This window comes from Nicotiana tomentosiformis, chromosome 5 (assembly GCF_000390325.3).
Source record: "Nicotiana tomentosiformis chromosome 5, ASM39032v3, whole genome shotgun sequence".
NCBI lineage: Eukaryota > Viridiplantae > Streptophyta > Magnoliopsida > Solanales > Solanaceae > Nicotiana > Nicotiana tomentosiformis.
Window position 1 is genome coordinate 14,065,088 of NC_090816.1, and position 72,089 is coordinate 14,137,176.

Below are 72,089 nucleotides of genomic sequence, written 5' to 3' on the forward strand. Positions count from 1 at the left end.
CTTGTATGATCATTTTCTGATATTTTTGAGAACCTGATACGATCCTTCCTAGCTCGGTCCTAGTCTTCGTTGGATTTCGGGTGCTGAGGGTGACTTTCCTTCGCACTAAGTCCTCGAGTTTAAAATGGCGAATCTTGGCTCTTCGATTATAGTATCTTTCGATTCGCTGCTTTTGGGCGGCCAATTGGACGAGAGCAGCTTCTCGTTTCTCATCCGATAATTCTAGGCTAACGTTCATAGCCTCGTTATTTGACTCTTCTGTTGTATATTGAAACCTGGCACTGGGTTCCCCGACTTCGACAGGAATCAAGGCTTCAGAGACATATACTAAGGAGAACGGGGTTGCCCCCGTACTGAATTTTGATGTTGTTCGATATGCCCAAAGGACTTCGGGTAGGATTTCTCTCCATTTTCCCTTAGCGTCGTTCAACCTCTTTTTTAGGTTTTGAATGATAGTTTTGTTCGTTAATTCGGCCTGTCTGTTCCCACTGAGGTGATACGGTATTGATAATATCCTTTTTATTTTATGGTTTTCGAAGAATTTCGTCACTTTGTTGCCGACGAACTATTTCCCATTGTCACACACTATCTTTGTGGGTATCCCGAATCAACATACGATATGATCTCAGATAAAGTCTATAACCTCTTTCTCTCTTACTTTCACGAACGCATGTGCTTCAACCCATTTAGAGAAATAGTTAGTCATAAATAAAATAAATTTAGCTTTACCTAGGGCCGATGGAAGAGGGCCGACGATATCCATTCCCTATTTCATGAATGGCCATGGGGATAGGACTGAGTGAAGTTGCTCTCCGAGCTGATGAATCATTGGTGCAAACCTTTGACATTTGTCACATTTTCGAACAAACTCCTTTGCATCTTTGCCCATATCGATCCAATAATATCCTGCCCTGATTATTTTTCGGATTAATAAATCGGCTCCGGAGTGATTTCCACAGGTGCTCTCGTGCACCTCACGTAGGATGTAATCAGTGTCTCCTGGACCTAAGCATACTGACAATGGTCCATCGAACGTCCTCCGATATAACGTTCCATGTGTAGCTAATATGAACCGAGCAGCTTTGGTCCGTAGGGCCCTCAAACTTTTAGGGTCCGATGGGAGCTTTCCATTCTTCAAGTATTCAATATACTTATTCCTCCAATACCAGGTTAATCTTGTAGAGTTTATCTCGGTGTGACCTTCCTCGATCACGGATCTCGCGAGTTGAACGACAGTCTCCGAGCTGATCTTGTCTTCCCCGACCGATGATCCCAAATTTGCAAGTGCATCGGCCTCACTGTTTTGTTCTCGAGGTACATGTTGTAAGGTCCATTCTTTGAAACTGTGCAAAGTTACCTTTAGTTTGTCTAAATACCTTTGCATTCTATCTTCTCGAACTTCTAAGGTTTTGTTTACTTGATTTACCACCAGCAAAGAGTCACACTTGGCTTCAATGACTTCTGCTCCCAAGCTTTTAGCTAGCTCGAGACCTGCAACCATGGCCTCATATTCGGCCTCGTTGTTAGTCAACCTGGTGGTTTTGATAGATTACCTAATAGTGCTACCCGTGGGTGGCTTTAAAACGATGCCTAGCCCAGACCCCTTCACGTTCGAAGCCCCATCCGTAAAAAGGGTCCATACCCCTGATGACGCGATCGATTTCAATAAAAGTTCTTTTTCAACTTCGGGTATGAGGGTCGGCGTGAAATCGGCCACGAAGTCTGCTAAAATTTGAGACTTGATGGCTGTACAAGTTTGATATTCGATATCGTACCCACTGAGTTCGACTTCCCATTTAGCCAATCGGCCTAATAGTCCGGGCTTGTGCAAAATATTACGAAGCGGGTAAGTGGTCAATACGCATATGGGGTGACATTGAAAGTATGGTCTTAACTTTCTAGAGGCGTTTATCAGTGCAAGTGCCAATTTTTCTAGGTGCAGATATCTAGTTTCAGCTTCTCCTAAGGTTCGGCTTATATAATAAACGGGAAATTACGTACCTTGATCTTCTCGAACTAGGACACCGCTTACCGCAATTTCCGATACTGCCAAGTACAAATAAAGTTTTTCATCTATTTTTGGAGTATGAAGCAGTGGTGGGCTCGATAAATATCATTTTAATTTCTTTAATGCTTGTTGGCATTCCGGGTTCCAAGCAAAATCGTTCTTCTTTTTGAGTAGAGAGAAACATTTGTGACTTCGATCTGACGACCTTGAAATGAATCGGCCTAAGGCCGCAATCCGTCCCGTTAGCCTCTGTATGGCTTTCATGCTGTCCACGATGGCGATGTCTTCGATGGCCTTGATTTTATCTGGGTTAATCTCGATCCCCTGATTTGACACCATGAAGCCGAGGAACTTGCCCGAACCGACCCCAAAAGCACATTTCTCGGGGTTGAGCTTCATGTTATATTTCCTTAAAATCTCGAATGTTTCCTGCAAATGGGTCAAATGGTCCTCTGCGCGCAAGGACTTAACTAGCATGTCATCAATATAAACTTCCATTGATTTACCTATTTGTTCCTCGAATATTTTATTTACTAGGCGTTGGTAAGTAGCTCCTGCATGTTTTAGCCCGAAGGGCATCACATTATAAAAATATGTTCCATACTTGGTGACAAATGAAGTCTTTTCCTGGTCTTCCGGGTTCATTTAGATTTGATTATACCCGGAATAGGCATCGAGAAAAGTAAGGATCTCGTGGCCAGTCGTGGCATCGATCATGCGATCGATGTTGGGCAGAGGAAAGGAATCTTTGGGGCATGCTTTGTTCAAATCCTTATAATCTACATACATTCTAAGTTTGTTCCCTTTTTTAGGTACTACAACTACATTGGCTAACCATTCATGATATTTCACCTCCCGAATGGATCCTATTTTGAGAAGTTTGGTTACCCCGTCCTTTATGAATTTGTATTTTACCTCGGACTGTGGTCTTCTCTTTTGCTTCACCGGTCTAAACCTAGGGTCCAAGCTTAGCAGATGCGTTGTTATATCCGGTGGGATCTCTGTTATATCTAAATGGGACCAAGCAAAACAATCTGCGTTATTGATAAGAAATTGAATAAGACTTTTCCTGAGTTCGAGGGTTAACCCCGTTCCCAGGTATACCTTCCGTTCGGGCCAGTGTTCGATTAGTGTGACTTGCCCCAATTCCTCAATTGTTGATTTGGTAGCATCGGAATCATCGGGAATCACGAAGGATCGAGGGATCCTTTGATCATCATCTTCTTCGATCTTCTGATTATCTGGTCGGGTTAAAGCCGATGTCTGTGATTGCTATTTGGTATCTCGTTCCCCTTTTGAGCCTGATCCCTTTACTGGCAAAGGCGAGGATATTGGATTCGCTTCCTCTACGGCAAATATTTCTCTTGTGGCCGGTTGTTCTCCATACACAGTTTTGACTCCTCTCGATGTTGGGAATTTAAGGACCTGGTGCAGGGTCGAAGGTACAACTCTCATGTTGTGGATCTATGGCCTTCCAAAAAGGGCGTTGTACCTCATGTCGCCTTCGATTACGTGGAACTTCGGTTCTTGGATAGTCCCGACCACGTTTGTCGGTAGAACTATTTCGCCTTTGGTAGTTTCACATGCCATATTGAATCCGTTTAGAACCAGGGTTGCAGGTATGACCTGGTCCTGTAAACCGAGCTATTCTACGACCTTCAATCTAATGATGTTGGCCGAGCTACCTGGATCAATTAACACACGCTTAACTTTAGTTTTATTCATAAGTACGGATATTGCAAGTGCATCCTTATGAGGTTGTATGACTCCTTCTGCATCTTCATCATTGAAGGACAAAGTTCCTATGGGTGTGTAATCCTGAGTTCGAGACTGCTTTTCTCTCACAATTGATGTTTTAGTGCCTTTAAGTACTGGTCCCTGAGGGGTATCGGTGCCGCCGATGATCAAGTGAATGACGTGCTGGGGTTCTTCTTGTTCGTTTTGCTTGCCGAAATCCCTATTTTTAAAATGGTTCTTCGCCCTATCGCTTAAAAATTCTCGAAGGTGACATTTGTTGAATAAGCGGGCTACCTCCTCTCTTAGTTGCCTGCAATCTTCCGTTTTGTGGCCATGGGTTCCATGATATTCGCACATTTGATTGGGATTCCTCTGGGCAGGATCGATATGCATAGGTCGAGGCCATTTAGTGTCTTTGATGCGTCCGATAGCTGACACGATGGCGGATGCATCAATACTGAAGTTGTACTCCGATAACCGAGGCATTTTCTTAGATCCAGCAGTCCTTTCAAATCTACCTTTGTTCATCAGCCCCCGGGATCCTTAACCTCGATCACTTCTTTTATTATTTTGTCCGGGGTTATGTCTTGATTCACCGATTCTGTGGTTTCCGTTATACGGTCGACATCGATCCCTGATCGAACCTGTTTCTCGATTAATATCCCTTCGAGCAGCGGGTTCCGACCCCAACTGATCATCTTCGACCTTACTTTTTGATTGGTACTGATTGTGCACGTCGGCCCACGTGATGGCCGAGTATTCGATCAGGTTGTGCTTCAACCTCTATGAAGCCATCGAACTTCATTCGTTCAAACCTTGAGTGAAAGCCTGAACAACTCAATCGTCTGTGACTGGTGGCAGATCCATTAGTTCCATTTGAAAACGAGATACGAACTCCCTCAGCATCTCGTTATCGTTTTGTCTTACCTTGAAGAGGTCTGATTTCCTTGTTGCGACTTTTATGGCGCCGACGTGTGATTTCACAAAAGAATCTGCTAACATGGTGAACGAGTCGATGGAATTTGGTGGTAGGTTATGATACCAAATCATTGCTCCCTTCGAGAGGGGCTCTCCGAATTTTTTAACAACACAGATTCGATTTCATCGCCTTCTAAATCATTGCCCTTGATGGCACACATATAAGAAGTGACGTACTTGTTGGGGTCGGTCGTTCCGTTATATTTGGAAATTTCGGGCATACGGAATTTTTTGGGGATTGGTTTTGGGGTTGCGCTCGAGGGAAAATGTTTTTGCACGAAGTTTTTGGAATCCAACCCTTTTATCATTGGTGGAGCTCCCGGGATCTGATCGACTCTGGAGTTATATGTTTCTACTTTTTTATCGTTGGCTTTGACTTGCTTTGTGAGCTCCTCGAGTAATTTAGCAATTTCGGGAGTAGTCCCCAATTCTTGCTCATTTGACCTCACTATGGCTGGCTCCGTTCTGTGGGTGATTTCTCGAGATGGATTGGGCTCCGGCCTGCTCTGTAGCTGGGTTTGGCTCTGTAATTGAGCTATTGCTGCCTGTTAAGCTTGCAACATTTCGAAAATCATACGCAAGCTAACGCCATTTTCCTTGACGTTATGGGTATCTCGAGCTGCAGACCGAATGCCACCATGAATGCTATTTTCGGGTTCAGAATGTAGGTTCGCCTCAATGGCCACATGTGAATTAATATCTATCGGCACTTCGATTCGAGCTCCAACGGTGTTGACAAGTGGTCTTTCGGTACTGGGTGTCAAGATATTGTTCTCATCTTGAAGACCGACTTCGTTGTCGATAGGTGAGGCCATTTGATTGGTAGTTAGTCACTGCTAATCCAAAATCCAAGATATTTTCGGAAACAAGCGCAAAACACAACGGTGTGTTTTTGCAGATTCGTATCAAATAACCACTGTTATCCTTAGCCCCACGGTGGGCGCCAAACTGTTTACCCGAAAAATAAATATAGTTGAATTTATACGTAGTTCTAAGGATATGTGATATAGCTTGATACAAATCGTAAGGACAAATAGAAATATCAAGTATGAATTACAAAGAATGCAAAATAAGCAAGATTGGAAAGAAGATGATTGTTTAGACTAAGCAAAATGAATCAATTATATATATATATATTACCAATCTCAAGCCCCAATGGTTGCGGTAGGATAGCAAGCAACATTAAACTTGCCAATTCATAATGAATTTCTTTTTTATAAATATTAGTAACTGATAATCTAGCAACTAACCTCCTAATAAGATTATTGCACAATGACGGAGTTAGGAAATTCAAGTCACTGGGTTATGCAACGGCATTCAAGGTCTATTTTTCTTATCAATACAATTAACATTATATCCTATACATAGTATACTTTTTTAGCGAAAGGTGTTCAGTTGATCACCCTTGGCCACGCGTAGATTCGCCTATGACTGCACTGAGAGCATAAAAATTTATATATATTATTATTGTATATACCTTAAATCTGAACAAAAAAACCACAAGAGGGGGAGAGTTACCACTTTCATAGTATCCTCGGAAGAGTCCACAGTCAGATCATTAGTGACAACTTGGCAATTGGCAAGAAGAAAAGGAAGATGAAAACAAGAGAAACAGTAACAGACTAGACACTTGAACTTTTCGTGTTAATAAAACTACAGTCAGACCTCTCTATAACAATATCCCTATATAACAACACTTCACTATAAAAGTCAAGCTTTTCCGGAATCAATTTTTATGTTATGTTATAATATATGTTCTCTATAATAACACTTCGCTATAACAACCAAAAATATTCGAAACAAACGAAACTGTTATAGAGATGTTTGACGGTACAAGAGAAATGTTTTTGCAAGAAGTAAAGCTAAAAAGGGTGCCTATGTTCCTGATCTAATGATGATGTAAAAGAGCAAAAAGAAGCTAAACTGAAGTAAAGGGAAGGTCAATCTTGTGGGAGTCTTAGATTATTAACAAGTGCGGGGCAAGCCTATATTGGTCTAAAATGATTTTAAATGGAGAAATAGTTAGTGAGGATTTATATGGTTGATCCCAGCTTATTGGATAGAGACGTAATAATTGTTATAGTTGTTGATATTGATAAAATATTTACTTTATTGAAGTAATTTAATATGTTATAATATAACAGGTTATATAATTATATTCTATATTACTAATCAATATACCTATTAAATAAAGTTACTTATAGTTATACTTTTTAATAACTTGATTTGGTAAATATTTTTTACACGTCAGTGCTAAAGACTTAAACTCATATATGTACATGTTACATATTGAATGCCATCGTTGTTGCATGAACTGCAATTTGTCACGTACAAACTGTTCGTGGAGAATATCTTATTTAAACAAACAAATAATGAAACAACACACACAAATCCACACCAAATTATAACACGATAGTTGTATTCCTTCACTTGCAAACTGGAATTACAAAGGGAACTGAATACTGAAAAGGAAATTTCTGGAAATGAACATAAAGAAGGAGATGAGAAGAGAAATCACAAAGAGATGAGAGAAATCGAGGGAAGTACACAAATAGCCATTTTTAGGGCTGCTATTCAGGGATTAGTCAGTATTTATTTTATCCTGAAAATTTGAACTAAAAATCTTAACATCAGAACTTTGTATCCTGAAAAATTGAACTGAAAAAGCCGAAATTTAGGACATACCGACTAAATTTTAAATAGCAGCCCTCTAGAATGGCTACATGGTGTCATTTCTACAGAGAAATCAGGTGAAAATGGCACGGCTAGCCAGCATATTATATTGGAACTACAGCACATGAAAAATTCTAGCATAATATATATGCTGGATATTGGAACTCCAGCACATCATGAAATTCCAACACATTATGCTGGAATCTCATATGTAAAGTAATTTTTCCAGATTTTTAAGAGTGTTTTTGTTCAGATTTTATCTTTACATAAAAAAGTGGATAAATTTCGATTACTTTTGAAACTGTGACTATTTTTCAATTATCAATCGTAAATCTAATTTTTCCCAGAAATCACTGAGCTTTCAACATTATCCTGTGTAACTCTTTGCAATAGCGTTTCCTTCCCGTGTTTTCATACTCCTAGTGCAGAGTTGAACCTGTTATCTCTCTTGAAAATATGATTTAGTAGCTTCTATTCCCTCTGCCCCTTGAAGAAGATACCTTTTCTTTATCTTCCGTCAAACTCCATACTGGTTTGACATATCACAGTTTGTTGTTTTACTATAGTGGAGTTGACGAAAGCTCACAACTGGAGTGAGCAATGGAGTTGACGAAGACCATATAGTGGTCAATAACAATTCATATGCGGCGAGTGGTGCTTTTGATATCAAGTGACAGTTTAGAAAAAAAATGTAAAAAGCTCGGAGGCAAGTGGCGGTCTAGAAAAAAGCAACGTGGTATAAGTAGTTAATAATTAGTTATTGGTTATTATTTTTAAATTTAAATATTTATAAAATAATAAAATAAAATATTTTATAATAAAAAATAAAAATTTTTAAAAAATTATCCATTCAAATTGAAAAGTAGTTTCAAGTTGGAAATTTTTTTATCCTTAAACCAAGTGGCAGCCTAAAAAAATATCATGAAATAAGTAGTTAATAATACAGTTGTAACATTTCATAACAGAATCTCAGTTACACTCCACCCCCCTCCCCGCCCCCCCATAAAAAAATCCGGTGACCACTGGATCGCCACCAACCGCTGCTATAACACATGCTTCGGAACCTCCGCACACGGCGGCGTCCGCTTTACGGCGCTCACATTTGCGCCTTAGCCGCCGCGATTCTCCTCCTCCTCTCGGTTTCACTCCTCTACAGTCGCCTCAACTTCTTCCTCCAACCTAACAATCACCACCCGCACCCCCTCCAATACGACACCATTTCACTGAACAATCCTCTCGTCGACGATTTAGCCGACGCTGATTACCGCTCATCTGACGACCGCATCGACGAGCTCGACGTTGCTGACAATAACAACAACAATAACGATGATGAGTTCCTCTTATCCAACGAATCCGAAGAGGATGACGAAGAACTCATCAACCAGTATCCTAGGGTTTCCTCTACGTATTTCTACGACCAGAGACACGGAGTTGTACGGAGAGCGTTTAACAAACGATCGATTGAGGAATGGGAGGATTACGTTAATTTCGAATCGAGGATGAAGGTAGGATTAGGGTTTAAGAGTGATGAATCTAAGGCCGCGTTTGGATCTGATGATTTTCCAGTGGATGTGCAAATGAGAATGAAATTGAGTGAGATTAAGAGTGTTGAAGATGCTTTGTTACTAAAAGGATCACCTTTGAGGGAAGGGTGGGGTGAGTGGTTTGAAAAGAAGAGTGATTTTTTGAGGCGGGATCGGATGTTCAAGTCGAATTTGGAGGCGTTAAATCCAATTAATAATCCCATGTTGCAGGATCCTGATGGAGCTGGGATTACTGGATTGACTAGAGGGGATAAAATTGTATTGAAAGGGTTGATGAATGAGCTTAAGAAAGTTCCATTTCTGGTGAAAAAGCCACTTTCGGTTTCTGAATTGAGAAAATCTGAACTGGTTAGTGATGCTTTGGATTTGCAGAAGATGGCGGGGCTGGCCAAAATTGATGCCTTCGAGTCCAAAGAGTTGAAGTTCAATACTGAATTAGTGAAAACTAATGATGCGTATGTGAATAAAGGGAAGAGAGCGGAGCGTAGAACATTAAATGATAATGCTAGAATTGGAAAAAGAGCTGTACATGTTCATGATACTGATGAAGATTTAGCTACTAGGAGTAACAAAGGGATACACAATGGTAATAGGAAAGCTGTGGAAGGTGAGACAAGAGGTGAAGTTTCTGGGCAAGTCTATGCTGATGGAAAGAGATGGGGTTACTTTCCGGGTTTGCAATCCCGGTTGTCTTTTGCTAATTTTATGGATTCCTTTTTCAGGAAAGCAAAATGTACTATGAGATTTTTCATGGTGTGGAATTCTCCTGCATGGATGTTTACCACTCGGTATCATAGGGGACTTGAGAGCGTACTTAACCATCACCCGGATGCCTGTGTGGTGGTTTTCTCTGAGACAATAGAACTTAACTTCTTTAGTGGTTTTGTGAAGGATGGGTAAATTCCTGAATTTCTTTCTGCCTTCAGTTCTTAATGTTTGTTATCTTGTTGTTTGTTTGAATTATTTGATGTTTCCATGTTTGTGTCAGGAAGACTGTACTAATTATGGTGTTTCCGAGAAGTCTTAAGTTCTTCTTAAAGCAACAAAGGAAAAAGAAAAAGAAGATTGTCTTATGTTCTTCTTTGTGCATATATGCACGTGTGCATGTTTATTGTGTTGTATTCTTCTATTTGCAAGTTTATTGGGAATGGATTTGACGATGGCTTATTTTCCGCAGCTTCAAAGTGGCTGTTGTGATGCCCAATCTTGATGAGCTCCTACAAGATACACCAACACATGTATTTGCTTCTGTCTGGTACGAGTGGAAGCAGACAAAACATTATCCTTTACATTACAGTGAACTTGTCAGGCTGGCAGCTCTATACAAGTAAGGAATATGTGAAATATATACTTGGCCTTGTATTTGTATTGTATGTACTGTGCAATTACTTGAAGTGTCATTTCTACGATGATGCATTTTAGTAACAATTCAAATATATTACCGTTCGCCTAGAGTGGCATAACAGAGTTCAAAAGCTCTAGTGTTTCTTGTGTATAATATTTTGACTCGACTAAGGCAAAGTAGATAAATAACCAGTACATAAAATCCCGATTGCATATTTGAATCTGTAGAATTACTTATTATATAAAAAACATCCGAATTATCATTTCAATATTAACAAGTTGATGCGTGGATCATCAGAAAAGCAGAAACAGGTACCTTCTGTACCACTATGCAGCTCATGGTTAATAACTGATGAATGTGATGGGAATTAGTGAAAGAAGGAAGAGTAGCAATAGATGAGCTTCAATTGACTGAAGTTTATTTCATTTTTTTGAGAATGGTAACAATTTTCATATAACAGAGCACTAAAGCTGTGCCAAAGTTTCGTGTACTTGTTTCTCCTAATCTTCTTCATATAAACTGATATTCTTAAACTTAGACTAGAAAGCAACAAGAAAGGTTGTTCATGAAGATAAGAGATGGAATTATTGATGGTGAGAAGACTACTAAATAAAGATCTAAGTTTATACTGGTGATATGCAAAATTTTGGATGTTAGCATATATGTTAATGGATAGTCCATTGAAGTTGTCTGTGGCACATGGTAAGGGTTTTTCAAGATCACATGTTTCTCAGAATTTTTCTGCTCCTAGTGAGGTTTTTTTAGCAATATATGCCAATAGCTGAATTATATGAGTTTTCCTTAGGGAAAAATAGATTGTTGCTTGCACCAACATCTCTTGGCAAAAGCCAAGAACCTTATGACATCATGATCGTGTTAGAATATGTTTGCCATAAATATAGAAATTTATGTGTAATTGTACCGGTTTTCTCCGAAATGTTTAAGTCACAATCTTTTTCCTGTATCACATTGTTTGAATAATGATTGAAGGATTGACTAAAGGGGGCATTTGACAGATGTGGTCCTATGGATTATTTACAGCTGTGGTCCTGTTTGTAATGAACTTCTTGCTAATTCCTTTTACTGCAGCATTGTTTTTGCTTCAGTGATAATGATCTTCAATTTCTTTTGATGAAATTCATAGTTTTTCAGTGTTGTAAATAAACTTCATGTGCTCTTTTTCCTTGTCGCTTGCAGGTATGGGGGAATCTATCTTGACTCGGATATCATAGTGTTGAATTCATTGTCTTTGCTGAATAATACTGTTGCTTTTGAGGATGACCTACGTGGAAAAACATTGAATGGTGCTGTAATGGCGTTTAGAAAGCAAAGGTACTTGTAACTCCACTTTTGTCGTCTATAGTTCTTAACTGCCATGCTCTAGTTTGCGTACTTGGACCTTGCAATATCCATCTGTTCTCTGGTATTTTGTAAGTAAGCAATAAAGCAGGTTTGCACGTTCTACAATTGGGGCCAACTGAGGAAGAAATTTGGATATTGAAGTAAGGGCAATTAGGAAGGACATTTGGATTGATAAAATTATTTTCTTTTACTGTTTAATCTGATGCTGGTGGCTACTGCCGTTTTGTGGATAAAATAACATATTCTTTTAGTAAAATAACCCCCCCCCCCCCCCCAACCCAAACCCCAACCAAAAAAAAATAAAGAGGAAATAAGGCTTTCTTTCATCCTGCAAATGAACAAACTATTTTGGTTGTCCTTGCTGGTGGGAGGTGTATCCATTGGATTAGTCAAGGTGCATGCAAGTCGGCCTGGACACACCGCTGTTCTAAAATAAAAAGTAATTTCAAGTTGTCCTGTGCTGCCTGAAAATGCTACCAAAGGATTCCATTTTAGTATTAGAATAACCTCAAACCGTACTACCTCTTAAAGTGTATTGTGGGAAAAGGACAGGATAATACAAGTATTCCATGGCAAAAGTATATAAAGGATGTTATATTCTCTTCTGTCTACCCTATGTCCAAGATTCACTTTCTTGTACGTCTTTTGCAGTCCTTTTATAATGGAGTGTTTGAAGGAGTTTTATGCCTCTTATGACGACGCACAATTAAGGTGGAATGGAGCTGATCTTTTGACAAGAGTTGCTAGTAACTTTTCTGGCAATGATAATCTCTCTGATAGAACGATGGAGATCAAGTTTCAACCCTCTTTTCTTATCTTCCCTATCGGTCATAATAATATTACCAGGTACGGACTTTACTACCTTTCAGTCTCTAGTTCAAAAGTATAAAATGTGGTACTTAGGATTGTAAATGCTTAAATTTATTAGTGAAAGATTTATTATTGTTATTTCAAACTTTTAATTGTTAGTCATATTAACATTACCATTTCTAAAAAGAAATTTAGTCATATTAACATTATTGCCTTTTTTCCTTTTCTTGCCATGATAGGTAGTGTTACAACTAGAGTTATTGTGATTATTGGTTGCACTTACGGTCATGGTGTTATTACTGATTTGGTTAATATATACTGCTCTAACTAGAGTTATTGGTTGCACTTACGGTCATGATGTTATTACTAATTTGGTTAAAATATACTGCTCTAACTAATGCATAATGGTGACGTCATATAACTTTGTTGAGTCTTGTACTGAAAGAGAGGAGCATTAGTCTAGGCCCCTTACAGCATAAGCAACACTTTCTGTTTCAGTAATGCTGCAAAATTTTAACAACATAACAGGTAATTTCAATATTGATTTGAATTTCGATATTTTTCCTAAATCAGGAGTCAATGTTTGACCTCGTAAAATATTGATTCATGTAGATTAGCCCTAATAATATTTTTAGGGAAAAAACGATGGCGTCCAATCCTACGCCTCTAAGTGAAGCGTAGACGGTCGTTAGCAATAATAAATCCAACTAGGTTGGGGTCGAATCCCACAAGGAGCGTGTGCTAAAGTGTTTAAAAGTGTGCAACCTGGATGTTTCTTAAGTTTATCTTCTAACAAAAGAGTGGTGATCAGTTATGACTAAATTTGAAAGCGCACGTAGAATGCAAATAAAGATGGGTTTTCTAATAAAGAGAAGGATCAGGGTTGCAACCTTAATATGGCATAATTAGTTCATGGGTGTCTTTAATCTTGCCTAAATACTTCGTATTAGTGATTATGATCCAATTGATAGCTGGCTGCCCACTAGAATTTTCCAACTATAGCCAAGCTTTTCCCTAAAAAGTTCTTTCAAACCCAAAGGAATTCAATAAGCCCCAATTGATAATGACAACAACAACAACAACAACAACCCAGTAAAATCCCACTAATGGGGTTTGGGGAGGGTAGTGTGTACGCAAACCTTACCCCTATCCCGAAGGAGTAGAGAGGTTGTTTCCGAAAGACCCCCAACTCAAGAAAACAAAAGGACAAAAGGACAAAAGGACAAAAGGAGACAATATTAGTATCACCATAACAATCATAGGAAAAATAGGAACCCCATGAAATCCAGAAGAAAGATGCAAAGCAAAAGCGATAGCTAGTAAATAGGTCCTGCACTGAAAAGCGAAATAGTAAGACACAACATTGCCACTAGCTATCTTAGACAAAAACCCTACCTGGCTAGTCTCACAATGGTACGAAGTAAGGCAAGACTCAACTACCTCCTAACCTACAACCCTAATACTCGACCTCCACATCTTCCTATCAAGTGTCATGTCCTCGGAAATCTGGAGCCTCGCCATATCCTGCCTGATCACCTCTCCCAATACATCTTAGGCCGCCCTCTACCTCTTCTCGTGCCCTCCACAACCAACCGCTCACACCTCCGTACCGGAGCATCTGGGCTTCTCCTCTGAACATGTCCGAATCATCTAAGCCTCGCTTCCCGCATCTTGTTATTAATGGGAGCCACATGCACCTTCTCCCGAATATCATCATTCCTAATCTTATTTATCCTAGTGTGCCCGCACATCCACCTCAACATGCTCATTTCTACTACTTTCATCCAATTGATAATGACCTAAGTAGAAATTTTCCTATTCCTAGTTTGATTTTATTAATCAAGCTTCATTAATTCCATCATAAGCTCCAATCCTTGCTACTTGTTGACTACCCGATCTAATTCTCACATTTCCAAGTAAGAAATAGATAAAAAGGGCTCAATCTGGTGTTTGCAACCACCAAATTAACAATAAAGCATGGAAACAAGTAGATAATCACAATCCAAGTAATAATAAGCAAGATGAACAAAGACCCATTCACATTAATGCCATAAGAGTTTATAATCCAGCTATGGAGCTTAGCTACTCATACTAGAAATGGAAAATAATAGTTGAGATGAAAAGATAAACATAATTAAGACTTAAAAGAGTAAGAAAATCCAAACAAGGTGTTGTTGATCTTCCAATCCTTCCCAAATTAGCTAAAGGCTACTATGGAGTACAAATGAGAAGCAAAGATGACCTAAAAATGACCTAAACTTCTATATATATCAAGTCCCAAAAGTGGACAAAATTGCCTTTGGTTGGCCCCACCTAGCTTCAGATTCATGCTTCAAGTAGGCTGCTTTCTTCAGGGCTTCACGTAGGCTACGTGAGCTTCAGCTTCTTCAGGTGATTTTTCCCCATCTAGGCTGTGTGCTTCACGTAGGCAAAACCAGAACATCCCAGTCTTCATCTTAATCCCATTTTCTAGGTACGTAGGCTACGTGCTTCGCATCGTAGGCTACGTAAATTTTTGGCCTTCAGTTACAACTTAAGTTGCTCGGACACGGGTGCGGGTGTCCGACACGGGTGCGGATCTAGAGGTCGGATCTTTCAAGATGTAAATTTAAAATTCGGGGATACGGATCCTAGTACGGATACGAGTGCGGGGATTAGGCTAAAAATAATTTTAAAAAATAGAAATCTCTCTAATTTATGAGAAATTTTGTGGAAAAGTTACGTATAGCTTGTAAAGTGTGGATTTTCTTTTTATTCTCAAGTTATAGATAAGTAAAAGATTATTTACCTAGATAAGATATGCTATTTTCTTCAAATTTACCCTAGTTTTAGTTCTGATTTTGGTAATCAAATTGTATCTCGTCTCGAATTTTTCTGTCGTCGTGGTCAAAGTACCCAAAATTGTTTGACCAGATCCTATACGGATCCCATACCCACACTCATACTAGTGTCGTGTCGACACGGGTGCGGCACATAAACTGCCATGTCGGAGCAACTTAGGTTACAACTTCAATTCTTCCAATCGTTCACTTGGACTTGGTCTTTTCTTGCTATTTTTCAATGGGTAGAAATGTTCGGGACCCCCTAGACTGGGCAACTTTTGCTTAGTTCCCCCTTAAATTTTTTGTGGTCTTTAATACCCATAACCCCCCTCCCCCTCCCCGAACTTGAAAATTTGATAGTCTTGACCCTCCTAGATGCTGATGTGGCAAGGAGCATGAATACCCTCTCTTTTAGGTGTGTGGGAGGGAAGAAAAATAAAAAAAATTAGCTTCCAAATGGAGTATTTTTCAAATATTAATTGCTACATAATCAAATATAACGATTTATTTGTTCCAATTGTATTTCTCGTTGTTTCTTCTTAAGATAGATTGCATATTTTTTCCCAATTGTATTTTTTTAAAATACAATGAATATATATTACTATGTATTTCTTATCTTTTTTTTTCGGTCCAAATTTATAAAAGTTAGTTGAAACTTCATTTATTTTAGCCAAATAAAAAGAAGATTTAGCAAAAGTAATGAAGTTCAAATAGTATATTTTCTACAAAAAGAAAAAAGTACTGTGTATTTTTATTTTCATGCAATAACTATTTAGTTAAATTATGCATTTTTCTTTTTTGAGTCAAATTCGCAAATATTTGGTAGAAATTTTATTATTCTAAGCTAAAAATTTTATTTAGCCAATATATGGAGTTCCAACAACGTATTTTTTTTTATTTTTTAGTTACAATGATAATATGTTTTAAATGTGTATTCCTTCTTTTCCAGTCCAAATATATAAAAGTAACTTGGCTAAATATCATTATCTTTAGCCAAATAAAAAATCATGGTCAAAATAACGTTGTTTCAAGTTTTTTTATATAGATTTTGACACGAAAAAATGATTTAAATAGTTGGTGGACTTAAAAGATAAAAATACATATTGTTTTGTAAAAAAATCCATGTGGGAGCTCGTGTGTCACACTCCTAAGGATTGTGAGCTTCCAGGGGGGTCGAGGCTATGAAATTGCCAAGTTTACGGGGGTATTAATGACCACGTGAAGTTTAAGGGGGAACTAAACAAAAGTTTCCAAGTTCGGAATCTGCCTTTTTCCATGTTTATCATTCTCAAAGCGTCCACAACTCCATGATCCTGAAAATACAGCATTCAAAACATAATTACTCAACTTATTCCAACAGATGGGGCATAAAACTCTATAGAAACACAGGAGAAGTTAGTTAAAAAGCTAACTTATCAAAAACCTTGGCTGTCTAATATCTCATTCAGTGAGCTTCAGCAGCATCCGAACATGTCATGGTTTTTGTAACCAAACAGCAACATCTGCTTATTTTTCTGCTGGGATGATAATCGAAAACAGGGGGTTATTAGACAAAAATATGTTGTACCAACTCTTCCTTTTCCTTGGGCAGATATTTCTCAGCACCAGCAACGGAGAGTGAGAAAGCTGAACAAGATATGCTATTTAAAACTATCCTCAAAGAAACAGTCACATTTCACTTTTGGAATGGCTTAACTTCAGCTATGGTTCCAGAGCCTGAGAGCCTTGCATACCAGATCATTAATTACAATTGCCTACATTGCTCTGAAGAATTGTGAATCACTTGCAAAACCATTAAAGCAGATAGATGGCCTTATAAAACATTTTAGTTTCATGCCATTAGATACCTCACAGCTTTTAAAGAGATTCGAAAGAGTGTCAGCTTTTAAGGCCAAATTGTTGTTGTAGGAAACATGAATCTATAGTTGGTTGAAGGCTTCTGGACCTCGTGTATTAGTTGGTGTAGATTCTCCCAAAGGAGGATTAAGAGATTCCACTTTTTATAGCTGAGATCTTTTTGTATATTTGTTTCCCTTTGATTTTTGTACTTCTCACTTCATCGATGATTCTCTTAGTTTAATCCAAAGTTTTGTACAACTATTTGTAGTCATTGACAACACAACAATCATATATTTTAGTGATGTTTCTTTTAAATTATATTTCTACATCTGCAGCTTCACGTCATTTCTTCTCTTTTGTCTCATCTCATTTAGACTGCCATATATCGTCAAAACCTGTCACATTCCGTGCCTTATAAAACATTTTTAATCTCATGCCAGTAGATACCCCACAACTTTTAAAGAGAGCTCAAAGTTGTGTGGTATCTATCTCTTTAAAGAGATTCAAATGAAGGAAGTTGCACGTGAATTTTACTTTTTTGATTTTTTATTTGAACGTTATATATTAGAAATACCAGGTTTATACGATATAACCAAATTTAATCTCATTATTTGGAAAATATAGGGGAATCCAGAGCTGATGATCTGATTCCACCTAGTGTTGACTAGTGACAAAACTGGAGCTTGATCTTTTTGAGTGTTGAAAGAGCATCTTCCATACTAATTCTTGCATCAGATGTCACCAAAGTGCAGCTCAAAGCTAATTACATCTTTACGTCGGTTTGTTCATCCCCTGGCTGTACCAGATTTGCATCCACCACCTTATGAATCACTAACCCACTGCCGTATGTTCAAGTCTCCAGTAAATATTTCAACACTTGGTCTCATTCTTGTAAATGTCTCCATCATCATGATGCCAAAACTATATACATCGCAGCTCGTGGATGCTAAACCATATTGTCCGTACTCTGCAGTCATGGTCGAAAATGAATATAAAGGCTTCATATTCATCCAATGGTTGCATTGTCCTAGTTTGTACAAAAGCCTCCCTTGCACCTAACAATTTTACGATGCCAAAATCACTGACATGGCCAACCATATCTTGATCTAGCAAGACATTGCTTGGCTTCATATCACAATGCACCACAGTTGTGGAGATAGTCTATTGCACATGCAACATCTATCATTATATTTAATCTCTGCAATAAATCAGGTTATGAGAGTATAGCCATTTATCAAGTGTCCCATTAGGCATGTATTCCAATACTGAGGTTTTGAAGTCAGGGTTGGAGCAACTAGTGATGACTTTGGTAAGATTTCGGTTTCTTAGCATCTCACATTCTGTGTCAAAACTTTTGAATGCACCCTCTAATTGCACATTGAAAACCTTTGCTGCCAAAAGAGTACCATCCTTAAGTATCTCTTTATAGACCATGCTGAAACTCCACTCCCACTACCCAAGAAAGTTGCTTTCACTGAATCCTTCTGTTGCTTGTTCAAGTTCATAATAGGAAATTCTTTCATGCCCTTTTACCAGAGACACATCTGCTTGACCTGCATTCTTCTTTTTCTTTCGCAATCTTAAAAATACATATGCAAGAAAAAGCAGGCCCACTCCCAAAGGGACGTACAAAACCAAGATTCTCTTCTTCCTCTTGGTAGAATCACCACACAGAGCATTATTGGACAAGAAAGAATGACTTGTGAAATTTGCGTAAGGACCTCCGGTGGGAATCTCTCCACTGAGTTTATTAAATGAGAAATTCAAGTATTTCAGATACACAAGAGCTTCTATGACTTTGGAATTTCACCACTAAGATTGTTATTACACAAATCCAAGAATTCCAAGGCCTATCAATTTATCCGGGATAGGCCCGTCTAATCTATTATGCGCTAGAGAAAGTTTGATCAATTTATCAAGGTACCCTAAGATGTTGGGGATCTTACCAGAGAAATCATTTTTTGACAGATCGATGAGTGTTGCAGCCTTTAAATTTCCAATCTCTAGAGGAATTTGCCCACTGAATAAATTTGACGAAACATTGAATTCTATGAGATCTTGAAGGCTCCCTAAGCTTGCAGGTAATCTTGAATTCAACCTGTTGTTAGCTAGATAAAGTTTCCTCAAACTGGTAACACTTCCTAAGCATGGTAGCACTGAACCAGAAAAATGGTTTCCTGATAAGTCTAATGCACCAAGACTCTTTAAATTGCAGATAATATCTGGTATGGGTCCTTCTATCTTGTTGCTTTGCAGGTAAAGTTCTTGAAGGTTCAACATTCTTTGGAATATGTCCAGCCAACTCATTGTTTTGCAGACTCATCATTTTCATTCCAGTAAGATTACCAATTTCTTCCGGAACGACGCCCTTCAGTTTACAACCCTGTCCTTCAAAATTTTGCATAGCAGAAAAATTTCCAACTGATGCAGGAAAAACACCGTCCAACGGATTCCGATCAAATTTGAATACTCTTAGTTCCCTACAGTTTGTGAGTGATGTAAGGAAGCTCAATGCTGAATCACTGAAAAACTTATTACTCCCCAAGTGTAAAATCTCAAGATATTCTAAGTTACCAAGTGATTCAGGAATTGGATCTGTGAAACTATTCCATGAGATATCAAGTCCCGTGAGTCTTGAAGAATTTGAGATTGAAGACGAGATAAAATCGCTCAAAAGATTACTTGAACAAGAAAAGTTTTCCAGGTTGGGCAGTTGACGGTCAAAATCTGAAGGTAGAGTAACTGAAAACCTGTTTCCTGCAAGTCCTATGATCTGCAGTTCTAACATGTTGAAAATGCTAGCAGGTACGGGACCAGTAAACACATTATTGTATAATGACAGCGCCTGGTATCTCTCCTGTCAAGTGTGGGAAATATATGAGAAGAGAGAGAGAGAGAGAGAGAGAGAGAGAGAGAGAGAGAGAGAGAGAGAAGGAAGAAAATTTCCGATTCTTGTAAGGAAATATCATACTACCTTCTAAGTGCAGGTCTCGAAGATCTAATATTGTAAGTGCTGTCAAGTTAGCTAGATTTCTTGGTACAGTTCCAATGAACTGATTGACGGACAATGACAAGATTTGAAGCTTTCCACATTTTTCTATGTTTGGTGGAATGACGCCCTCTAGGTAGTTAGTTGAGAGGTAAAGCAATTCCAGGTTTGGAAGATGGTCACATATAGCGCTGTTGGAAGCTTACCGGTAAGATTGTTGTGACTAAGAGCAATAATTTGTATTGTTGTAATGTTAAAGATTGATGGTGGTATAGAGCCAGTAAGATGGTTATGTTGCAGGTCTAAAAAAGTCATGTAACGTAGATCGCCAACTTCTCTAGGGATTTCTCCTTCCAGAAAAAATTCTCTGTATTCTCAACACTGGAAAGAGGAGGGGATTGTTGAAAGGAGCACAATGCGAAGATTTGGTAACAAACTTAAAAATGATGGAATGACACCAGTGCCTTATATTAACCAGTTTCAGCCTTTGCAAATGAGCCAACTCTTCTGGCAACTCTCCACGGAGAGTGTTGTTACTAATGTCTAAAGCTGCGACTCTACGGTGGCGAGAGCTGCAACTGATTCCAATCCAGCTGCACACTGGGCTGGAAGAAGACCGATGTTGTTAGGATCAGAAGAAGAAATATGAGATTTCAAGGCTAGAAGAGCAGCTTCATCAGTGCTGATATTGGGAACAGTTGCCAATGAAGTATGGTCATGTAATAGAATGAAAGCTACAAGAGCAAAGAGAAAATTTCTAACTTGTGCCCATAACTATAACAGGCAGGCTTCTCTTTTTCCTAAAACAAGAATGGTTAATGATCTTAGATGATCTAATTTATGATATCAATATACTCTTGTTAGTCTCCGCACTGTTTTTCGGTTAAGACTTTAGAGTGTCAATTTTAAATACTACTGCCTAAAAGTACAAACAAATGAAGACAGTGGAAGAAAATGTCAAAGTAAACCAAGTCAAGTTTATATACTCCAACAACTTATGGGCTAGAATACTATTTACAACGATAGGAACTGTTACTAATGAAAAAGCATAGGTCATCTTAATTAATCTAAAACTTTTCTCCTATGTGTCGAGCACTATTGTTCCCAAAGTTAAACTTCACTAGTGTCACAGACCCCCAAATCCCACCTTTAGGATCGTAATGGCACCTAGTTCCTAGGACTAGGTAAGCCTATCACATATCAAGATCAACAGAACTAAACACCAACTTAAATAATAATGAAAGTTGAAAAGTGCTTTAACATAACCAAAAGCGAAAATACAAAGTCAAATAAATCTCAAAACTGGTAGTACGAAGTCATAAGCTCTACAGAGAGTACATGCGAAATCTCCGAGGCTTGTGAGCGAGAACAACAGGTATACCTTGAAGTCTCCTCAATATCTGGCTTAACACACTAGCGACCGGCTCGATCCGAGGTACCTGGATCTGCACAAAAATGTGCAGAAGTGTAGTATGAGTACACCACAATCGGTACCCAGTAAGTATCAAAACTAACCTCGGTAGAGTAGTGACGAGGTTCAAGTCAAGACACTCACTAAACATAAAACCTGTGCAGAATATCAATATAAAGCTAACAACGAGAAGCGGAATCAATAAATGGCAACAAAGAGTAAACATGTGATAACACAACAAATTAACCCGAACACAGTTAAAGTACAAGTGATTAATGAAAAACAATGACCGTTCAAATCCTCAAGCCGTTCCAACACAAGATTTACAACAATAATCACACCGAGGTACCACACCTCATAATCATAAATCACGAGTCACAAATCACAAATCATCCCTACGACATCGCGTGAGCTTCACATTTTAAAATATTTTCCCGAAACAGCTTCACGAGCATAAGCCCCCTCATCTCGCCGCGTGTGCTTCACAATGAAGTATTTCTCCATATTAGCAACACGCGCATAAGCCTCCTTATCTCACCGCATGCGCATCAATATACACACCACCTTTATTCCGCCGTATGCACATCTCAATCACAACACAACAATAACAACCACCCACACCTCACGTACACATGTGCCATAACATCACCACAATAACAATATCAATGCCACAACAAGATATAGTCGTGGCTCAACAACAATGTGTACAACAATTATCACAATAATATAAGGGTACGAGGAGTGAACAACAAAATAAAAACATGTTTCATATAACAAACAGCTCCAAATCAAGGCATATTAATAGCCTAAGGCTTAATCCAGTCAATTACCACACATATGCCCGTGCACACACTCGTCACCTCATGTACACGTCAGGGAAAGTTTCCTCCACATAAAGTTAGGCACGATACTTACCTCAATCAAGCTAAATCAATCCTCTAATAAGCCCTTCCCGCGTTAATCAACCTCTGGATGACTTGAATCAAGCCAAAATAACTTAATATCATAAATAAAAGTTATAGGAAACGAATCCGAATAATAAAACTTCTTTAAGTAAAATAAAAAAGTCAACCCCGGGCCCGCACCCCATAACCCGATCAAATTGACAAATTCCGAACACCCATTCCGATACGAGTCCAACATCCAATTCCGACCTCAAATCGGCCTTCAACATTACTTATATACAGTGTTACACTACATCAACATTTGGTGCATCTAGATACAGTTCTTAAGTTACTGAGTGGGTGGACTACCATGTATTTGTAAAAAAATCCTAGTGTTCATTTGCACATAACTAGGTTGATAGTATCTTGGTCATATCAGGTGATGCATATTGATCCTTCTAAAATAAGTGCAACGATGAGTTGGCCTTTACATACCAACCTTAGAGAATCTAGGGGAGTTTTCGTTAGAACCTTTTACAATGCAAGTCGATGCTTCTAGGCGAGGGCCATTTTAATCCAGGACTATCACTCCATTGAATACTCAAGTCAAGTTCTCAATACTGATCTTTTGACAAGAATTGCTAGTAACTTTCTGCCAATGGTAATTTATTCGGTAGAACGATGAAGATCGATTTTTCACCCTCTGTTCTTTTCTTCGCCATCTGTCATAATAATATTACCTGGTATCAGACTTGACCACCTTTTAGTCTTCAGTTCAAACGTATAAATATTGTTAAAAAGAAATTATGACGCGGCTGAGTGTTATGAGGAGAAGCATTGACGCTCCTGTTAGGAGGTGTGAGAGGTTGACCATGACGGGTTTGAGTAGAGGTCGAGGCAGACTTAAGAAGTACTGGGGAGAGGTGATTAGGTAGGACATGACGCGACATGACCCTTGATAGGAGGTTGTTGAAGTCGAGTATTAGGATAGAAGGTTAGTAGGTAGTTGAGAGTTTTTCCTTTTCTTACCCGTAGGCCTAGTAGCACGCATGTACTTTCCTATTTAACAGATTTATATTACACACTCACATAACCGCCTACGTTCAGTCTTTCACTACCCTAGTGTGCTTTATAAAGCAACACTGAAAGACAGAAAACTGAAACTCATATGTATACGGGCACACCTGTATTGTGAGAAAATATTTGGAAGTACATAATTAATTAAAGGTTTCGAAAGAGCTAACCTATTTATTTATCTATAAAAATCTTGATACCAATAGTGTCCATAAATACTGATAAACAATTATCTACTGTACTACACAAGAACTGTTATGATTGAAACACATGTTATAGTAGAATCGAAATTTACTGATCAAAGTAATTTATCTGTCAATTCACACTTCAATAAACTCGAAGTTAAGGATAATCCTGAACTCCAATATTTCTATCCCAATATCTCTCAATACCAACAACAACAAAAAAAAGGCAGCTCTGTTCACAGAGCATCCAGCATTCGCACATAATTCGGTGAAGGGTCGCACCCAAAGGGTGTGTGTGATGTAGAAAGTTACTTGGTTCAACGATTGTAAAAAAGTTTATATATAAATGCCATTAGTGGCACTTAAATCATTTTTTTCTGAAGCAACTGATATTAAACAGTCCAAAAGGGTTTTCAAATTAGACTTCTCTATTATTTATAATGAGCTCAAAGACATACAACAAATATCACTGGCAAAGAAACAACACTCTAAAGTTCGGCAATAAAGATGAACCATAATAACTTAGCGAAAATTCATGTCTCAGATATTGGGGTAACCAGTAATTTCATAGTAGTTCTTCCTAACAATCTTAATGAATTCATACCGTAACTCAAATCTGAATTACTAGTTATCAAAATCCAATCGTCGTCGTCATCTTGATACTTGATTGAAAACCTCTGAAGTGATATGTTAAGCCTCTTTTCCACTTCCACCTCCAGTTCTACCCTGGTTGATGAAGGGGAGAGTTGAAACTTAATGATATCGCCTCTATATGTAACCTTTAAAGTCATCAGATTATCACAAGGTTTTTCTGCTGCAGGCAATTTCTTATGCGCCAAAAGATCTGTGCCTTTTTCTTGGGACAGATCAGGACATTGTTGAGTATCTTCCACATATTGTTCAGCACTTTGTAGAGATACGCCTTGGCTAACACGGTGATAAACCTTTCTGGTCTTATGATGTGGCCATCTAGAGATATTGTATTCTCTACATACTCGTTTCAATGTTGATCGACTAACTGCAAAAAACAAGTTCCAAAAACGGATTTCAGTGAACCTAAGCAAAACTCATCTCATCTAATTAAAGGGCATACAGACATACTGATCTCCGTTCCCGTTTATGTGGACCTTGTCGCTTTTGGATTAGATTAACTCGATAATTTAAAATTAAAATTTAGATATTCAAAAACTATACGCAAAGTACAATAAGTTACATTTTTTTCATGTTAATATGATGAAAAAATAAATTTTCAGAATGTCGGTCAAATTTTACATAGTTTGAATCTCAAATAGCGAAAAGGTTCAGATAAACTAAAACGGGGGAAGTTTTAATAACATGAAAAGAGATACAAGCCTCAAATATATGCACTAGAGTTAACTTACCACGTAGGGTCTTGGCAGCATCTACAAGAGTCTTCCCAAAATGCTGCTCTAGAATCTCGCGAGTAATCCCATAATCTTTTTCTAGCCTTGCTATTGTGCACTTGTTCATTGAATCTACGTTCTGAATGTTGGTCAATGCATCAGCTTCAACCAATAGTCTTTCACATGATGAACTTCCTCTAGCAATATCATTATGCTCCACTTTGTCATTACTCCTTGAATCAATTTCTACAAATGATTTCACAAAATGTAAATCGGGCTGCACTATTTCTCCTCCGTCGTTGCACTGATCATGTGCTACATTCGCGTTAACCATACTTCCTCTGTTCATCACAGTTGCCTCTGTTGCATGCGGAAGTAATAAATCAACTTGCTCTAGCCCTTCATTGTTGAATAAGTCGTGCGGAACAAGCAGTGCAGTACCATTGTTCTCTGAACGCTGTGAATCGTTGTCCTTTGGGTAAAAAATGCCATTTATCTCAGGCAATCTTAATTCCATGTCCTATGATTGAAAATTAAATCAGTATTAGCCTGCAAAATTTTAGGTGTTTCGGATCCGATCCCCTGAATTCATGCAGATGGCGTGGACTATAACACACGAAAGTCTGAAAATTGTACAAAATTTCAATTTTATGGCCCTAACGCCAAAAAACATTTTTTATAGGCACATAAAATTTTAGAAGATTTGGAGACAGTCGACCGAATTCATGCAAATGACGTGGACTATAACACACAAAAATTCTCCTCTAAGCATCAAACGCCCTTTGGTTGAAATCTATCAATTTAGCCATTTAGTTTCTCATGAATTGTTTGACTCCGCATGAATTCTAAAATTTGAAAAAAAAACTTGTACTCTTAAATTTTTCATAATATTCTGATTATGAAAGTATAGAAATACAATTTAGAAAATGGAGTATTTCTGATTATAACTAAAAATAAAATGATATTCTTGATTGTTTAAGATATATGTCATTAAAAATAAAATAAAGATATTTAACCTAATTACTTTTAAAAATAAAAATATATTTATTTTATTATTATTAAAAAGAAAAAGCTGTCACATAAATAGAAACAACAATTACCTTCTTTTGAGGAGGGAAATTCAGAATTGCTCTGCTCCCTCTTAGTCTAAACGCTGCAGTATCATATGCCCTGGCTGCATCTATTGCAGTATCAAAAGTTCCTAGCCAAACCCGTTTCCCTTTTCGGGTCGGGTCACAAACCTCTGCAACAAATTTACCCCGCCTTAGCCTGATCCCTCTGTAACGCTTCGTCCCCAAGGTATTTTCCATTTTCTGAACTGAATCCTCTGTTTTTGAACCGAATTTCCGGAAATTTGAACTTATACGAGGTGCTTTTGCCTCGAATTTAAAGCTATTTAATTCAGTTTTTGAATCAAAACTAGTGTTGGTTTCCGATAAGCCGTAATTTTCCTCAAAAATAATATCATCAAGAAGATCCTGCCTTATCAAATCTAGTGTTAACTGTTGTAGAGAAGCCATTTTAGATCTTTACAGAAAAAGAAGAAAAAAAACTAGTATAGATAAATCTATGGGAAAAGAGAGAATCTTAGTTTTCTAGTACAATATATGGAAGAACTCAAGGAAGCGAATTGGGTGGAAAAGAAAGAGTGAAGAGGGAGATTATAAAGAGGAGATTAGTTAGTCAATATTTATAGTTAAAGTAAAATAAAAATAAAAAAAATAAAAAAATGTTTGACCTTTGAATCACTTGCCGAAATGCCGACTCCTTATTCTTTTGGGTTCAAAAGATTCAAATATGAGCCTCCTTTTCTTTATAATAATAATAATAATAGTATTTCTACTGTGGCATAGTTCAAACATCAAGAGTCAAATTTCTTGAATTTGATTGAATTTGGACATATAATGTTTTAGTTTTTTTAAACAAAATTTACTATAAATTTAAAAATTATAGCAGTAAGATAGATGCGTACATCTTACCATGCTCATACTTCACTTGTGGAAATAAATTGGGATGTTGTTGTTGTATATAAAAAAAATATTATAAGTCACAAGAATTATTAATTTAAAAGGCATAAAAAAAATTACGATAAAAAAATTATTTAACTCTCAAAATCCAAAAATCCTCACATAAATGGAGACGAGGAGAGTACTAATTTTAACGAGCAATTTAAGTTCATTTCTATTATGGGAAGAAGTTTTAACTAAGATACGATAACGTCACATACTCCATTTCTAAAATATAAGTACATATGCTATAAATCTAAATAACTTAGTTAAATTGATCATTTATGCATGTTCAAATGATGATAGATAATTTTGAGTTCAAATAATATAGTAATGTAATTATGTAAATAACATTGATTTTCCGCATTTAAATGATTATTGTTTCCATGTGTCACATACTGATTGGCTTCTTTTGCCATTTCACGACGTTTGAGACTCACGCACTTTCAGTGGTGGACCCGAGATTTTTATCAAGCGGGTTCAAAATGCGAAGAAGCAAATATATAAAGAGGTCAAAAAAATATATATCATTACAACTGTCCTCTACGAGTTTTTATTTCCTGAAACGTATTCATAATAGTCTCATCAGAAATGGTGTTAAATATTTTTCTTTCTACATAAGGTACCAAACAACCGCTCATGAATTCGTCATTCATTCGGTTTCGCAATTCACTCTTGATCGACTTCATCGCCGAAAAAGTTCTTTCAACGGTAGCAGTGGCAACAGGTAGAAGCAAAGCAAATTTCACAAGGCGAAACACAAATGGATAATTCAAATGCTTCTTTGTCTTAACTAGTGTTTCAGAAAGATCAACAAGTCCTTGTAAATTTGAGAACCTTTCATCAACATCACGAACATCAACAATACAAGTTTCAAGCTGATTCTTGAGTGTAACCATTATATTCTCATCAAAATCATCAGGATATAATTCAGTCATCCTCAATATCTTGTTTATGTCAAAACTGAAAAATGAGTCAACTGGATTTAAGCAAGCTAGTCCAACAAGCAAGTTCGTTGTCACCTCATTAAAACGAGCATTGAGTTCTTGAACTTGCCAATCAATAATCTTAAAAAATAATCAACACGATAGTGATGTAAAATAGTATAATCAGCAACTTTACGTCGAGATCTTCCAGAGTTAACATAGAGGTCATCAAAGTTTGGTATCAAAATATTATACTTGACACAAAATGCAGATACCTTATCAATAAGTGAATCACATTCTTCTTCTCTTAACTTTTGCAACCGTTTCTTTGCCACTTCAACAAGTAGAATAGCATTTGCAATATCTTGCTCCTTTTTTTGTAAGGACGTATTAAGCTCATTTGTGATCGCCAAAATATCTCTCATTAGGTGCAACATGAAAGCAACCTCAAATGTTTGACAAGTGCTAAGATATCCCTTTGCCTTAGCTCTTTCTTTTAAAGTCCGGACATCAACAACGATAGTATCAAGAACATCAATAATTGAGCCAAATATAGAAATAAAGTTCTTAAAAGATTTGTAGTGTGAACCCCAACGAGTATCGGCAGCTCTAGCAAGACCAAGTTCTTGATTCAAACCCCTACCAGTTTCAAGTTCACCCATGTCTAATGCCTCTTGAACTTTTTCTGCTTGAGATTCTCGAAGATCATCCATACGTTTAAAAGAACCTCCCACTATATTCAATACATTAGAAACCAACAATACAAGTTCTCCCACTTCAAGATACTTTTTGGATACCGCAACAAGAGTCAATTGAAGTTGGTGTGCAAAACAATAAATGAAATAAGCAGATTTACTTTCTTGTTGAATCAAAGTTTTGAGGCCACGTAAATCCCCTTGCATGTTGCTTGCTCCATCATAGCACTGTCCATGCACATAAGATAAATTCAAAGAATGTTGAGCAAGGTAATCAACAATTGCTTTCTTTAAACACAAAGCAGTAGTATTACGAACATGAACGATCCCAATAAAATGCTCCACCATAGATCCACATCTATTAACATATCGCATGACAGTAGCTAATTGATCTTTGCGTGATACATCACATGATTCATCAACTAGTAATGCAAAAAAGTCTCCATTTAGATCGTCCATAATTTCTTTAACTGTTTCTATTTTACATGCAATGATAATGTCTTTTTGAATTTTATGAGAAGTCAACTGATCATTCTTTGGAGCCTTTTTCAACACAAGATCACGAATTTTATCGCACCTCTCTGTATACCGTGAAAGAATCTCAAGAAAGTTACCCTTGTTTAATGATGATTCATCTTCATGATGTCCACGAAATGCCAATCCTTGATTCAATAGGAGTCTTACCACCTCAATTGAAGCCTTCAAGCGAATTTTGTATTCGAGCTTGGTTTGAGTGGATTGCCTATCAAATGAAGTTTGAGTTGAATGTTTTTGTTTTAATAGATCTTCACATTTCCTTTTTGCCTGATTATAAATACTGCTCGACCCATGCATATCTAATATGTTCTTTTTGTGCAAGCTCTTAAATCCTAAACTTGAAAATACATCACCTCCACCTTGATGAATGCCTTCATCTTGAAATAAGTAACAATACAAACAGTAAGCTGCATCTTCAATCACACTATACTCCAACCAATTATGATATCCTTTAAACCATTTAGGATTGAAACGACGCTTTAAGCCCGAAATATTTCTTTGAGGAAACTTATGATATCGGGGTTGGCAAGGACCTCTTCGGAGGTATTCTCTTCTAATCTCATCATACTCATTTGGATGAAAGTCTCTAATGGGTAATCTCTCCTTTGGATCAGTCTTTAAAGAATCGAGATTTATTCCTTGTCTTTGTTTTTTTAGAGGATTGAGGTTGTTCTACTAATTGGTTCAAATTTTCTTCCACGGAAGTAACAATTAGAGAGGATGAACTTGATTGTGGCAACTTGGAAGATACCGGAGGATAAAATCTCTTCATTGTAATATAAACTGGATTACCAAATTAGAATTCGAATTAGAAGAATAATTTAATTAAACTTAAATTTAAACTAACATTTATTCATTCTTCACCAATAATTTAATTTTTTTTATTTTACATATCATTATATTATAAAACAGTTAGATGAGATTTTAATCATCATTAAATAGCTTTGGACCACAACTTTGGAAGTTCAAAATGTCTTTACAAGAGTTATTGTTTTCATCATAACTTTTCTTGAAGCAACAAAGAGAATAAATAAAAAAATCAGCAATGTATTTTCTAGTGATGGGCAAGTATTTTAAAGCAGATTGTTTATATCATGGAATAATTGAGTTAATTGAAATGAACACCTATATAATGCAGTTAGCCAAACACATATACATAAGACACTCATACACTTAGAAAATAAAATTAATCTGAATCCAATGTGTTATAGTCAATTAGTCATCCCTAAATCACTTAATGATAAGATAGACCTAATTTATATGTATAAGAAAAAAATTAAAAATCAGAGAGAAACCTGATGGTGATAGTTGATGGTGAGAGAGTGAGAGACTAATGGCAGGAGACAGTTATGGAATGAAGCTATATGACCTTGAAATTGAACTAAAAGATTCAGCAGAGAGAGAGAGAGAGAGAAAGGGAGGGAGGGAGAGAGAGACAACAAGCATTTTTTATGAAATATGCAGAGAAACAGAGAAGGGTTTCGGAATTGGGGTTGTTAGTTTGGGAATGGGGTGGGTCACTGTATTTTAGACATAAACGATATCGTATTTAAATAAGAAAATTGTATTAAAACAAAATAATTCTGACTGGTCTCGAACTCAAGACCTTGGGAAAAATTTGAATCCACTTTGCCAACATGCTATTCGTCATCAATGTTTTAAGCGGGGTCAAAATAATTTTTATACATAAAACGTTCTTAGAAATATAAAATATACTTATATATACAGTGTTATTTTTCGACGAAGCGGGTTTATTTGAACCCTCTTGACCCTACGTAAGTCCGCCCCCGCGCATTTTGTTATTCTAATAGATTATCAACTAGGTATTCAACAGGTACATCTTAATAAACATTAAGAGCTTGTTTGACAAAGTTTCTGACCGGCCAAAATTACTTCTTTTTTTCTTTGAAAAAGTACTTTTTTAAAAAGTTAATTATTTGGTCAAGATGGAGAAGTATTTTTGGCCAGTACCAAAATCGTTTTTCTACTTTTGGGAAGAAGCAAAAAATTCTAGCTTCTTCCAAGAAGCAAAAGTAGAAGGAAAAAATTATTTTATTCAAGACAAAACTATCCTCACTATAAATTTATATTTTCAAAATTATTCCTTATTGATTTAAGTTTTTCTTTTCATTTTTGTTTTTGTTTTTACCATTCTTTTAAATTTAAAGATATCATATACATGAATCACATTGTAACTTTCCAAATTCTTTATTGACTTTTCTTATTTTTGATTTTTTCTTCGTGTAATGTCTTGTAACTTTCTAAATTATCTTCTTCTTTTTTCACCCTAAAGCAAACTAACTACATCCTTCTTTGGATTATCAATTCTCTTCTTACAAATAATTATTTATAATTTCTTCTCTTATAGGCTATTAATTCCCGAATCTTTAAAACAATTATCAAATCTAATTTTTAAAAATCACTTAAAAATAGGTAATAAATTTATAATTGCATCGCATAATCTATATATTATTTAAAGAAGAAGAAAAAAAGCCTCCACATTAATCCAAGTGACAGCCTCACAATAGACCACTTGGCAATTCGGGACAAAGTTAGTTAGGTAATAATTAGTTATTTTTTTAATTTATTTTTTTTAAATTATGTATTATGTGTTGTTAATAATTAGTTAATCTTTTTGAATTTGAATTTAAACATACTTAACTATTTTTTTTACGGAAATAATATTTTTTTATATATTTAAAATTATTTCTATTTTACGCTCAATGGCATCTTTCAAGTTAGACATTCAGAGTCATCTTGTTAGAGCTACCATAACATTATAAAATTTCATCCGACGACATTCTTCTACCGATAAAAAATTCAACTATTATGCTAATGAAGACATTACCGTAGAGATTGAGGAAGGAGATGGACCTTATGGTATTCCTTTAGAAATGCAAGGCAATTCTTCTACTAACATGGAGGTGTTGTGTGATAGAATTAGAGATGAAATTGTTGAGAAATGTTATCACGTGTGACTTTGCTTATTATTTCATGATGGATTATCAATCTATAGTAATTTGTGGAATACACTTCTAATTCATACTGAATGATGTATTTTGATAATTTAAATTATCATGTAAACAATAAGTAAATATACTAGATAATATTATATGCTTTGGTATAATTATATATGTTATATTGATTTAAATCTTTAATATGTATGTTTACTTTATGTTTTATAATTTATGTAAATAAAACAAAAAAAATTAAAAGTCTCTTACAATAAATATTTAAGTTTATTTTCTATTTAAAATAATTATTAGACCTTGGTACTATCCTTTTTTGTAATTTGACACTCAAAAGTACTTTTTTAGAAAGATCGATCAAACACAATTTATTTACCAAATGTTGCAAAGAGTACTTCTTAAATGAATTGGTCAAACACAAACTGTTTTTTTTTAAAAGTATTTTTGGATAAAGCACTTATGAAAATAAGTATTTTTCAAAATAAGCGATTTTTGATAGCTTGGCCAAACGGGCTCTAAGAGTTTAATAGAAAAATTTAACTCGATCTATAATAAAAGCAATTTTATACCCTAGGCTTGAATCTAAGATATGTGTGATTAATGATAAGCAAGTACTTACCAACTTTGTTGGTTGTTTGACCATTGTTCCAATATTTAGATGGACATTTAAAGGGAAGTGCGTATATGGTTTGCATACGCTTCAAAATAAGTGTGTGTAAGTGCGGCTAAGTGGATTTGTCTTGTTCTCCGAACTTCCACATTTATACGACCATTTAGAAAATCAGTAGTTTGTGGACATGTGCAAATTTAATCGAGAAGGTCAAGAGGTTCAACATTCTGCGCGTTTCTGCGGTGGAGGAATCTACTATCTTGTTACTACTTATTGCGCGTGTATTTAATCTCAAAGATCACATTATATTATATCAAAAATTATATTTGAATTGAATATAAATTAAAAGTTGAAGTGTAGTTCTTAAAAATAATAATTATTAATCTTATTTAACTAACTCTATAAAGATAAAAATTATGTTCCATAGAGGTTCTCCATCATTTCATTGGATATATGCAACTTAAAAGCATCGACACGGATATATTTTTTTAATAATTTTTAAATACTTCCGAATTTGTATAAAAGTTTATTTTTTGGGAGGTTTGAATTTTTGAACAACAGATTCATTTTATTTATTTTTGATAAATAATTTTTGGCTTTGTCCATATTTTTCTGCGTAAGAAGATAGTGCAAGGAGAACTAATATGCACAAAGTTGTAAATTAATAGAGGAACATTAGAAAGAGAAAAACGTATCAATAATATATAGTTCCAAATTGTTGCGTGTTGATTTTTGTCTCGAATTTGTTTAGGACATAATCTTATTTGGAATAGTAAAATTTTATTGATTTTGAGTCATAAGTACGTAGGACTTAATTCGTATATAGTTTAAATATGAAAAGATTTAATAATCAAAATTATAGTTGATATTAAAGTTCTAAATATTAGAAAAATAAATAAATGACTATCTTGTCTAGTGTGAACTCTATTTTAAACGGGTAAAAAAGACGAACAACATTTCGATAAGGGCTTTCGTGCTTTTAATATAATTAATTTTAGGGTACGCGCCTTGCGCGTGTACCCCGCACTAATAAATATAAAATTTTAAAAAGTTACATAAATGATAATATGCTTAAGTTATAAAATAAAAATTAAATAAAAAATATAAGTTCATGACAATGATGAATGTATGGTTTTAGCCTTGTGTTTGTGGCATTTTGAAAGAAGATTCGCATCATGAGAGACAATTTTAAGAATAACTTCATGCATTTTTTCAAGTTATGACAATTATTGCCTTTTTTTAAAAAAAGAAATGCATCTTTATAGATTTTTTTTTTCCAGAAAATTAACTCTTGAAACAATAATGAAATCACTAAATGTAACTAAAATACAAATTAAATACAAATATGCTATAGTTTCCCTCTAAAAGTGCTTGTGTTGTTAGGAAAATAAAAATATACGACTGACAAAAATTCTTTTGAATAAACATCTTAATTTTTATAAGGTAAAATCTTAATAGATTTTAAAGCCTTAAATTTTAGACTTTCTATCTAGTTTAAATAAAGAAATATTTAATAATCATATTTTTAGTTATTTTTAATGTGCTAAATGTTAGGGAAAATTATTAAATAACTACTTTGTCAGGGTGAATTCTATTTTTGAGACTAAAAAAGGCGAATAACATTTCACTAAGGACGTTCGTGCTTTTAATATAATTGGTATTAAGGTACGCGTTTTGCATGTACCCATATTAATGAGTATATAATTTTATAAAATTATACAAATATTATTAAACAGTGTGTTAATTGAGTTATACAATAGTAATAAAAAAATGTCAATTCATTATTGTGCTTTTGCAACTATTTATCGATTATGGTTACGTATGGTATTCATGCTTGACAAAGATTGAAAAAATAATATGGAAAATTACCTCTAGAATAATTATATTTGGATAGGTTGAATTTGTGTGATTAAAACATAAATACATTAATTGTCGTATAAAGAAACTTAAGTGTCTTTTATTTTGACAAATGTGTTGAACTTTTTTCTCGTAAAATCTTCCAAAAGAAAAAAAGTTAGTCTTTGTAAAAATTGATAAACATGTCTTAAGTTGTTTTCCGAATATTGAAAAATTATTGTTCCTGGTTGATATTTTAAAAAAATAAATAAATAATTATCAGTTTATGTAGAACTTAAAAAAAAGTCACAGATACTTATTTTCTCCTACTGTTAGAACAAACGCCACCTTATTTTGATAGACAAGGCAACTTTAATTAATAACCACATCGTTACTTTGCTATTGATTCTCTTTAGTTTTTCAGTTTTGATATCACTTGTCTTTTACAAACTGATATGTTATACAAAATAAATATGAAAAGAATTTATATAAGATATTTATTATTAAAACTTTCTAAGTCATTCAAATAAGGAAGAATTTAATATATAGTATTTAGTTGATTTAAAAAATCCTAAGGTTTAGGGGGAAACTCAATTGACGATAAAAGTTTGGATCTTTACACAAATATGCGTGGTTGCAATTTAACTTTATTTTTATCTAATTTAGTTAACATATGATTAAAATAGTTCTTACCAAAAAAAAGGACTAAAACTTAGACATAGATGCCTTCTACGATTTCTAATTAATTATAAAGATTATTAAACCTAGAAAACTTAAAGTAGAAGAGTAAGATTCTTAACAGTTTTTACATAATTAGGAATAAGCGTGGCAATTCACAAAGATCTTCGACTTCTAGGAAACTTAAAGTAAAAAAGTAGGATTTAAATAAGGAAAGTTTTAACAATAAATTTTTTTGTTGATTTTAGCATCCTAAATAGTAGGAAAAATAATTGAATTACTATTTTGTCCGATATGAATTCTATTTTTAAAGGGTAAAAACGGCGAACGACATTTTGCTAAGGACTTTTGTGCTTTTAATATAGTATAGAAACTTAAAGTAAAAAAGTAGAATTTAAATAAGGAAAGTTTTAACAATAAAATTTTTGTTGATTTTAGCATCCTAAATAGTAGAAAAAATAATTAAATTACTATTTTGTCTGATATGAATTCTATTTTTAAAGGGTAAAAACGGCGAACGACATTTCGCTAAGGGTATTCGTGCTTTTAATATAATATAAATATAGATATAGATATAGATAGATAGATAGATAGATAATACTAGTAAATTTATCCGATATGTGAAAGACCACACTAAATTTATGAAATGATATTTTCCTAAAATCTAAATATTTAAAAAAAAATCCGAAAAGGTAGGTTCTTCCAAAAACTAAAATGTTAAATAGTAACCCCTGATCATTTTTATCTCTATCTCTAGCACTTCGCATGAACTGAAATTTATTATGAAAATGATCTAACTGTAGTGAAGATACGTTTTCCGTTTAGGATTTCATGGCTCCCGATAATGTGACTTAAATGTCAATGATTTCTCCTTGTAATAAGATTTAGCTGCAATAGTTGGGCGTATCTAGGGGGTTCCATGGGCCCGCATGGGGTACGTGAACCCATGCTTTCCGCCCTAAATCATGTATAACAATATTATTTTTTTTCAAAAATATTTAAATATATGTGTATGCACTCATGCTCAAAATATTATATAATGTGATGATTATTAAGCGTACCTCTCTAGGAGAGGTAGTGAGTTCAAATCTTATGTCAATGATATTGTTTTTTCCTTTTCTTTTTTCTAAAAGTAACGCCCACGGGAGATGGTCGTGTCTGGTGTTATTTTTTGCGTATTAATTAAGTACTTTTTCTTTTTATTTCTTTTTTTTCTTGGTTTATTCTTTCAAAATTTTCACACATTGAAATTCTTATTCTTCTTTTGTCGCTGTAAAATCTTATATGATTAAACAAAATGTGTATATTAAAACTAGTAGCAATGTATGATGTAACATATAGCCAATGGGTTCAACTAATCTCAATATTTTCAACATGGAAAAAATTACTATTTAAAAAAAAATTTGAACTTATTATTCCAAAAGTGCAATGGGTACGCAATCGTAAGAACTAAAGGTTGAACCCGTAAAATTTATATTCTGGATCCACCTCTTCTTAATAGTGTACCCATCCTACCAAAATTCTGGAACCGCCTCTCGCAATAGATTTTTATTTTACTTGCTGCAAAGGAGTTATATAAAGTATGATATAGAGTAAGATCTTTATGCAGGTCTTAGTGCGACAAAATATTTATTTATAAAGGAAAACAACATGTTGAGCCTAGTATCAATATTTTGGTAAGTATGCCATCACTAAAAGCAATTGTTTTAATGAAGATAACTTTGGACAATTTGAAACACCAAGCTACTAAACTATAATTAGTAAGAACGAAACGACAAAAATGAACATCTGTTGCGAAAAACTACAAAAATAAACATCTATTAATAATAAAATCTATAGTGACAACATTTATAACAAAGGAAAAATATACAACATGAATCAAGCATATGGCACCAGTAATGGCACCTTATACGTATTACGTACAAAATTGATCTGTGTCTAATCTGTTATTAGCAAGCCTTCTGCCGTAGTGTATAGGAAGGATATAACTGCATGAATTCAGAGGCGGACCTACGTTGCATGTAGAGGGATCACGGGACCCCGTTAATCTCGGCAAAAAGCTTGTATATATATGTTATATATATATATATCTGTACATATATAGGACCCCTTAAATATTTTAGTTGTGCCACTACAAAAAGGTGGAGGGATGAAGTGGTTTTGTTGGGGACTTAAAGTCCCTTGTTTGCTAGATGATCCTGGTTCGAGTCCCTCATGATTTAGTTTTTTTTAGTTCATTGAATACAACTACTTGCTTTATATACTTAATAACAAATTGTTTTAATTTATTCTTTATTCTTTTTCTTTTGAATTCAATTATAGTTTAGTTCTAACTTCTAATACAAAATAGTTAATTAATTGTTTTTTTTCAAATTCATCCCTTAATATTAAAAGCTTCAAATTGAAACTTATCACTCCAAATAGAAAAATATAAATTCTTATGCCACAACCTTCTTCATCAATCACTTTGACTCCGACTCAGCAATGGAAACTAAGAGTTTAAGACTCTTCTTTAGTTTTTTTACTATTAAGATACCCTTAATCTTGATTTCTTTAAAGTTTGAACGCCCTTTTGATCACTAACCCCTTTTTAATTTAAAAAACTAGAAATTTTAAAGTGCGAAACATGCTTAATCAAACATTTTCCCTTCCCATAGCACCCATTTTGCGAAGAGATCTCTCTTTGTTCGGCGCTTTCTTTCTTTAGAACTTCTTTTTGTTTATACTTGGATGATAAGTCATTATAATCATTAAGTTTTTAAAGAGTTGCACGCCGAATTTTATCGCTAGTGATTAGCACACAATGGTGCCCCCGTCGTGCTCAAATCATGGGTCCGCCTCTGCGCATGACAACTTGTAATGACCCAATAGGTCATCTTCAATTTTAACCTTCATTTCTGTGTTACGAGACCTCGAATAACTCCATTCAGTTTTTCTCGATTTGCGTGTGCAGTCTGTATCTTTTTCCAAAAATTTTTTATGTGAAAAACTAGAGAAAATGCAAAATTTTGCCTTAAAAACTCATTTGAGCTAACTTTGGTCAACGTTTTATGTAAAAGAATCCGGATCAGTGTTTTGACTGTCTTGGTGGGTCTATATCGTGATGTGGGACTTGGGCGTATGCCCGAAATCGAATTTGAAAATTCCTAGCTTGATTTAATGCCATTTGTCGGAAATTAGAAATTTAAAGGTTTAAAGATATCAAAGTTTGAAGTTAATTTTATTGATATCGGGGTCAGAATCCGATTCTGGAAATTAGAATACGTCTGTAATGTCATTTATGACTTGTGTGCAAAATTTGAAGTCAAACGGAGTTGTTTTGGTATGAATCGACATTCATTTTGAAATTCGAAAGTTCATAAGTTCCTTAGGCTTGAATCGATGCGCGATTCGTGGTTTTAGTGTTGTTTTATGTGATGTGACGCTTCGAGCATGTTCATATGATGTTTTAGGAATTGTTAGTATGTTTGGTTGAGGTCCCGGGGGCCTCGGGTGAAATTCGTACCATGTCGGTGCATTTCAGAATCCTTGAAATATGCTGAACCTGCTGCTACTGGTTTCCTTCTTCGCGTTCACGATGGAGGTCTCGCGTTTGCAAAGGGTTACTGGAGAGGTAGACGAGATCATTCTTCGCGTTCGCAAAGGTAGGCACGCGTTCGCGAAGGCATGATAAGTTGCTCACCGCGTTCACGAAAGAGGGGCTGCGTTTGCGAAGAGGATTCTGGCAGCTGTGCACTTTTGTGCATCGCGAACGCGAGGCTCATAGCGCGTTCGCGATGAAGGAAATTTGGGCAGTAATTTTTAATCTCTTGACAGCAGAATAAAGTCTTAAAATGAGACTTCGTCTCATCCTTCCATTTTTTCGATTTAGAGCTCGGTGATAGGCGATATTTCGGGAGATTTTCAAGAAAATTATCGGGGTAAGAATTTCTAATTCAATTTTAGTTAAAGTACTCAAATCTATTGTTGTGTTTAGCATTTAATTGGTGTTCTAAGTTAGAACATTTTGAAAACCCCTTTGGCTAACTTTGAGGATTTGAGGGTCGAGTTATGGTCAGAATTTAGTAATTTTGATATGGTTGGAGTCGTTCAATGGGGGTCCGGATTTCGTAACTTTTGTGAATTTTGAGACGTGTGCCCCACGTTGACTTTTTGAGTTGACTTTTTATTTCTTTGCAAATATCGTAATTTTTATTGTTCGAATTGGTTTGCTATGGTTATATTTATAGTATGAAATTATTTTGGCTAGATTCGAGCCTTTTGGAGTTGAATAATAGAGGAAAATGCTTACTAGTGGATTGAGTTAGTGCGATTTGAGGTAAGTGTTGGGTCTAACCTGGACTTGAGGGAATAGGGATCCTTGAACTATGTGCTATGTGAATTTCATGTGTAGCGGCGTATATGCGAGGTTGGGAGTGTATATACGCCGTCAATTGCTTGCTTCCATGTCGACCCGTATTTCATTAATTATAGTATTCCATGTCTTGATTGTTACGTGCCTTAATTGCTGCATATGCCTTAACTTGCTACTTGTCATTTATTATTCTCGCATTATAAATGTAAATTTCTTCCATATTTCTATGCTTAATTGATAATTGCCTTATTTGTCATACTTGTACCCTTTAACTGCCATATATTTGACTTTTGTTGCTCAGTATTAATTATATCCTTTCATGATTTGGTACGAAATTCCCTTCTTGATTTGTAGCTTTCATATTCGTTTATCGTAGAAATTCTTGTGATTCGAGTTGTTAAATTGATTATATTTGTTGATTTATCTATGGATCGGGTTGCACGCCGCAACATGTTGATTAAGGGTAGATTTATATTAATACGGTGGGATCGGGTTGCACGCCGCAACAGGTGAAATAAGGGTCGATTGATATGGTGAAATAAGGGAGAATTATGATATTGACTATGATTATATGGTGGGATCGGGTTGCGCGCCGCAACATATATTTACTTATTATTATTGATATGTACATGGAAGAATAAGGAAAAGTTATGTGGTACAGTGGGATCGGGTTGCACACCGCAACAATATATGTGTTTTGTATCCTTTGTTGTATTGTGTTGACTATGGTGCTTTCGTACGAGACTATGAGGATTGGTATTTCTGTTTTTTTTACTGGTTTTCGAGGATTGAGTTATTTTCATGAGTTAACTGCTTTATTTTCCCGTATGTTCCTTTCCTGTCATTAGTTTTATATACTGCGTACATGTTATTGTAAGTGGCCTGCCTTAGCCTAATCATTACTTCGCCGAGGTTAGGCTCGGTACTTACATAGTACATTTGTACTCATACTACACTCTGCACTTCTTGTGCAGATTTTGGAGTCGGTCCCAAGGGCGGTCAGTAGAATGCTTGGTTGACTATTGGGCGAAGACTTGAGGTACAGCTGCCCGGTGTTCGCAGCCCTGAAGTCCCCTTCTACTTTATCTTAGTTGTGTATTTCTTTCAGACAACTTTACTTTCATTCAGACCTTTATGTGTATTATTCTAGTAGTTCGTGCATTTGTGACACCAGATTCAGGGTTGTATTTAGTTATTCGGTTATTATGGCTTTCCGCACTTTATTTCAGTTTTATCATAGCTATTTTCATAAATTAACATTAGTTAAGTTTGATTTGTTTAAAAATGGCTTAAGATTATTCTAACGTTGGCTTACCTAGCAAGTGAAATGTTAGGCGCCATCACTATCCCAAAGGTGAGAATTCCGGATCGTGACAAGTTGGTATCAGAGCACTAGGTTGCTAAGGTCTCATGAGTCACGAGTAACCCTAGTAGAGTCTGGAGGATCGGTACAGAGACGTCTGTATTTATCTTTCAGAGGCTATGGAGTTTAGAGAGAACATCACTTCTTTCTTACTCTGTCGTGCGATTTGTATCCTATAATTGATGATTGAACCCTTCTATTCTTTTCCTCTCACAGATGGCGAGAACACGTACTACATCTACCGCCGGACAGGAGCCAGAGCCCACTGTGGCAGATATAACTAGGGGCAGAGGCCGAGGCCGAGGCGCTCCAGAGGCAGAGGCAAAGGAAGAGGCAGAGCTCAACTTAGAGCTTGAGCGGCAGTACCCACAGTAGAGCCTCAAGTGGATCTTAAGGAGGAGGTTCCAATTCAGACTGTACCCATTGGACCAACTTAGGTTCCGGAGGGGTTCATATCCACTCTAGTGCTTCAGGACGCTCTAGTCCGTTTGGAGGGCCTTATGGAGAGTGTGGCTCAGACCGGTATGTTTCCGGTGGCACCAGCCGTCTCTCGGGTTGGGGGAGGAGCACATACTCCAGTTACTCCCACCCCGGAGCAGGTGGCTCCCTAGTATCAGACTCTAGCAGCCCCGCCAGTTGGGGTAGTTCTGCTGGTTATTGTTGCACAGGCCGGTGATAGCCCCGCTCTGCTTTTGAGGCTATGTTAAGGTTGGATAAGTTCACCAAGCTTTTTCCTGTTCATTTTAGTGGTGCATCATTTGAGGACCCACAGGATTTTCTAGACCGTTGCCACAAGGTGTTGCGCAACATGGGTATAGTTGACACCAATTGGGTCGATTTTGCAGTATTTCTCTGCCCGGAGATAGTAGAGAGATTATATGTTGACTAGACCAGCTGGGTCTCCTTCACTTAACTGGGATTAGTTCTTACAGCTATTTCTAGAGAAATTCATCCCTGTCACCCCGTGAGAAGAGTATCGCATGCAGTTTGAGTGACTTCAGCAGGGTGGTATGACTGTCACCCAGTATGAGACTCGATTTGTGGACTTAGCTCACCATGCTACTATCTTGCTTCCTATTGAAAAGGAGAGTGAGGAGATTTATTGATGGGCTCACTTACACTATCATGATTCAGATGGCCAAGGAGGTAGGGAGTGATATTTCCTTCCAGACGACCGTGAATATTGCTAGACGGATCGAGTTGGTTCGTGCTCAAGAGAGAGGGCCAGTGTCAGATTAGAGGCCTCGTCATTCCGGTAATTTCAGTGGCGCCTCATATGGAGGAAGGTGTACTTAGGGTAGGGGCCATCCTCCCAGGCCATTTCATTCAGCGCTTCAGGCATCTCACAGTGCTTCAGGGAGTCGTGGTTCTTATGTACCTTACCCTTGGCAGCCAACCTACAGTGTGTGAGCACCTAATTTTTGACTATACATGAATTATTTTCCACTCATCTCACCAATACCTCATATGCCACTTCCCCCACTCATACACTCACTTTGCCCATGTACTTCCCTCACATAATCCTTCCACCAACACACACAGACACTCACAAAAACAATGAGCTTCATCTCCACCCCAAACACATACAACATAAAGTCAAAAAGGGAAGGAGGATAGAGGGGGACAACACAGGAAAATGAGAGTAAAAAGAGGAGTAAAGAGAGAATAAAAAGAGCACTACTGCTCATTAAAAAAAGAAAAATAAAGAAACAAAGGCCCCCTTTTCTCTTATTAAAGCAGCGAATAAAGGAAACATGGGAGCTCTTTCTTTGAACATGAGAGTAGTAGAGAAAGTTGAAAAAATGCACCCGCTACTCAACTAGCAAAATCATCCCCCCACCCCCAAAACGCAGCAAAATCAGCTGAAAAACACCCACAACATATATCCCCAACTTCAGCCATTTAAAACCACCTTGATACCTAGCAAAAAACGCTTCAGAAAACGCACCCTTTTACCCCTGAAACGAAGCTAAAAAACGCAGCTGAAATATCTCCAAAACTCAGCTGAAAAACGCACCAAAAGTCATCCACTAAACAACCCCAAAAGCACTCCAAAAACAGCCTGAAATCACCCCTTAAAACAGTCCAAAAAGCAGCAAAAACAACCTAAAAAACGAGCTGAAAACCTCCACCAAACAGCCCCGAAATCAGTCTCGAAACACTCAGAAATAGCCTTGTATCCGTCGTAATTATACCATCTCTAACCAGCTCCTTATCCTCCAACAAACAGCTGCAAAACTGTCTTGAAATCAGTTCCAAACCCAGCTAGAAACAACCCTCATTTCTGTTTCCAAAACGATACCACAAGTTCCTAAAAAACCACACGAAGACGTACATGTTGCAACTGAGGTTCCTTCGGCTTCCGTCGCTCGTGGTTTCCTATTAAGCTGCAATGAAAGCATTGTTGTTGTGCTCATTTTCAACTGCTGTAGATCTCATTTAGCGAATAATCATTGGAGGTCCATTTCTTGACCTTACTTTCTATTTTTGTTTTGTGTTGGAGATATAAAAATTTATGTTTCGTTCATATTGTTTTTTAGATAAACTATGAATGCATCTTGATTTTTCTTGAGTGCATTGACTATTGGATACTTTGTTATTTTTTATTTTTTTACCTACTGTGTTAGCATTGAACTTGCTTCAGTTGTTTTCTTTTTTGCTTAAGAGCTTTATTGGTAGTTTGGACCTGGGTTTAATTGATAATGGGTTGGATTACAAAATGGACTATTAGCTAAGATATTTGGGCCATGGGGTGGTAAGAACTTGGTTATTTGGAGTTTAAATGGGGCATATATATATGTAAGGACCGTGTGGTATAAGACTTGAGCCATATGGAAATTAAATGAAGAGAATGTCAATTATGTTAGATCAAATGACTTAGTAATAGATGTAAAAATCATTTTGATAACTCCACATCCATAAACTATTGTCCTTACAATAATCGCTAGTTTAGAAAATAATTCTTATAAATACTCGTAGTTTTCTTTTAGGCACGTTAATAATAAAATATCGTGACTATGAGTACGGTTCCTGTGGCATAGTCATGATACATAATCTTCAATTCGAGTTCGCGTTTCATGCAGCTTGACCATAACTTTAAATAATAATAAAAAAATAAACATGCTGCAAATCGCGAGTGCGTTTCGCATGGCGCAATTTGTAATATGTACAAAAACTACGAGTGTGCGACATCGCGACTTGTTCAGATAATTTTATATTTTAATAATTTAAAGCGGATAGATAAAACATGGAAACCAATAAATCACAGTTTATCCAAAATTAATTCAAGCCAAGTTGTAGTCAATAAAGCGACCGTGCTAGAACCACGGGACTCGGGGAATGCCTTACATCTTCTCCCCGGTCAATAGAATTCCTTACCCAGACTTTGTTTTTGCAGACTAATAATTAAAGAGTCAAATATTCCTTTGAATAGAGATTCAAATAAAATGTGACTTGGAACACCCAAAAATCAAATTTCAAGTGGCGACTCTGTAAATAAAATAATCCCTAGTCAAGTTTGTCACTTTAATTGAAAAACTCTTTAACCCCCCCCCCCCACAATCCAAACACACATATAATTTTGGGGGGGGGGGGGGGAGGGGGAGGGATAGAAAAGGGGTGTGACACAATGCACCATCAGCTCATATCACTAAGCCTCCGATTCAGAGCTATCATCGTGGTTATCCGGCACGTTCGGGTCAACTTCAGCTTCAACAGCCACAACAGCAGGATGGGTGTTTTGAGTGTGGTGGTATTGGGCACATCAGGAGGTCCTGCCCGAGATTATTGGGTGGCATGCCACAACAAAATTCTCGTGCCATGGTTCCCGCACCTGTTGCTCTAACGCCCGCTCAGCCAGCTAGAGGCGGGTGTCAGACAGCCAGAGATGGAGATCAGACCGTTAGAGGTAGAGGTCAGGCCGCTAGAGGTGGATGACAACTGATGAGTGGTGATTTTACCACTTATTTTAGTCTCTTTTCTTTATATTACGCGTTCTTTAATTATAATATGAGGTTGTTTATGGTGTGTATTGCTAGATTTTCAGGTAAATGATGCCATGAAGAGAGTTGAATTCAATTGAATTAGAATTAAGCAAAAAAGAGTACAAAAGTGCAAAATCCTTTAGTGATTCCGCATCTGCGGAACACTGTTTGCATATGCGAACTCGCATCTGCAAGGTGGAAGGACGCATATATGGAATTAAGATTCCTTCCCTGGGACCGCATCTGCGAAAGAAGAACCGCTTTTGCAGTAGTTCATCTGCTTATAAAATATGCCTGCGATTGTGCATCTGCGATTGCGCATCTGCGCATGCAAGTCCGCTTATGCGGAGCCAGAGTTTCCCTTCAATGTTCGCATCTGCGATAGGCTATCCGCATCTGTGATAGGCTATCCGCATCCGCGATAGGCTATACGCATCTGCGGAGCCACATCTGCGTGGATACTTCCGCAGGTGCTGTCAACGGGCTTCAGACCTGGGCAGACTTAGAAATTTACATCTCCTCAATTCCAAACCCACAAATATACGACCTAGCAGATCTTTTGGATATCTTTGGCTTATTTTTCAGTCTCTTAGACTAGAGAAGACAAGTTTTGAAGCTAGGGTTCTTGCACACACACTTGGGTCTTGAAGATTTGAAACTTTTGGTTGAGAATTTCTTACTCATTTATGCTCATTTCTTCATGTCCTTGCTTTGTATTGAATATCTAAGTGTGTAGTATTTTTTTCAACACTTGAATCTTGTTTATGGAAATATTCATGTTTAAAGTGTGGATTAAATATCTTGTTGTGGTTATGTATTGAACGATTTTTAGCTATATTGAAGTGAGTTATTATTTCTTTAATTGTTCTTGTTCTTTAATATTTCCAAAGGGATTAGCTAACCCTAGGACTCGCCCATTAACTTCGAACTAATTTTGGGAAAGATAATTTGGGGCTGAGAAAGATTAATTAACAAGAACTTGAGGCTTTAACCCTCACTTTATAGATTTTACCTAGGGATAGGATTGAACTACTTGTATCCATATTCGGGTGTACTTAATCTATTAATTGTTTTAGGGATAATTCAATTAGGAAGTCTTGTTAGTATTCGGAAGAAGCTAATATAGAATTATTACCCGAGGCTAATTAACATAAACTCACTCATATTTGTAAAATCGTGAAATACATTGGATCGTTACTTGAGTGTAATTCCCGATGCATCTATACTTGTAGCCATTGATCATTTTACTTGCTTTCTAGATTAGTTTACATTTTCGCATTTAGCTATAATATTTTCTCAACAACCATTCTAAGTGTTTGGCATTGCATAATAAGTAATAATTCTCTTACATTCCTAATCGCCTATATATTGTTCTCTATGGGATTCGACCTCGACTCATAGTTCGGTAAATTATATTACATGCGACCGTGTCCTCAGTACTCTTTCATGTCGAGTGTTGATGATACTGATGATGATGAGGCCGAGAGTTCTCAGCAGCAGTGATTAGCCCTCTCCCGCAGTCTGCTAGTCTGATGTAGCCCTCGGGGAGACCCTCCAACTACTCTTATTTTCTTTTGATATTGTGCAGTGAGGACACTGCAATACTTTTAGTTGGGGGTGGCTTTAGGGAGTATGGTTTATTTGTACATTGATGCAATATATGTGCCCTTGCCAGGTGTATGTTGTGGTATTGATATTGTGTACCCTTGCTGGCTTGTTTTAGTAGTGCTTATCATGTGCTCTTGCCGAGCGTAGTTGTGATTGGTTTTACATTTTCAAGATTAGTCACGTTTGTTATTCTATTTTATTTTTCTTTCTTTACTTATTTTCTTTAGTAGTTTTTAGTTTACGTTAGTTTTGTTCATTTAGTATTAGTTTCTTTAAGTAGTTTTTGTTATTTTATTTTATTTCTTTAGTGTTTATTTTATCTTCTTTAGTAGTTTTAGTTTATATTTTAATTCTTTAGTAGTATTTACTTGGGTTTTCTTTATGCTACGGTTCTTTCCCGAGGAATATTTTTGTGTTGAACCGGGTGATTTTTCCCTATGATGGATGGCGTGACGACTTTCTTAAGGGAATTAGTCTTGTTTTGTTATGTGGAGACTTTTGAATTATTTGGTGCGAATAAAATTAGTCTCTTGTATGTGAAGTGTGAATTAAGAATACCCCTCCGAATTTTGGTTTTAAATTGAAAAAGTGAGTTGCATGGGGAGGAATAATTTTTGTGATAACGTTTTGGCTCTTTTGGTGACTCTTTGCCCACTAGTTGGCATGATATTGCTCTAGATGCTCTTATTAAGAAGTAAAATTGATCCGTCTTGATTAATTCATGTGCCATGTGTGTTAGTTTTTGTTATAAATAATTCTTGTGTTTACTTCTATCATCTAGAACTTGTCTGGTTGGTCTTTCAATGCTAATGTTAATTATGTTTGGTTGGAGGGATGACCTTAGGAATTCTTTGTGATCTTTGAAAAAAGCCTCTTAAGCCTTTCAAGCCTACCATTGCATAAATATTATCACTAGTTTACCCTATTTGAGCCTTTAACTTTTTCTTTGGCCACCTCATTACAAACTTTTACCCTTTAATGAAATAATTCCCTCTTTTGAACCCGTCTCTCCTTGAATATTGAGAATGAGGCTAAAAGCCTAAGTTGGGGGTGTTGGTATTAAGTTGAAAATTGGTAAGGTTGTACGTTGAGTGTAGAAACATATACCTCAAAGTTGTTCATAGGAAGTTACTCAAAATACAAAAGAATAAAAAAGAAGAGAAAAATATGTAGATATATAAATATGGAGTCTTGAGAAAATTAGAGAGGTACTTTAGGTGGTTCTATGTTGGTAACTAGATGCCAATAAGGGTGATGTGGTTTAAAAAGAAGCAAAGTACAGAAAGAAAGACAAATGTGAGTAGTGTTCAAGGAGGGTGTGTCACTTGTATCCCAAATGCTTATCCGACCCTTCCCTAAACCTACATTACAAGCTTAAAAAGTCCTTATGGGATCTCCAACCGAATGTTCTTGAATAGGCTGCGAATTAAAATAAGGGCAATATTACGGCATGATATTTTGTAACACTTGCAATTCTTTGTTGAGAGTGAGTGTCTTTGTGTATTTGTCCCGTGTGTTGTATTTGTAAATAAGGTGATTTTGGAAATTTCTTTCTTATGAGGGCACATGAATTAGAATGGATTGGTGACATTGTTGTATCCCGAAATGAGTAAATTGAGCATATGTAGTAGACTAGTACTTTTGAGTCACTTCTTAAGACTTTTTGTCGTCACTTGATTATTTTGAAACTCCTTTGCATTTCTTAAAGTTATTGGAGAATGTGATTTGTGTATGATAGCAATGCCACTTGTGCTTTAAATGGTAGAACCTCATTGAATTGTTGGTTTTGATTTGCTTGAGGACAAGCAAAAGCTTTAAGTTGGGGTGTTGATGAGTGGTGATTTTACCACTTATTTTAGTCTCTTTTCTTTATATTTTGTGTCCTTTAATTATAATATGAGGTTGTTTATGGTGTGTATTGCTAGATTTTCAGATAAATGATTTCATGAAGAGAGTTGAATTCAATTGAAGTGGAATTGAGCAAAAAAGAGTACAAAAGTGCAAATTCCTTCAGTGATTCCGCATCTGCGGAACACTGTTCGCATATGCAAACTCACATCTGCGAGGTGGAAGGCCGCATATGTGGAATTAAGCTTCCTTCCCTGGGACCGCATCTGCGAAAGAAGAACCACTTCTGCGGTAGCGCATCTGCGCATAAAATACGCATTTGCGATTGCGCATAAAATAAGCATTTGCGATTGCGCATATGCGCATGCAAGTCCGCTTATGCGGAGCCAGAGTTTCCCTTCAATGTTCGCATCTATGATAGGCTATCCGCATCTGCATGGATACTTCCGGAGGTGCGGTCAACAGGCTTCAAACCTAGGCAGACTTGGAAATTCACATCTCGTCAATTCCAAACCCACAAATATACGACCTTGCAGATCTTTTGGATATCTTTGACTTATTTTTCAGTCTCTTAGACTAGAGAAGACAAGTTTTGAAGCTAGTGTTCTTGCACACACACTTGGGTCTTGAAGATTTGAAGCTTTTGGTTGAGAATTTCTTACTCATTTATGCTCATTTCTTCATTTCCTTGCTTTGTATTGAATATCTAAGTGTGTAATATTTTTTCCAACACTTGAATCTTGTTTATGGAAATATTCATGTTTAAAGTGTGGATTAAATATCTTGTTGTGCTTATGTGTTGAACGATTTTTAGCTATATTGAAGTGAGTTGTTGTCTCTTTAATTATTCTTGTTCTTTAATGTTTCCAAAGGGATTAGCTAACCATAGGACTCACCCATTAACTTTGAACTAACTTTGGGAAAGATAATTTGGGGCTGGAAAAGATTAATTAACAAGAACTTGAGGCTTTAACCCTCACTTTATAGATTCTACTTAGGGATAAGATTGAACTACTTGTAGCCATATTCGGGTGTGCTTAATATCTTAATTATTTTAGGGATAATTCAATTAGGAAGTCTTGTTAGTCTTCGTAAGAAGCTAATATAGAATTATTACCCGAGGCTAATTAACATAAACTCGCTCATATTTGGAAAATCGTAAAATACATTGGATCGTTACTTGAGTGTAATTCCCGATGCATCTATACTTGTAGCCATTGATCATTCTACTTGATTTCTAGGTTAGTTTACATTTTCGCATTTAGTTATAATATTTTCTCAACAACTATTCTAAGTGTTTGGCATTGTATAATAAATGATACTTATCTTACATTCCTAATCGCCTATATATTATTCTATGTGGGATTCAACCCATAGTTGGGTAAATTATATTGTATGCGACCATGTCAAAGGGACTCTTGGCCATTCTACCAGTAGTGTTATCTCTTATGTGAAGGCTCGAGTTGAAGGAATTGAAGGAGCAGTTGCAAGATTTACTTGATCAGGGATTTATCAGACCTAGTGTCTCACCCTGGGTGCACCGATGTTGTTTGTAAAGAAGAAAGATGGTTCAATGAGGATGTGTATAGATTATCGGCAGTTGAACAAGGTCACTATCAAGAACAAGTATCCGTTGCCAAGGATTGAAGACTTATTTGATCAACTTCAGGGTGCCAAGGTATTTTCGAAGATTGATTTAAGGTCTGACTATCATCAGTTGAAGATTAGGGCATCTAATGTCCCTAAGACAGCTTTCCGGACTCGATATGAGCATTATGAGTTCCTAATGATGTCATTTGGGCTGACAAATGCCCCAGCAATTGAACTACCCGATTCATTCTCACCGAAGGATTTCCTTGCTATATAACTTCAGTGCTTAGAAGTTCAGGATAATTCTGCTATTTCATACCATGCTTTGGCCGGTGGTAGTTCTTCTACAACTCTTCGATTCAATGGCTATGTACAGGGTTCGCCGGTGCAGGTGCTTGTGGATGATGGAAGCACACATAATTTTGTCCAAACTCGTGTGGCTAAGTTTCTCAATCTGCCTGTGGAAGCTATAAAGCCTTTTGCGGTAATGGTTGGCAACAGTTAGCGCCTTCACTGTGAGGGCGTAGCCCATCAAACACCAATAGTGATCCAAGGTGGTGAACTGATATTGGACCTTTATGTCTTGCCTATGCAAGGGGAGGATATTGCTTTGGGCGTTACATGGTTAGGATCACTGGATCCAATCTTGACTGATTACTCTGCTCGTACGATGGAATTTGTTTCATCAAGGCCAAAAGTACAACTGGCTTAGAGAACCGCCAGTTGAAGCCCAACCAATCCAGTTACAAACATTACGACGCCTATTAGAGGTTGAGGTTGTTTCCTCTTATTTTTGTTTAATGATGATCACAACTGATGAGTCGGGACTTCCTCCTCTGCCACCGAATTTACAATCCCTTTTGGAGGAATTTGAAGATGTATTTACCAAACCTCACGGTTAACCTCCGGGCAGTGCACAAGACCACGCCATTCGTCTACATCCAGGTTCAGGTCCAGTTAATGTTAAACCGTACCATTACCCATATTTTCAGAAGCAAACAATGGAGAAATTAGTTTCTGATATGCTTGCCGAGGGAATTATCCGTCCTAGCACTAGTCCATTCTCGTCCCTTGTTCTGCTCGTGCGGAAGAAGGATGGTACGTGGCGATTTTGTGTAGATTATCGGGGCTTAAATTCCATAACTGTGAAGGATAGGTTTCCCATTCCGACTATTGATGAACTTTTTGATGAATTACATGGTGCGACTTACTTCTCAAAGCTGGATTTATTATCTGGCTATCATCAAATCAAGGTTCGACCTGAGGATGTTGAGAAGACTACGTTTCGTACTCATAAAGGGAATTATGAGTTTCTAGTAATGCCATTTGATTTAACAAATTCACTGTCCACTTTCCAAGTTATAATGAATTCTGTTTTTTGCCCTTTCCTTCGTCGCTTTGTCTTGGTTTTCTTTGACGATATTTTGGTCTATAGTCGGACATGGAATGACCATTTGCAATACTTGACTCAAGTTTTCCTGCGGCTCCGCGGACATAAACTGGTCGCTAAGTATTCCAAATGCATGTTTGTGCAACCTCAAGTTGACTATCTTGGTCATGTGATTACTGAGCAAGGTTTGGCTATGGACCCTACAAAAATTTCAGCTATTATATAGTGGCCAACTCCTAAGGATGTTAAGGGTGTTAGAAGCTTGTTAAGCCTAGCGGGGTACTATCATCGTTTCATTCGACAATACGCCACAATTGCTAGCCCCTTAACTGATTTGTTGAAGAAAGAATCATTTTCTTGGGGTGACTATGCCCAGCAAGCCTTTGATTGTTTGAAAAAGAAGCTTAGTTGTACCCCGGTTCTAGCTTTACCAAACTTCACTCAAGAAGTTCATGTGGAAACAGATGCATCCGGAGTTGGAGTTGGCGCTTTCCTTTCCCAAAAGGGCCATCCTATAGCCTATTATAGTCAGAAATTATGTCCACGAATATAGTGTGCTTCAACATATCATAGGGAAATGTATGCCGTTACACATGCGATGAGTAAATGGCGACAATACTTGCTGGGAAGTTAATTTACCATTATCACTGACCAACAGTCACTCAAAAATCTCACTGACCAATTCATTCAAACATCGCAGCAGCAAAAGTGGCTTGGGAAGTAAGTGGAGTTTGATTTTCATATAGTTTACCGGCTGGGAAAGATGAACAAAGCAGTTGATATATTATCTAGGCCCCCTGAAGGCTCCTTACTAGCCATAATAGCTAGTAAATTAGATTGGGTAGATGCGGTTCGTGAGGCTACCAAGACACACCCTGAAATGGTTGCCATCAGACAAGGCATTGATTTGCAATCTGAGAATTATGCTGACTCTGTATTCGGCAAAGGCCTTTAATTCTTTAAAGGCAAATTAGTTATTCCCTCTTATTTCCCTATTCGTATTCAAATTATACAATAATTTCATGATTCTCCAATAGGCGGGCATGCTGATATAGTTAGAACCTTTCACTGTCTCTCATCAAATTTTTATTGGCACAATATGCGAAGAGATGTACGAGCTTTTTTGGTTGCCTGTCAAACCTGTCAGCAGATGAAGGACAATAATAGAAGTCCCGCTGGCCTCTTACAACCATTACCCATTCCAAATGTGGTTTTTGAAGAAATCGCAATGGATTTCATTACTTGTCTTCCTAGTTCTAAGGGAAAGGCCACAATAATGACAATGGTGGATCCTTTGTCCAAATATGGCCATTTCATTCCTTTGTCGGCCACTTTAACGGCACATTCTGTTGCCATAGCTTTCACAGCACATGTTATTAAGCTACATGGTCCTCCAAGGGTTATAGTATCCGATCGAGATCCGATATTTCTTCATTCCTTTTGGAAAGAAATTAATCGACTGCAAGGAACAACCTTAGCCATGAGCATCGCTTACCACCCTTAGTCCGATATCCAATCTGAGGCACTAAACAAATGCGTTGAGCAATATTTATGGTGGTTTATTTCCGAGATTCCTCATGAGTGGGTGCCCATGTTACCTTGGGCGGAATACTGGTACACCATAACTTTTCATTCTTCTGCAGGTCTTACTCCCTTTCAGGTGTTATATGGAAGGGAACCTCCTTCTGTATCTCGCTACATCTTGGGTACTGCTACAGATGATTTGGTTAAGAAATACATGCTTAGAAGGGATGAAGTGTTGACCGTGCTAAAAGAGAATCTGCAACGAGCCCAAATTCGTATGAAAACCTATGCTGATGCACACCGGACTGATCTGCAGTTGGATGTTGGTGATTGGGCTTTTGTAAAGCTCAAACCTTACCGGCAGTTGTCCCTCAGACTCTGAAATTGCCACAAACTAGGCAGGAGGTATTTTGGTCCTAATCTAGTGGTTAAAAGAATTGGTTATGTGGCCTATAAACTTGATCTTCCAGCTGATGCACGCATTCATCTAGTCTTCCACATATCTATGCTTAAGAAGTGCGTTGGGACTCCAACTGAACAAGTAACTCCATTAATTCCAACGTCAACAGAAGAACAACTACCTCTGAACCTTGAGGACAAGGTTCTCATTGGGGAGGAAAGTATTGTGATGAATCCATTGGATTAAGTTAATATGGAAGAGGTTGAAGCCCAGCAAATGAGAGTGAAGTTGGGCCTGGGTCTGTTAGAAGAAGCCAGTGTACAAAACAACCCAACAAGCTTTTACAAGATTATGTGTTAAGTTAAGGGGAAGGAAGGAACGTGTCAAGCAAAATAGAGGTTATCTGAATTTGTTATATGTGCGAGCAGTTTCAGAGTAGTGGGCAAGCAAGATGTTGTAACAGTTTTTGATTTTTATGGATTTGATGAACCGGGTGTTCAAGCCCTATTTGGATTCTCTTGTGTTTGTATTCATTGATGATATCTTGATCTACTCCCGCAGTCGAGAGGAGTATGAGCAACATCTTCGGATTGTACTCCAGACCCTGAGAGATAGCCAGTTATATGCCAAGTTTTCAAAGTGTGAGTTTTGGTTGGGCTCGGTTGCCTTTTTGGGGCACGTCCTATCAGCAGAGGGTATAAAGGTGGATCCTAAGAAGATTGAGGTAGTTCAGAACTGGCCTAGACCTACTTCAACTATAGAGTTTCGGAGTTTCCTGGGTTTCACAAGTTATTATCGCCGGTTCGTGGAGGGGTTTTCATTCATAGCAGCCTCATTGACCAGATTGACCCAGAAGGGTGCTCAATTTAGATGGTCAGATGAGTGTGAGTTGAGCTTTCAGAAGCTCAAGACTGCTTTGACTATGACACCAATATTGGTGTTGCCCACTGTTTTAGGATATTACACGGTGTATTGTGATGCTTTGCATATTGGGATCGGTGCGGTATTGATGCAAGATGACAAGGTGATTGTATATGCGTCGTGACAGTTGAAGGTTCATGAGAAGAATTACCATGTTCATGACTTAGAGTTGGCAGCCATTGTTCATGCGTTGAAGATTTGGAGGCACTCTCTTTACGACATGTCGTGTGGGGTATTCACGGATCATCAGAGTCTATAGTATTTTTTTCAAACAAAAGGATCTCAATTTGAAGCAAAGAAGGTGCTTGGAGCTATTAAAAGACTATGATATCACCATTTTGTATCATCCTGGGAAGGCCAATGTGGTGGCCGATGCCTTGAGTAGAAAGGCTGTGAGTATGGGCAGCCTTGCGTTTATTCTAGTTGGTGAGAGGCCGTTTGCAACAGATATTCAGGCTTTGCCCAATCAAATTGTGAGGTTAGATATTTCAGAGCCCAATCATGTTTTAGCTTGCACAGTCGCTCGATCTTCCTTGTATGATCGCATCAGAAAGCGTCAGTATGATGATCCTCATTTGCTTATCCTTAAGGACGCGGTGCGGCACAGTAGTGCCAAGCATGTTACTATTTTAGATGATGGAGTTTTGAGGATGCAGGGTCGTATTTGTGTGCCCAATATGGATGGACCTCTTGAGGAGGCCCATAGTTCCCGGTATTCCAGTGTGGACAGGTTAACCAAATCGGCACATTTCATTTCAGTGCCAGTTGCCTATTCTTCAGAGCGGTTAGATGAGATCTACATCTGCGAGATCGTCCGTCTTCACGGTATGCCCATGTCCATCAATTCGGATCAAGGTACGTAGTTCACCTTGCACTTATGGAGGGCCGTACAATGTGAGCTGGGCACACAGGTTGAGTTAAGTACAATATTTTATCCCCAAACAGACAGACAGTCTGAGCGCACTATTCAGATATTGGAGGATATGCTTTGCGCTTGTGTTATGGATATTAGGGGTTATTGGGATCAGTTCTTGCCGCTTGCAAAGTTTTCCTACAATAATAACCACCAATTGAGCATTCAGATGGCTCCCTATGAAGTATTGTACGGGAGGCGGTGCCGTTCGTCAATTGGTTAGTTTGAGCCGGGAGAGGCTCGGTTGTTGGGTATCGATTTGGTACAGGATGCCTTGGACAAAGTCAAGATTATTCAAGATTAACTTTGCATAGCTCAGTCTAGGTAGAAGAGTTATGCCGACCGTAGAGTTTGTGATATTGCATTCATGGTTGGAGAGAGGGTATTGCTCCGTGTTTCACCTATAAAGGGTGTGATGAGGTTCGGAAAGAAGGGCAAGTTGAGCCCTAGGTATATCGGACCCTTTAAGATTCTTGAGATAGTGGGTGAGGTGGCCTACATGCTTGCACTACCACCTAGTTTATCAGCAGTTTATCCGGTGTTCTATGTGTCCATGCTCCGGGAATATCATGGTGATCCGTACCATGTGTTAGATTTCAGCTCTGTCCAATTGAACAAGGATTTGACTTATGAGGAGGAGCCGGTAGCTATTCTAGCCCGGCAAATCCGACAGTTGAGGTCTAAGGGTTATCTTTCAGTTCGTGTGCAGTGGAGAGGTCAGCCGATTGAGGCAGCCATGTAGGAGTCTGAGTCGGACATGCGGAGCAGATATCCACACCTTTTTAGTAGTCCAGGTATTTTTCTATTTCCATTCGAGGACGAACTTTTATTTTAGAGGTGGAGAATGTGATGACCGATAGGTCATATTTAATTTTAACCTTCATTTATGTGTTCCGAGACCTCGAATAGCTCCATTCAGCCTTTCTCGATTTGCATGCGCATGCCTTATTTTTTTTCGGAAAATTTGTGTGTGAAAAACTAGAGAAAATATGAAATTTTGCCTTAAAAAATCATTTAGGTTGACTTCGGTCAACGTTTTATGTAAACAGATCTGGATTAGTGTTTTGACGATCCTGGTGGGTCTGTATCATGATGTGGGACTTGGGCGTCTGCCCGGAATCGAATTTGGAAATCCCTAGCTTGATTTAACACCATTTATCGGAAACTAGAAATTTAAAGGTTTAAAGATTTCAAAGTTTGACCGGGAGTTGACTTTAATGATATTGGGGTCGGAATCCGATTTTGGAAAATGTAATAGGTCTGTAATATCATTTATGACTAGTGTGCAAAATTTGAAGTTAATCAGAGTTGTTTTGCTATGAATCGACATTCGTTTTGAAATTCGAAAGTTCATTAGTTCCTTAGGCTTGAATCGATGTATGATTCGTGGTTTTAGTGTTATTTGATATAATGTGACACTTTGAGAGTGTTCATATGATATTTTAGGACTTGTCGGTATGTTTAGTTGAGGTCCCGGGAGCCTCGGGTATAATTCGGACCATGTCAGTGCATTTCAGAATTCTTGAAAACTGTTGAACCTGCTGCTACTGGTTTCCTTCTTCGCGTTCACGATGGAGGTTTCGCATTTTTGAAGGACAGGCATGCGAGATCGTTCTTTGTGTTCGTGAAGGTAGGCACACGTGCGCGAAGGCAGTAGAAGTTGCTCACCGTGTTCGCGAAAGAGGGGTCGGTTCGCGAAGAGGATTTTGGCAGTTGTGCACATTTGTGCATCGCGAACGCGAGGCTCATTCCGCATTCGCGACCAATGAAATATGGGTAGTAAATTTTTGTGTTTCGCGAACGCGAGGCATTTTCCGATTTCGCGAAGAAGGAATCTCTGGACAGCAGAATAAACTCCAAAAATGAGACTTCGTCTCATTCTTCCATTTTTGCGATTTAGAGCTCGATGAGAGGCAATGTTTCGGGAGATTTTCAAGGAAAACATTGGGCTAAAAATTCCTAACTCAATTTTTGTTAAAGTACATGAATCTATTATTATTTTTAACATTTAATTGGTCTTTTAAGTTAAAAATGTTTGAAAACCCATTTGGCTAAATTTGAGGATTTGAGGGCCAAGTTGTGATCGGAATTTGGTAATTTTGGTATGGTTGCACTCGTCGTTGAATGAGGGTGGGTCCGGATTTTTTAATATTTTTGAATTTCGTGACGCGGGCCCTACGTTGACTTTTCTAGTTGACTTTTATTTCTTTGCTAATATCGTAATTTTTATTGTTCGAATTAGTTTTCTATGTTTATATTTATAGTATTAAATTATTTTGGCTAGATTCGAGCCTTTTGGAGTTGGATAATCGAGGAAAAGGCTTACTGGTGGATTGAGTTAGCGTGATTTGATGTAAATGTTGGGTCTAACCTTGACTTGAGGGAATAGGGATCCTTGAACTATGTGCTATGTGAATTTCATATGTAGCGGCGTATATGTGAGGTGACGTACGTCGTCAATTATTTGTTTCCATGTCTACCCGTATTTAATTAATTATATTATTCCATGTCTTGATTGTTACGTGCCTTAATTGCTTCCTATGCCTTAACTTGCTACTTGTCATTTATTATTCTCGTATTATAAATGTAATTTTCTTCCATGTTTCTATGCTTAATTGATAATTGCCGTAATTGTCTTGTTTGCACCCTTTAACTACCATATATTTGACTTGTCTTGTTGCTCAGTATTAATTGTAGCCTTTCATAATTTGGTATGAAATTCCCTTCTTGATTTGTGGCTTTCATATTCGTTTATCGTATAAGTTCTTGTGATTCGAGTTGTTAAATTGATTGCACTTGTTGATTTATTTATGAATCGAGTTGCACGCCGCAACAGGTGAAATAAGGGTGGATTGATATGGTAAAATATGGGAGAATTATGATATTGACTATGGTTATATGGTGGGATCGGATTGCGCGCCGTAACATATATTTACTTATTATTATTATTATTATTATTATTATTATTATTATTATTATTATTATTATTATTATTATTATTGATATTTACATGGAGGAATAAGTGAAAACTGTGTGGTACAGTGGGATCGAGTTGTACGCCGCAACAGTTTATGTGCTTTATATTCTCTGTTGTATTGTGTTGGCTTTGGTGCTTTCGTACGAGACTTTGAGGATTGGTATATCTAATTTTTTACTGGTTTTCGAGGATTGATTTATTTTTATGAGTTAACTGCTTTATTTTCCTGTATGTTTCTTTCATGTCATTATTTTTATATATTGCGTACATATTATTGTAAGCGGCCCGCTTTAGCCTTGTCAATACTTTGTCGAGGTTAGGCTCGGCACTTGTAGAGTACATAAGGTCGGTTGTACTCATACTCCACTATGTACTTCTTATGAAAATTTTGGAGTTGGTCCCAGCGGCGGTCAGTTGATTGCTCGATTGGCTATTGGGCGGAGACTTGAGGTGCAACTGCCCGACGTTCATAGCCCTGAAGTCCCCTTCGACTTTATCTTAGCTGTATATTTTCTTTCAGACAATCTTACTTTCATTCAAACCTTTATGTGTATTATTCTAGTAGCTCGTGTACTTGTGACACCAGATTCGGGGTTGTATTTAGTTATTATGGCTTTACGCACTTTATTTCAGTTTTATCACATCTATTTTCATAAATTGACATCAGATAATTTTGATTTGTTTAAAATGGTTTAAAATTATTCTAACATTGGCTTGCCTAGCAAGTGAAATGTTAGGCGCCTTCACAATCTCGAATGTGGAATTCCGTGTCGTGACACAACTGAAGCTCTTATCAAGGCAGCCTTGATACATTCAAACTCTCTTCATTCTAATTTACGTACAAAGGAAAATAGATATTTATTTTAAAGCCCAATTGTCCAACGACTGGAAATTGTTTTATAGCTCCCTAGATCCAAGCAGAGGTATTTACTGTATTGGTGGAAAAAAGACATTACACATGGAGCATCAGTGAGGTAACAAGTGACACTTTCATTTGAGTCAATTAAAGAAATCAAAAAGTCATGAACGGAACACCCCCGATGTTCCATCAAAAAAGATGCTGGCACTGGCAGTCGAAAAAGAAGAAATAAGTACGAGATGAATGAAGACCATAAAAGGGGAAGGTTCATGAATCTCCTATAAATAAGGAAGAAAAATCGACGTTGATCTTGGTTACGGGAAATCTTTAGTCATTATTGTAACCGTTACAATAAATTATGGTAACATGCAATCAAGGCAAATAATGCCATTAACAAGCCAGAATTAAGTAGGGAACCCGTTATAATTGTGTATCATTATATAAAGACTCGGTCCTCATTTGTAAAGGCATCTGGATATTTATCAATATATGCAATTAGTCTTTTATTTTATTCAAGGTGCTCAAACCACAATTCTGGGAGAGATTAACGTTCTACATTATGCTTTGTTTCCTTACTTATTATTTTCATTATTTTTCTATTCTCTGAATTACCAAGAAAGTGAAGTAATTTTGGTTATAAATAACACTATTTTTTCTTAATATTAGATTTGACCGAAAAATTCATTTTTGGGTTAAACAAATTGGTTTCGTTACCGGGAATATGATAATCTGTTCACATTCCAAATCTCATTTTTAGCAACAAAATATGTCTATTGCTAACGAAAATAATCAGCTGAATCAACTAGGTGAAACTCCACCACACCACACACCTACAACTACTCCTCAGCATTCACGAGAAAGTTCACGTGAAAGGTCTGCTTCACGTACTGATGGGCAACATAGAGGTGAACAAACTGCTGAGTTGGATGCTTTGAGGCAGTTGATTGCACAACACGTGAGCGAAGCATTGCGAGCTTTTGCGAATGGGTTTCCCAATGCAACACAAACTCAACCATTAGTGAATACCACCTTGGAGAACCCGCGTTCAGGACTTGATAATTCTGGAAGTGGAGAAATACCGAATGAATCCCCTATTGGAGGATCAGGTACACCGAATAACTGCAATTTAAAAAGTTTAGTATTAACTTTGTAGAAACCGCTGGAGGAGAAAAATAAGCGTATAGAGAAAATACCTGGTGTGCTTCCCGTAATCAAGGGTGTGGATATTGACAAATATACATAGCAACCCTGGAAGCCAAGTGCATCACCTTTGCCAATTCCCAAAAAGTTTAAGATGCCTGATATTCCTAAATATGATGGGACATCTGACCCATGGGATCACATTACTGCGTTCACCACAGGTGTAAAAGGAAATAATTTAACCAAGCAGGAGATTGAATCGGTCTTGGTCAAGAAGTTTGGCAAAACTCTCACGAAATAGGCGTTAACATGGTACTCAATCTTACTTGGAAATTCTATTGATTCTTTTGCTGAGCTTGCAGATTCGTTTATAAAAGCACATTTGGGGGCTCAAAAAGTTGAAAAACGGATGGAGTATATCTTCAAAGTTAAATAGGGAAGTACGAAATTGCTCAGAGAGTTCGTATATAGATTCCAACGTGAGAGAATGATGCTGCCACGAGTACCTGATAATTGGGCGGCTATGGCATTTGCAAGCAATTTAAATGAAAAAAGTTTAGAAGCCACGAGGAGGTTGAAGAAAGTTTATGGGAGTTTCCCGCAACTACTTGGAACTGTGTTTACAATCGATACAACACGAAGCTGCTGATAGAAGAAGATACGGTTACTCAGCCATGGGCAGTTGAAAGGCCAGGATCTAGACGCTCGGAATCAGAGAGAAGGTCTAGTAAGAACATGTATGAGCCTTACATAGGACTTGAAGGGTGAGTTTGATGGTCTAAACAAGACAATGCGTGGTTTGATTCAAGATCACGGCAAAAGAAGACGAGTTCTTCTTCTCGATTCAAAAAGGAGCGGGACACCCGAGGCAAAAATTCACGCACTCAAGAAAGAATATGAGATCATAGTTTTAACGTCAGCACTTCTGAATTGGTGGTTGTCCTAAGAGGAATGATAGATAAGGTACAATATTGGCCAAAAGAGATGAGATCGGATCCAAATAAAAGGAACCCTGAATTTTGGTGTGAGTTTCACAATGATCATGGCCATAGAACATCATATTGCCGGCTCTTGCAAGGGGGAGTTGAATATCTACTGAAGCAAGGCTATCTTACTAACCTGTTTAGTGAGAAAGGAAAACAATCATACATGAAAAACAGACAAGAACCACCAAAGCCTCCATCTCCAAAGAGAACGGTAAACGTCATAATCGGGGGAGAAGAAGTTAATGGGGTAACATACACGACTGCGAAAAAGACATCAAATGTCACCGTAACTCATAGGAAACGAGTTCGCCAAATCTTGGAAGGAGACAACATAGTGTTTGGTGACGAGGACGCGAATGGCTTGATGATTCCTCATAGCGACGCACTGGTAATGTCTTTACTTGTACATGATACTAACGTTAAACGATTTTTGATTGACCCAGATAGCTCAGTGAATATCATTTTACTGAGAGTGATAAATGAAATGCAAACGAATAATAAAATCATACCAAAAGCATGATCATTTTCTGGGTTCGATAATTCAAGCGTCGTTACGAAAGAGGAAGTTGTATTGGCTACATTTGCGTCGTTAAGTCATCATATTCCCATCACAGTGGGGGATCCGACAAATCCGAGGAGATCAACATGCATCACAGAATATTAATTCAGTGGTGATTGCAAATGCAACATCTAATGATGTAGATGCGAAATAGCAATTAAAGAATTTAGTTTGGGATAATTCTATTCACACCTCAACTGAAAGTCCACAAAGTCAAACTAACATGGATTCAAGACCTTATATGATTCAAGAACTAGAGGAAAACGAGAACATCAAAACAATCACGGAGGAGCTCGAAGCCGTAATATTATTTTTCCACTGGCCAGATAGAAAAGTTTACATCGGAGCAAACTTGAGCCCGAAAATGAAAGGTAAGTTAATTGAATTTTTACGTGCTAACGTAGACTGCTTTGCTTGGTCGCATTTAGATATGACATGTATACCACCAGAGGTAATGACCCATAAGCTGAACGGCAATCCATTACATCTACCTGTCAAATAGAAGAAAAGGAAGCAAGGGGGATTTAAAAATCAAGTGATCCAGGATGAGGTACAAAAACTTCTGAAAATCGGTTCAATACGAGAGGTAAAGTACCATGACTAGATAGCTAATAATGTTGTGGTCCCAAAAAAGAATGGAAAGTGGTGGGTTTCTGTAGATTTTACCGATTTAAATAAGGCTTGTCCTAAAGATTTATTTCCTTTACTACACATAGACCAACTAATTGATTCTATCGCATATCATGAGCTTTTAAGTTTCTTAGATGCTTATTCTGGTTATAACCAGATAAAAATGGACCCTCTAGATAAAGAAAAAATCTCATTTATCACAGATAGGGGGACTTATTGCTATAAAGTCATGCCATTTGGCTTGAATAATACTAGAGCAACGTATCAAAGATTGGTGACTAAAATATTTCAAGAGCACTTGGGAAAAACTATAGAGGTCTACATAGATGATATGTTGGTCTACTCAACACAGGCATGGGACTATTTTTAACATTTGGATGAAACCTTTGAAATTTCTACAAGTACAACATGAAGTTGAACCCGAAACAATGCGCTTTTGGCATGGCTTCATGTAAATTTTTGGGCTTTCTTGTTTCTAGCAGGGGTATTGAAATAAATCCCACGTAGATCAAAGTTATTGAAGAAATATCTGATATAGTCACGAGCAAGAAAGAAATACAAAGATTAACATGTAGGATAGCGGCTCTAGGAAGGTTTATATCCAAATAATCGGAAAAATGCTTTAAGTTCTTTTCCGTATTGAAAAAGCAAAATTAGTTTGAATGGACTGACTAATGTCAACAAGATATGAAGGACTGAAAGACATATTTGTCGAATCCTCCCTTGTTAGCAAATCCAAAATATGGGGAGAGATTGCTCATATACCTTGATATGTCAGAAGTGGCGGTAAGCGCGGTACCGGTACGTGAAGACAAAGGTAAACAATCTCCGATCTATTATGTTAGTAAGTCTTTACTAGATGCCGAGACACGGTATCTTCACTTAGAAAAACTTGTTTTAGCTTTAATTATGATGTCAAGAAAGTTATGACCTTACTTTCAATGTCATCTTATTTCTGTTTTAAGTGATTTTCCGCTAAGGAATATATTGCACAAGCAAGAATTATCAGGAAGGTTAGCTAAATAGGCTATAGATCTTAGTGAATATGATATAATATATCAACCCAAAATTGGTACAAAGTCTTAGGTGTTAGCAGATTTTAGCTCGAGCCTAATTCCTGAACCAGAAAAAGAGCTACGAATATGTATCGATGCTAATCCGGGAACTAGGATCTTGTTTACTGACGGTTTTTCAAACGTTAAAGGAGCAAGTTTGGGGATTGTTTTAATTCTGCTCTCAGGTGAAATCATAAGACAAGCCATGAAATATTACCCAATTACTAACAATGAGGCAGAGTACGAAGCTGTTATAGTAGGTTTGGAGCTCGCAAGAGAGCTTTGGTATTGAAAAAATCTTAATCAAAATCGACTCGTAGCTAGTAGTCGATCAAATGCAAGGAACTTATGTGGAAACATAAACACGAATGCAGTAGTACCTCGAAAAGGTACGAGAATTGGTTAGGCAATTCCAGACGTGGAAAGTTGTACAAATACCTGGGGAGAAAAATGCAGAAGTAGACACATCGGCAAATCTCGCGTCAGTCATTGATGCGACAAATGCAGAAAATGCTGTTGTGGTACACTTATTTCATTCAACCCTCGACCAAACCAAGAATGAGGTAAATTTCAATAATTTAACTTGGGATTGGAGAAACGAGTTTGTGAAGTTTTTGCAGTATGGAATTTTGTCTGAGGATAAAAAGAAATCCCGATTGCTACGGTAGATGCCTTGGACCTTCACAAATGGAATAGGTAATAATAGAGGTACATGCGGAGCATTGCGACAATTATGTCGGGGGACATTGTTGGTAAAAATACTAATAAGAGCGGGATACTATTGGCCAAAAATGGAGGATGAAGCAGAACATTTTATAGCAAGGTGCGATAAGTGCCAACGATACGCTAATAATATGCATCGATCAGCAGAATTGCTACATTCAGTTATATCACCATGGCCATTCATGAAATGGGGCATGGATATCGTAGGACCACTGCCTCAATCTAAGGAAAAGGTAATGTTTTTATTTATTCTAACCGATTATTTATCAAAATGGGTAGAAGCATGCGCCTTTAAATAGGTGCGAGAAAAGGAAGTTATGGATTTCATTTGGAGGAATATAATATGTCGATTTGGAGTCCCAAAGGGAATCGTTTGTGATAACAGACCGCAATTCATAGGTGCGAAAGTTACTGACTTATTCAAAAGTTGGAAGATTAAACGGATTACTTTGGCACCTTACTACACAGTGGCTAATAGAAAAGCTGAGTCAACAAATAAGGTCATCATCAACAACCTAAAGAAGCGATTGGAAGAATCAAAAGGCAAGTGACCAGAAGTACTACCAGGTGTATTATGGTCTTACCAAACAACGACAAAAACTAGCACGGGAAAAACCCCATTTTCACTTGTATATGGAACAGAAGCTTTAATCCTAGTGGAGATATGGAACCAAGCACGAGGTACACACATACAAGTGAGGCAACAAATGAAGAAGAGCTTCGAATAAATTGGATTTAATGGAAGAGAGAAAAGAAGAAACATTAATTTAGATGGCGGCAAAAAAGCAGATGATTGGACGATATGATAACAGGAAGGCAAACCTGAGGTATTTCAAAATTGGGGACTTCGTCCTCAAAAAGGTGTTTCGGTCAACACAAGCGGCAAACACAGGAAAGTTGAGTCCAAATTGGGAAGGCCCATATAGTGTTAAAGGCATTACTAGAAAAGAAGCGTACGAGTTGGAAACTATGGACGACAAGGTGTTACTATCCCATTGGAATGCAGTCCATTTGAAGAGGTATTACTTCTAAAAGAAGTTAATACCCATGGTCAGGTATCATGAAAGTTCAAATTTTACTTTGTTCATTTAAGTTTTACTAACCATTTTAGATGATAGGTAAAAATCTAGCCCATACCAAATGATGACATTAGACCTAAAAGACATGCAGAATATTTAATTATTCACGGTCTAGGTTACAATATTTCTGATGGAAAAGGGTTGAGCAGTCATCATCTAAAAGATTACATCCAAGTCCCGTACGTATTTCCCTTTTCATGTAAAGGACCAAATGTAAGGAGTTGATCCAGTGTTCGAGAACGCATGCTTCAATGCTCAAACACTAAGGGACTATGCATTTGGAAGAGTACATAAGGAGAGAATATGTACATAACGAAAGCATAGCTTAGCCAAAGTAAAAACCTTGAAGAAACTTTGAAGAAAATGTCAAAATTTCTAAGGCGTTCAAGCTCACGGAAAGAATGAGCATTAAAGAGTTAGAAAACCTACAAAATGTTCCCACGAGCTTCTAGGTTAAGTCCATAGATTTAATCGCATGAAAATTCACCCATATTTGTAAACCTGCTATAAAGAAAGCAATTATGAAAATGTTGTACAACATTACTTATTTGAAAGTTCAAAAAATAAAACTTCTTCAAATTACTTCATGTCCTCTCTCGTGGGCCCAGGCCCCTGAACCCGCACTGCCTAAAATTTTTTTGGACCATCGTAAATGACCTCACGAAAATTGGTCACTGCCTTTCCATGACCGTTCCTCTTTTTTGGCATTTTAGGGCCATAAAATGAGAATTCGACCCGATTTCCATATTTTCTGTGCTCTAGCCCACACTTTGTGACTAATATGAAGATGAGACGTCATCTTCATCAGTGTTGTTAATATAAAAGGGTCCTCTTTTATAAAAGACTCGTGCATATTGAAGACGCGGTCTACTAAAGTATTTTTAATGTATGTATAAGCTCAAATACTTTAAGAGCAAAAAGCATAATATACAGCAAAAAGATATTTATATCATTTTTCCATTAACAAGGCCGGGAAATTCTCCTAGAAACTACTCAAAAACAAAAACAAAAAAGAGTTTCAACAGAACTATTACAAAGTCAAGTCACTTTCAAAAAGCTAAAGCTAAAAACTAATGAGCGTCATCCATGGGGGTAGATGGATCAAATTGAGAAGACGAAGATTGAATATCAGCTTCACTAGGAGTAAGTCCATCTTCATCACCTTTGGAACTTCATCCTCAGGTGTTGAGAAGCTTTGACGTTGCTGAGTTTGTTCAATCGCTTCTTTAGCCTTTGCGATTTCAGCATTAAGGTCAAAACCCTCCTTGCTACCTTTAGTTAGAGTCTCAAAACGGTGTTCAACAAAGCCGAGCTAACATCAAGCGTCAACTTGTCTTCAAGAGCTTCATAATCCTTCTCCCATTGCTCAATTTCAACCCTCAACTCTTCTTTCTCTGCTTCTGAAGCTTCATAAGATGCTTTCAAAGGAGTAAGAGAACTCTCAAGGAACTGAATCTTGTCAGACATGGCACACAAATGTTCTTGAGGTTGGCGAGCATCTTCCCCAAATACCTGCATACACCACTTTCTAGTTAAGGAGCTCTTTCAAGCTTCTTATTTCTTCAGTGGCATTGGAGTGCTGCTAAGCGAAGGAGGATTCCAATCTATCCTTGTCTTTTTCAACTTAATTGGAGAAAGCTTTCAAAACTGCTAGTTTCGCGGTGGTTATCTTTAGTTATTGTTCCAGAGCACCCTTCTCTTCAGCAAGGACGTGTTTCTTCAGTTGAAGGCTTTCAAATTGCTCTTTCCAATTATCAGCCTCGGTGCGCAACTTAATCACTTGATGATCAGTCCAAGAAATCCTTCTTATAAGCTTCGTACCTGTCAAATTGATCTATAAAAAGACAAGGAAATGGAGTGACAAACATGAAAAGAAGGGAAGGAAAATAGAAAGAGTAAATACATACCTTGAGGGAGGAATGTATGGTATCATTCATCAAAGTGAAGAAACTGTGGGACTCAAATTTCTTCTTTTCCACGGGATCAAGTAATGGTTTTAACCATACAATGGCCTGACCAGATTTCTTCAATAAATTCCCGCCATCGGGAACTTCAATTAAAACCTTCTTCATGCCCCGTATACTGCTAGAAGGCGTAGCTTCTTCACGAGAAGAGCAGTAGGGATATCAGTTGGGGCGACTGTAGGCAAGGAAGTAGAAGAAACAGGAGGATTGGAAACGGAGGGTAACGAAAGTCATCGGGAGAGAAGCAAGAGATGGCTCCTCTGAAATAAGACCAAAGTCTTCTTCACCCACAAATCCTTGGGCAAAGAGTCTTTCAATGGTACTTAGGAGGGGTTATCAAAATGACCAACTTCTTCATCAGAGATGTCCAAATAGAAACTCTTGGATCATCAACAAGGCTAAAAGGAATATAAATCGAAGAGGGGTCTTGAGAAACACGGGCTTCATCATCTGAAACAACGCGCCTTCTAACTCGTGGTTTTCTCACTTAGGAGCCTTCTTCATTATCCTCTTCATCTTCAGAGCCACGAGCTTCAGCATTCTTCCTCTTGGAGGAAGATACACTTAAAATTTATTCCTGTGCAGAGCTAACAGAAAGCCTAATAGAAGAAATAGAAGCGGGGTTGATGCCACAAATGGTAAACACTTACACTTATGTGAAGAAAATTTAAACGTCAAGGAAACCAAAGAAATAAGAGGAAAAAAATACTTACGTGCAAAGTTCCACTTCTCACGGAAGGGCATATTCTCATCACCCACTAACTCACGAGTGGGAACAACAATAAATCGAGCGTATTAGCCACTGTCACGGTCATCCTCGAGGCTAACTAAAACTCTTTTGCTTCTAGCCACGAGGGAAAAAACACATTCAAGAAAAAGTTTTAGAGAATAAAGGTGGAGCAAGTGACATAAGGTAAAAGGGGCGGAAACTAAACCTGACAAGTAACGAAGGAAAGCATCTGCCCTCCACACAATTGGAATTATTTGTCAGAAAAAAATATTAAAATAGCAGCAAAATTCAATGATCACGAGATCAATAGGAGGGGAAAACCCTAAGGTAAAAGGGTAAGTATAAACAAAGAAATACCCTTCATGGTAAGAGGTGATTTTATCATTGGCACTAGGGGTCATTACTGGAAAATCAGATTTCTAGTAACATTCACGTCGAACCAAGGAAAGGAATCTTGGAGTAATCAAGTTAGGGTAATGATCACCCGGGTTAAGAGACGCTATGGAAGAAACATGTTTCCTCATAACTTCATGATCTGATACAAAAGAAAATTTTTGTGGGACAATCTCAGAAATAGCGGGTTCAAATCAGGTTCTCGCATGGGTTCGTTATGATGTCTCCCTCTAGAGCAAGACCTAGGAGTTAAGGAAGTTCTAACCCTAGAAGAAGAAGGCTTAGTGGTACTACTTTGAGGAGTAGAACTACGAGGGGACAACAAACCTAAGCTATGTAGTCTGACACCTCTCCTACTCCTAGTAGGGGCGGTAGAGGGATGAAGCTCTTCAACGATCACCATCTTACGATGGTCTGATAATGAAAAAGGGTTTATTGAACTAGAAGACATCTTTAATGGTAGAAATACAGAAGAAAAAAAAAAGAACTACAAGAGAAGTTAGAGATATGAATGCAAAGAAGAAGAAAAAGATTTTCGAAATTGAGTGTGATGGGGTATTTATAGAGAAAGGCAACCGTCATCAGAGAGGGTCATTATGAACTGTCATCATGGAATGGAATTGCCACTTCGTGACTGATGCAACCGCACAAAAGTCCTAAAAAGGCACTGAAAACTACATAACCAATTATAATGAGACACATGTTTTGAGCATTAAATAGACATGACATATGTCTCATTGATTCTGAAGAAGGTATTGTGACAATCGGGAAAAGGTGGCAAGAAATTTTCGCCATAAAAAAAACTTACCACTTTCGAATATTCAGTAGAAAATATTCAGAAAGTGTGGGGGAGGGGGGGGACTATTTGTATTGGTAGAAAAAAGATATGACACATTGACCATCAGCGAGGTGACAATTGGCATTTTCAGTTGAGTCAATTAATAAAATCGAAAAGGCATGAATGAAACACCCCCGAGGTTCCATCATAAAAAGTACCGGCCCTGACAACTAGAAATGAAGAAATAGGCACGAGGTGAATGAAGAACATAAAAAGGGACGATTCATGAATCTCTTATAAATAAGGAAGGGAAATCGACGTTGATCTTGGTTACGGGAAATCTTCAGTCATTATTGTAACTGTTACAATAAATTATGGTAACGGGCAATCAAGACAATTAATACCATTAAAAATCCAGAATTAACTAGGAAAATCGTTATATAATTGTGTATCCATATATAAAGACTCGGTCTTCATTTGTAAATGCATATGAATATTTATCAATATATGCAATTAGTCTTTTACTTTATTCAAGGTACTCAAACCGCAATTCTGGGAGAGATTAACGTTTTACAGTAAGATTTCTTTCCTTATTATTTCCATTATTGTTTCTATTCTTTGAATTACCAAGAAAAGTAAAGTAATTTTGGTTATCAGTAACTCTAATGTTTCCTAATATTAGCCTTGACCAAGAAATCTATTTTTGGACAACAACCATTAAATTGATTGGGCTCCTACAATGCTACATTGTTCTTGAGATTTTTCATCACCTTACTGCCGATATCTAGAAAATAGAGTTGAGGTATCATTCATAGTCTTCTTTGTCAAGATTGGCCGACATCTAATGTTTCGTTAAACCCTCCTCACAAATAGATTTGATCCCAAAAATTTAACTCCTAAAATTAAATAACGAAAAGGACATGTGGAACGACCCAAAACTCAACCTGTCGCGATGGCACAACCCAAAACTCAGACACTTCCAACACTATTGAATTTGAGATATGCTAAACAAGTTTTAAATAAGTAAAACTCTCATAAAACTGGATAAAAATGTTAGGAGATATTTAGAATTGACCAACAGGACGATGACATGTGTCCCTCCATTTAAATAAGGGGTATATTTGAACCCAAAGTATAGCGACAGGGGTATATTTGGACTCATAATATAATGAAGGGTATATTTAAATCTTTTTCGAAAGTACAGGGATATATTTGGCCCTTTACTGTATATTTTTTGGATCGGATGGCACGCCGCCACAGGTATGTTGTGTGGATCGGGTTGCACGCCGCAACGATGTCATGCTTGGATCGGGTTGCACGCCGCAATAGGTCATATTTGGTTCGGGTTGCACGCCGCAACAGTGTGATGTTAAGTATGGTTCCCTATACTTATTTTTGTGTGTCTTGTTTCTTATCTCTAAGGAAGGTTCATAGCAGTTGTTGGCCGTTTTATTCATTATGTGGGCTTGATAGTTCTTTGCCAGAGTTCGTTCTTTCCTATGGGTCATACTCGAGTTGTAGTTTGTTGGCGCTTTGGTGGCGTCATATCTGGTTTTTATTTTAGCTAATGTTTTAACGAGGCACATTGTCTGGTGAATAGACATTCAGGGGGGAGAGTGTTATAAATAGTATTTTATTTATGGTGAATGTCTATATTTTAGAGAGATCTTAGGGTTTGTTACTTGGTGGCTAAGCTACTTTTTCCCTATAAATAGAGGAGTTCTATTCCATTGTAATTCATCTTAAATCAATAAGAATTTTCTCTCCCTACTTTTCTCTGCATTACTCTTCTTCTTCTTTTATTGTTTTATAACAGCAAATTAATACACAAGTATATTATTTACAAGTAAATTTATAAGTCAATCAGTCAATATATTTAATCTTATCTTAGTCTTTGCTGTGTTTTCAAATTTACACTTAACTATTGGCTGAGGAAACATTAAGGTCAAGGTCAATTTCATCTTTTCCTCTATTGTATTCCTTATGTGCCAGTTTTAATTATAATGTCACATAAATTGAACTGAGGGGTAGTAGGTTAATACTTCAACTTTAGTTAAGAGTAACTGACTAGTGTAAATAGTTGACCCTTCTTTGGTAAAAACTGTAAATGTTATCATTGCAACCAAAAATAAATCCTTAAAACCAAGGAGCACCTAGTGTCTCTCCCTCCCTCCCTCACAATGGAGATTGAGATCAGCTAAGCCTCAAACTTCCAAAATTTGTATTGACACTTGTGTTTCTAAATATCTTCCAGTAGCTTGCTTTTCATGTATGATAGAATCTGAAAACAAAGTCCCGCAACACTGTGATATGTGGCACTCTCACCAACTTGAAACATTAATGTCACATGGGCAATTGTTATCGTTTCTTCTTCTTATTCCAAGGCCTTTCATTGTCTTGGCAATCTGTTTCTGGTTCTTTTTTCTTTCTCAAAGTTGCTCGTATTCCAATTTGAAGCATATGTCCTTTTGTTATTGTCATATGCAGCCTCTATATTTGTGACGGACGATTGCCCACAGGGAAATTCCTGATGTCATATTGGAAACTCTGCTAATTTTGCTATTTGAACATGTGGAGCATGTGGGTATGGTGATTTTCCTTTGTTTGTGTTGCTTCTAGCTTTTACAACTTCTTTGTTTGTAGGTTGTGTAATCCTACTTGTAATTTCCTGTGTAGTACTATGCCCAGGAAAAATAGTAGATTAGGATGTATACGTGATAATCTTCTCCATATGGAAATGGAAGTTAAAGCTAAACATAATATACCCATTGATTTGGGTACATGCACAACGCACGTACAATAAAACTAGTATAATGGAAAAACAAAGAGAGCACATCCAAGCTACTCTTCATTTTCGTAATCGGTTGACATCAATAGTCCTAATCTCCCCACTAGCTCAAGTTCTTAAGGTCTCTTGTCTTTGTGTTTGATATGTTGAGGGAAAAAAATCATAAATTTAATAGTCAAATCTTGAATTATAATACTCGTATGTGGTGTTATGCTAAACCATTGAATACGTGGCATATATCTTGAAATACAC

General features: G+C 37.1%; 3 protein-coding genes and 1 long non-coding RNA gene across 9 annotated transcripts; 2 read left to right on the top strand and 2 right to left on the bottom strand.

The window, feature by feature from the left end:
* The first annotated feature begins 8,359 nt into the window (after positions 1-8,359).
* Positions 8,360-20,975, top strand: LOC104098109 (uncharacterized protein At4g19900). 6 transcript variants are annotated; one of them, XR_686695.4, is made up of 7 exons: positions 8,360-9,836; positions 10,118-10,267; positions 11,483-11,617; positions 12,299-12,493; positions 19,087-19,851; positions 19,924-20,315; positions 20,408-20,975. XR_686695.4 is itself a non-coding variant. In XM_070202009.1 (5 exons), exons 1-5 carry the CDS (start codon positions 8,449-8,451, stop codon positions 19,178-19,180), a joined length of 1,962 nt encoding a protein of 653 aa, XP_070058110.1. In that variant the 5' UTR covers positions 8,360-8,448; the 3' UTR covers positions 19,181-20,975. The 6 variants fall into 6 exon arrangements, 2 of the variants coding, with proteins under 2 accessions (XP_070058110.1, XP_009603065.1); XR_011415935.1 differs by having other exon boundaries at positions 19,087-19,199; positions 19,334-19,851; positions 19,924-20,975; XR_011415936.1 differs by having other exon boundaries at positions 19,087-19,199; positions 19,375-19,851; positions 19,924-20,975.
* Positions 12,500-16,599, top strand: LOC108945469 (uncharacterized). Its single transcript, XR_001969625.3, has 2 exons — positions 12,500-14,982; positions 15,458-16,599. It is a non-coding gene; the product is annotated as an uncharacterized lncRNA (long non-coding RNA).
* A 3,094-nt stretch (positions 20,976-24,069) lies between the features above and the next one.
* LOC104098108 (uncharacterized) lies at positions 24,070-26,690 on the bottom strand. The gene is made up of 3 exons (XM_009604769.4): positions 26,126-26,690; positions 25,044-25,545; positions 24,070-24,679 (listed from the first exon to the last, which is right to left on the bottom strand). Exons 1-3 carry the CDS (start codon positions 26,543-26,545, stop codon positions 24,195-24,197), a joined length of 1,407 nt encoding a protein of 468 aa, XP_009603064.1. The 5' UTR covers positions 26,546-26,690; the 3' UTR covers positions 24,070-24,194.
* Positions 26,691-27,561: 871 nt separating this feature from the next.
* Positions 27,562-29,486, bottom strand: LOC104098114 (uncharacterized). The gene is made up of 2 exons (XM_009604776.1): positions 28,233-29,486; positions 27,562-28,098 (listed from the first exon to the last, which is right to left on the bottom strand). The coding sequence occupies exons 1-2, from the start codon at positions 29,484-29,486 to the stop codon at positions 27,562-27,564; spliced, it is 1,791 nt and encodes a 596-aa protein (XP_009603071.1).
* Between the last annotated feature and the right edge of the window lie 42,603 nt (positions 29,487-72,089).

Bases quoted from the DNA above. Each gene is read 5' to 3' on its own strand.
- LOC104098109 (XM_009604770.4), top strand. From the start codon at position 8,449: ATGCTTCGGAACCTCCGCACACGGCGGCGTCCGCTTTACGGCGCTCAC. The intron at 10,268-11,482 runs GTAAGGAATATG...TGTCGCTTGCAG, and splicing joins AGGCTGGCAGCTCTATACAA to GTATGGGGGAATCTATCTTG. The intron at 11,618-12,298 runs GTACTTGTAACT...CGTCTTTTGCAG, and splicing joins ATGGCGTTTAGAAAGCAAAG to TCCTTTTATAATGGAGTGTT.
- LOC104098114 (XM_009604776.1), bottom strand. From the start codon at position 29,486: ATGCATGGGTCGAGCAGTATTTATAATCAGGCAAAAAGGAAATGTGAA. The intron at 28,099-28,232 runs GTATCTGCATTT...TTATTTTTTAAG, and splicing joins GTGATTCACTTATTGATAAG to ATTATTGATTGGCAAGTTCA.
- LOC104098108 (XM_009604769.4), bottom strand. From the start codon at position 26,545: ATGGCTTCTCTACAACAGTTAACACTAGATTTGATAAGGCAGGATCTT. The intron at 25,546-26,125 runs GTAATTGTTGTT...TTTCAATCATAG, and splicing joins ATTTCCCTCCTCAAAAGAAG to GACATGGAATTAAGATTGCC. The intron at 24,680-25,043 runs GTAAGTTAACTC...TGTTTTTTGCAG, and splicing joins TGCTGCCAAGACCCTACGTG to TTAGTCGATCAACATTGAAA.